This window comes from Acipenser ruthenus, chromosome 28 (genome assembly GCF_902713425.1).
Source record: "Acipenser ruthenus chromosome 28, fAciRut3.2 maternal haplotype, whole genome shotgun sequence".
In the NCBI taxonomy this organism is placed as follows: Eukaryota; Metazoa; Chordata; class Actinopteri; order Acipenseriformes; family Acipenseridae; genus Acipenser; species Acipenser ruthenus.
The window spans coordinates 22,686,186-22,758,274 of record NC_081216.1 but is presented as its reverse complement, the minus strand read 5'-3'; the positions used below and the strand labels follow the sequence as shown (position 1 = coordinate 22,758,274).

The window sequence follows — 72,089 nt, the reverse complement described above, 5'->3', positions numbered from 1 at the left end:
TCTGAGTTGGTACCCTTTTCCTAAGACACGGACAGAACTGTTTGTTTATTTTGTATTGAAATATTGGATTGTTTTGCTTTTTACCTTTGTTCCTGCCTGCACTTCCTTGTAGTTGCTATCATTGGTAGAAACTGACCTGAGCTGTATGATTCTTTATCAATAGTGGTGTCACTAATGTATTGCAATTCATTATACAGTACTTTAACATGTTGGTGCCTTTATATATATATATATATATATATATATATATATATATATATATATACTGTATATATATATATATATATATATATATATATATATATATATATATATATATATATATATATATATATATATATATATACTGTATATATAATAATTTCTATACTGTAAGTGATTTTGAAAATGATAAAAAACACACACAAAAAACTTAATGGTAGTAATCACTAAAGACAAGTTAATTTTAACCCCTTATGGTTATGGTACACAAGGAATTGGGTCACTCTCAAATGTATTTTAAGAAGAAACCATTTGACCATTTGAGTGACCAAATCCAACCTATCAGTACTTTTTTTTGAAACCCTGTTTCGTGCCCTGTTAGCATCATTGTATTTGTGGGACATAGATGTCCCTTGTACCTTAAAGGGTTGAAAAGGCCAGCTTCTAATACATTTTACAAAAAAAAAACTACAAAAAACTCAACAATGTATACAAATTTAAGACAGGAAAGCATTAATTTTTAAATCAGTTACATTTTTTATTACTACGGTAGTCTTATTATTTAACAAATCTATAATTTACATTTCAAGGTCCTCCCAAGTATGTTACCTTTATTGCTATGTTTGCAGCACATAGAAGGCAATGGTTAGGTAAAGCTTATTTTAACCTGTTTTGATAAACACATTCTGAGGAGAAAGGATGGGGACTATGAAACTCGTTTTAAAATGAAAACTTCACTTTTAAAACGTATTGAATCCAACTTTAGCAGTACATGTCATTCTCTTCTATGTATTGTTGTCATTCAAATTGTTTTTAATAACGTAAATAAATGTGTATTTTAGATGTGACACTGTTTTTAAGATACATCTATTTTACTCATCTTTTTGTTTTAAATGCATCATTCCTGTTCAATGCTCTTTCCACTGAGGTTCTGAAGCATAGAGAAATCGTGCATTTTACTTTTCATGTGTGAATTATTTAAAATGTTTTGCTTGTAAGAAACATGTATTCATTTGTGGCCCTCACGCATACAAAAATTTATTTAAAAAAAAAAAAGGTTTAGGGAAAGCATGGTTACATGAGGCTAGGAAAACGTGTAAGAATTACAGAGTAGTAAATGTCCCTGTTTTTACTGAACAATGCAGAATTATTATTTTTGGTATCCGTGCAAATTAAGGCTGCAGCTGTATTAGGTGTGAGCTTGCTCCTCTGTTAGTGGCACTGTGCCAGAAGTCTGTGCAACAAAAATATATTAATCTGAAGCCTTGGGGTTAAAGGGTACATAAGGACCTTTTTATTTTATTGTGTTACATGTTCCCATGTGTTGCTACAACTGTTTACATAAGGTGTGTGTATTGTTTTAATTGTTATTATTATTTTTTTTACATTTTGATCACTTTTTTAAACTTTTAAATTGCATTCCCTGCCTCAAGGTGGCTTCACATGTACCTGCATGGACCTCTCAGAACTACATTTCCCATCATCCTCCTCCTCACTGGTAAATCCATCTCAAAATATGTGAGCAGGAGGATGATGGGAAATGTAGTTCTGAGAAGGAACATGTAACACAATAAAATAAAAAGGTCCTTATGTACCCTTTAAGTACACCAACTTCAATTTTGAGTTTGCTAAATAACTTTTTTTTTTAATCTTCTACCAGCAATAATCATTTTTCAAAGCCAAATGCAGTTGTGTTGAAAAATTGCGTTTAGCATCCATGTATAGATATGGGATAACATAGTTTGTATTGATTGTGGTGACTAAGCCACATGCTATTGAATCCTTTGGGAGTTTGTGTTCAAGGTTGTTTTTTTTTTTCTCTCTCTCAAGTTATACAACAGATTTATCTATATTTAGATTCCTTCATAACGCAAAGGTGGCTCTTAACAATCTTTCAATAAAACTGCCAACTTAAAGGCTGAAGTCACATGCAAACATCCAAGTACAGGCAAGCGTGCATTTCGTGTGTTTTATGTGTGATTGCAACTAGATATCTTGTAAACGTTTTATAACAGATCTCAAAAATTCCAAAGCAACACTTTCCCCTTTAAAAGTGATAAATAAAACTGTATGTTCTCTGATTTTTATGAAAGACAATCTTTCCAACATTTTGTAGAAGAACCTTGAACATGTACTGTAGGTTACATGTACGGATTGGGGGTGAAATGATGGTGATAACAGTATTAAACAAAATCAATGAATCCATCCAGTTTGTTTTATTTCTTTTTATATGTGTTTCCATATTGGAGTAACTTTTTTTTTTTTTTTTCGTAGGGCATCACATTTTTTTAACAAGCCATCTAAATGAAAGGCACCGACTGCAGTGTGGACGTGATACATGAGCAGCTTCAATAATGTATAGAGAACCATCCTGACTTATTAGAGAGGCTGCAAGCTGAGCCAAAGTACAGCCCTCAACACACAGGAGTCTGTACCAGCTAATGTAGTGTTGTGACGCAGGGGATAACAGTACCGTCGGCAGTTCTGTAGCTGGTATTCATTCACCCACATATATGCTTGGAGTTCCATGAGTCAAAAAAATATATATATATATTTGAGATTATTACGAGTCGTTGGTAGACCATAAATGTTTATAGAAATGCATACGTTAATATTTGATCTAAATTTTAGCCGTGCAAAGGCATATAACCCGCTAGACTTTATTCTTAATTTAGCACAGTTTCCAGAAATACATTCTCATGCATGTATTAATATGCACCGAAGAAAAATCCCTGTCGTTTTTCCATCCCAAATCTCCATTAGAACTAATCCCATTCATCAATTTCTTTTGTCATGAACCCCCCAGTATGTGGGCTGTGACTCATGTTTCCTAAATATTGCAACCTGCTTTTCACATTAACATATAGATCCATAAATCTTCTTTAATGTTGGTACACCTTGCATTTTGATGAATTGGTTCCTGTTGGTGAAGCCCCTTTGCATAGTTAGAATGGCAAACTGAATGGCAACATCAGGCAATCATGGCTGAAACTAAAATTAAACGCTTACAAAAGGTAGCTATAAAATAGTTCCTTTTGTGTAAATGCAATTCTTAATGTTTTAGGAAGCAATTTATTCAGTTTAAGGTTTATAATGAAAATGAATCAAATATACATGATGTATAAATGTAATTTTAAAATAGCTTTGACAATTGGCTTCCTAATTTTTCATTTCTTTAATTTAACATTGATTACATTCTCCACTGCAATTTTGAACCGAAACACTAGAAGTCAATATAATTAGTGCATTATGTTTAAATAATTTATTAGAGGGCCTGGGGGCAACTGAAAAACTGAGGGCTATTTAAAAAAGGGTAATGCTTTGAAATGTTTGTGATATCCATTGCATTAAGAAAATGTCTTAATATTGAATTGGTCAATAAATTGTTTGAATAATAACATTAAATATGCTCTCTCTCTCTCTCTCTCTCTCTCTCTCTCGCTCTCTCTCTCTCTCTCTCTCTCTCTGTATATATGTGTGTGTGTTGTAAATATACAATAAACTGACATAGCCCTTATATAATATGTTAATTCAATATGACGAGAAAAAGAGAGAGTAGAAAGTAAATTGGCAGTTAGTTAAAGTGGCATCTCCAATTGAGATCATTAGGCAATTATGTAGAGTAAATTCTGGCTGTCATCTCTTTTAGTTTTGCTAGAGTACACCAATTAGGATTGGAGTGATGGAAGAAAAATCACAAATAACTTTTTTTTATTATAGCTGTTTAAATTAACTCTGAATGGAATATTGCTCTTTGTGAAGCACAACCAAGCTCTTTCTATTTAGTTTGGTGGGATTTATGTTCTCTATACTTAAGAGATTGTGGCTTACAGTAGGGGGGGGGGAGGGGGGCGTACTGGTACATGGCTCCAGGGCTTCAACTGAGATTTTGATATGGTTGTGATCTGCAAATCCTGTTTTGTAATTTGTTATCTCAATAAACATTAAAGAGACACAGATTGTCTACACAAAATCAGCAATTAAATATGATCAAAAGGCTGGTAATAAAAACCTATTGCCATTAGTGTAGAAGTCTGCAGGCCCTCTTTCCCTTTGGGGGGGGGGGGTTGGGGATGGGGAAGGGGAAGGGGATGGGGATAGTAAGAAGTACCCAGTCTAATTTCGGAGAGATGTATCAGTCTGCACGTTTGTCTGCTGACGAGGAAGGTTAGTTAGAACACAACAGCAATACATTCATTGCTCTAATGAGGTACAAACTGCTATTAATGTACCATCTCTTGATGAGAGGGAGTTGGTAGCATGGCGGATGATGTATTTGGTTTTTAATTAATTTGAGTCATCTGTTTAATAATGCATGGTCTAAGTTGCCAAGGTTCTGTAAATGTATTGGTCTTGGTAATGATCAGATTTTTGTATGCACTCCCCACCACCCCCATTTCAGATGGATAATTTTTATTTTGTGCATTAGCTAGTAGGAATTCTTACTCTGTAACAGCCCTGGGAGCAACAGAAATGCAGGCATATCTATAATGTATGCACATCCATTTTCTATAGAGTTTATATGCCATCATGGTGGTTAGATCTAGAGCGAGGGATGGCTGGCCAGGTATTTCCTAGCGGTTTTCAGAACACATTGGTGATATGGATAATGGCTGTTATGCCCTTACAGAAACTGAAGACAAATCCAAGGAGAACATCCTACCGTCCACGTACGAGCCCTGTCGAGTCCCCTCGCACAAGCCGACTCGGAGTAAACTGGTGGAATCCTCTTTGGCACGAATCCCTGCCCCTCTCGGCTTGACGATTCCATCAACAATGAGGGTGTCTACCCTATCCTGTATACCCCGGAGACCTGCCGATCACAGACCACACAGGATGCCTGCAGGTTGGGGGAGTTCCACAGGGAAAGCTTAACCACTAACACCCCTTGTGCAACGGGGGATGGAGGCGGCTGCAACAGCATCCCCCTGAACCTTACCTTTAACCTGACGGATAACTGCGGGCAAGCTGACTGTGACACCATGGTGATCCTAAGCCTGGGTTCGAGCAAACTACAAAGCGCTGTCAGCAGTGTGGCATTAGAGCAGGGTCGAGTGAGCAGCAAAGGCAGTAGCATTCTTCAAAGGTTTGTTTGTTTGTTTGTTTTAAGGTTTTCCCAGCCTGGTAAACCTGTCCAAAAACCAAAAAATACAGGGTAATTAAGCAGCTAATGCATTTTTAGGAACCTGTTGCATGGCTCATGGTGATGGTGGTTCTAGGTTCTTGCTGCCCATTATTTGGTGCCTCCTAGGGATGTGCTTTTGGTACATTTTTATGAACGTTTAAATTTTGCAGTGTCAGTGTTTAAACGTTTAAACCATATCTGCATACACACACACTTTTTATATTACATTCTGATACTGACAGTCTTGGTTTTTATTTGTTGTGAATAGTGTGTTTCTTAAAGGTTCATTTAACAACAAGAAACAGGAACATTTTCTGTATTTTTGTTGTATTTTTTATTTTTTACAAGTGACTGCCCAAAATTATACGGTTTAAAAAAAAAAAAAAAAAAAAAAACATTTTCAAGAGACGAACATCACCCACTGTATAGCGCTAATGCAAAATGGCTACAGGAAAGCGAAAGCGAGTTGTGCTTACAATTGAAAAAATGTTTTACCTTTCACTTCTGGAAAAGGTAATTACCAGGGATAAAATAGCACAATATTTTGGAATTGTAAACAGCACTGTAACTGATATTAAAAAGTCTGCCTCAATCAGAGATTTAAAAGTTTGAGGTCTTTGATAGTAGGGTGGAATTTTTTAGATCTATTGCTCGAGTACTTGAGCATTACAATTTCTGAGTACTCAAATCAAACAACACTCTCCTCTACACACTGTACTAGTGTACATAAACCTCCCAAACATTGCCACAAGTCCTATTTTAAATGCCAAACTAACACACAGTCAAGTAATATATTAAGTAATGAATACAGTGTTTGCCTTCTTGTGCAGTTAATTGTATATGGTCAAGTATTACTAAATAACGTAAAGTATTCAAATTCACGTATCCACACAACTTTACATTAAATTGTAAAAAGAGATGACTGGCCTACCTCTTTGAAGTGTGTCTCAGGGGTCCTTTACTTTAGTGCAGTAGTTCCAACATACAAATAAAAACTGTACTAAACATAAATGGCCGTTCGGTCCAAAAGCTTACAGAACAATTTCAAGTGAAAAAAAGCCTTCCAACTATGGGAAGACTGGGGAAATGGGTCCATGAGTCTGTGTCGGCACAGTATTGAGACAATCTTACAATGATTCACACGGACTGTCCTCATAGGGGATAACGTGATCACGCCCTGTTCTATAGCAAATGTTGTTATGGATGTTTGCTTTTTATTGCCATCAGTAATAATGTATATAATAATAATAACATCTTTATATAGCGCCTTTCAAGGTGGACCACCATCACAAAGTGTTTTACAGGGGTATGCTGTGAACTGTGCATTATATGCAGTCACTTACAATAGGACATTGACTTAACATCTCATCCGCAGGACGGAGCACAAGGCGGTTAAGTGACTTGCTCAGGACACACAGTGAGTCAGTCAGTGGCAGAGGTGTTGAACCGGTGACCTGTCTGGTTACAAGCCGTAGACTTTAACCACTGGACCACACTGCTCCATCCACAGTAATTCTGAATGTTTTCATTTCAAATGGTGAAGCATTGAACTTGTGTTTTTGTGGTACGGCAATTTTGTTTGGCAATTATTTACATACCACGTTCTTTTAATTTGGTTCCTCAAAATACTTCCAAACATGGCTTCCTTTGTTTAGAGATGCCATTTTAAATATAGAACAAACTCAGGTAAAATGCTTGTCATTAACGTTATTACCCCGCTGTGGAATTAATACCACACCCCGCCTACTACAGGCATAAACACACACAGTGCACCAATGACTTTCTTTCTGTGGCACCAATTAGAAAAGCGACTTGGAGGCAATTGTCAAACCCCTTCCTTTTTATAATATCTGCCCTTACTGTGGCACTAGAGCAGTCAGATACGCGACTATAAATTACGAAAATTAATACATTAAAAAAATATGTGTTTGGCGACATTTGTCACATGACCAGTTATACGTCTAGCATATTATTAAACGTACATACAGGCTCTTATCCCATTGCATTTGCTCACTCTCAATCAGCAAGGTGAAACACTGACACAGTAACGTCAACCTTTTTTCTTGGCCCCGTTCCTAGAAGGGGTGTTTCAGTAATTAATCTTGTCAGATGGAGCTTTGATGAAAACTCTTGGAATTTAAACTAGATCATACACAGGGGGATTTGTGAATGGCTTGCTTGCTTTGTTGAAGAAAAATGACATATGGGTGAGGTGGGGAGAGGGGGATTGGTGTAGGAGGTGGTACATGGTAGTTTTTGCATTTTTTGTGTCCTCTTACAACTTTACAGGAGGGGATCTCAGTAAACCATATGGCTTTAACAGAATTTGGTACAATTTTTTTTTAATAAAAGAGGGAACAGATTCATACTTTACAGTCCGGAAAAAGGGCTTAACTAGGGGTGGCTCCTCAAGTGTATTTGGAGACTACCTTCTCCCTCTCTAGTGGCCATGACACTGACCATGGCCATGAAAAGTTGCATTTATCAAACACATATCTTCCTCTATTTCTGCTAAATGGTGCATATCAATGCAGGCTATATTTGTGTTCAGTTTGTGCATTTTCTTTACTTTACAGCCATTTAAAGATACTGTAAAATAATAATAATAATAATAATAATAATAATAATAATAATAATAATAATAATAATAATAATAATAATAATAATAATATCCAACTTCCATACATGTTAGGTATCAATGGTAGGATAAATGTTTTAGTTATACATTTGTAAATATGTCACATTTTGACTCTGGGGGAGTAATACCAAGTTACTAATATTACATTTTCTTGGGATGAAGGAAAATATTTTACAGTGATTCAAAATAATGGTGTTTAAATAAAACCAAACATCACATCCATAACATTTTTCTTGGTAAAGTTTTTATAAAAGTTGTTTACTACATTATATATTTTTTCTCTGCAAAGCTAACTTTTTCAAAATGTATGTTATGGAATAAAAATGTTGACCCTTTATAGATAGTGCCCAAATTTGCATTTATGACTGTGATACAATTGCAAAAAAAATTCCATGTCTTATCATGCACATGGAAAATATTAATTGTAATCACTAAAGGGCACCATAGCACATTGTCACAAGACCATATAAACAGATCACAATACCAAAAGATCATGTGTCATTTTAATGGGATTAAAGTGTTTTCTTTCATCTCCTGACCTTACATTTTTCTGTTTGTGTTAACACTCCTGCTTGAGTAAAATGTCCAGAACTGTGCAGTGCCGCTAGTTCAATTGACAAAGTTAGCGGCAATGTGCTAAGAACACATGTATACTACACGCAAGGTTTACTTTTAAATGTTCCATAATTTTCGTTGATTTAAGATCGCCCAAATACACGTACCTATAAATTCAAGTGACATCAGGGTGTTAGTTGAGTCACTTCATTCAAAGCACTGGGATTTCACTTTTCATTTTGCATCACGTTATTATAACAATTCAGGATACACTTCAAATTTCTTTACCAGTTTGCATGTTTTTATTTAACAATTCAAGTCTGTGTGTTTAACTACTTGTAGCATGTGTCCACTATGTTTTTGTCTGCACTGATGGTTCCATAACCAGCAAAGGTGAAAAGAGGCGTGTTTGTAATCTGACTGGCCGCGGTGTAAAAAAAACAACAACAAAAAAACACACTTTCCCCTTCTAGTTTTTCTGTCTCTCACTGCTAGCAGGTTATGTGGTAATTTATCAGTAGTTCAGAAAGCTTTCAGAGAATACTGCATTCACAGAATATCCTTCTACATTCAGCATAAAGAAAACCTCATTAAGAGGTATATTCTAATTATATTTATTAATATAAAAAAAATGTTAAATAATATAATACAATGCTTATTAATCTTGTCAGTCATGCTGACTGAATTACCAGACAGTTTTTTTTCACTGAAACTTTATCATCTTGTCTCTGTGTGTACATAATACAAATTAAATCAAGTGTAATCATAATTATTTGTTTATTTAGCAGACGCCTTTATCCAAGGCGACTTACAGAGACTCGGGTGTGTGAACTATGCATCAGCTGCAGAGTCACTTACAATTACGTCTCACCCGAAAGACGGAGCACAAGGAGGTTAAGTGACTTGCTCAGGGTCACACAATGAGTCAGTGGCAGAGGTAGAATTTGAACTGGGGACCTCCTGGTTGCAAGCCCTTTTCTTTAACCACTGGACCACAAAACCTCCTATGATTGTATTTATATTTTGTGACATGTCCATTTAAAGTTTTATTTTTAAACAAGATTGTAATTAGTAATTAATTACAGTTCAGACATCGTCACATCCATAACGCTGGACTTTGGTTTGTACTATTAAAATATTAAAAACCTGATATATTAATTAATATGATTTTGGGGCGCAGCCAAGTCTTTCTTACAAAATTGCATTAAATGTTTCTGTTGCTGTTCCCACAAATCACAGACTTTTGAGAACATGTAAAGTGACCCAGCAATGCTTGTCCATTTCTGTCACGTCTGTAATGTGAGATTCTTTGGTCAACAAAAAAAATTTGAACCATGGAATTTAAACAGGACACGGTTAAAAAAGCACTTTATCTAAATAGTCTATAATGTTTCTTTTAATGCATTAAAGGACTCCTTGTGTATGGTAACAAAGTTACATTTTGTGTGCAAATGCTGGAGTTGCCCTACTATGAAAACTTTCTCATGAAGATCCCTGTGTATACTTGGTTCAACCTGCCGTTATCGCTTCAGTATTTGTGCTAGAAAGCAGTTTTCTGGTTAACCAGACCCTGTTACAATAAAAATAAAAAGCTTTATTGCTGTTGTTTTTGTTTTAACAGGTTGGGTCTTCCTTCGTTACTGAATAATAATAATACAAAATCTGCCAGGTCAGGAAAGAGGAACCTGTCTAGTAAGAGTTAAGCCAAAAGGGTTATGTGGTGCAGTTGTATCCATGCAGTTCATAATTCTGTTTGTACCTCATTTGGTGTGCTTGTTTAGAAAATAACCGTGGCAGCCTGCTGAAGTGATTTATTGAAGAATGTCCAAGATGAGGGGACGGAGTGGGGCAAAGCCGTGCCTGAGCGAAACCAATGAAATATTGCTCATGAGTGAAGAATAAATTAACTGAGACTCCATTTGTATATAGTTGATGAGGTGCTTTAATTGCAGAGTGCTCTCGCATAAATACATCCTGTTGCCACCACAGGATAGGAGGTTAATGCCAGCATCTTATATTATACTTGCAAAGTAGATGGTGCTATTTTTGCATTGAAACAATTAGAATGTTATCAATATAATATATGTGTTTGCGTGATTTTTTTGTGTACATAGTGTTTTAGTAATATGGCTTCAGTTTACGTCTGATGTAGGTGTGACTCTTTGCTCACATCTTATTTCAGCAGAACAAAATATATGCTAGCATTAGTTTTTTTTATTATTATTTTGCAGGAGTTTTGAGTCATTTGTAAATGTAAAATGATGCATGTGGTTTGTTGTCCAATTTTTATTTGTACTTGGATCAAAATAATTATTTTTGCATACTGCTACGTAGCGCTCCTAAATCAGTCTGATAATTATTGAATCCTCCGAAGAATTGGAAGGAAGGGATTACAGACTTGAGGCCCGCAGAAGACTCATTTCAATCTTGTTCCTTTTCTTTCTTTTTGGCTTTCCTCAGCTATATGTCTCTGAGTGGTTTGAGAGGAAACATGCAAGACCCACATGCACCCAAGCGTTGACAACGTGCCCAGCGGAAAACCTTTACAGGTGTGCAGGTTTGGAGGTAAGTGTGATGTGTTTATTATAATATTGTATTACTCAGATGAGAGTGTGCAAGCGGTTGTGCAAATCGCTCTGAGAATCACTTTGGAAATAGAAGGAACCCACTTTAAGATGATGCCTGATATATTTAATAGACAGGGAGGTTATAAACCCAACATAAAACAAAAACTCCTAGCAGGTGGAGGCACCAAATGATGGCAACAAGATTCTTAGACCTCTACCATGGATCGTGAAGGGACTGTAGCTGACTCCTATAAATATTATGGTGTTAACTGTAAATATGGGCGCCATTTACTCTGAATTAAAACAGCAGAACACTGGCACCGAACACCTCTTGATTTCTGATATCCCTTTTTTTCCCCATAGCAAATAAGGAGCATGTGTATGGGGAAACTAAAATATATTAGGCTTTCATATGGTATTGTCTTGAATCAATTTTACTGTCACACCTTACCATGCAACGCAGCTTAGATTGTGGATGAGATGAAGATTGCAAAGCAGCTTTTGCAATAGCGACTATAGAGCTATCCCCGGAACTGTCCATAATCAAGCATGTCAGCAGAATACGCTCTAAATAATTGTTGTTGTGTAGCATCACTCTTGAGTAAGTATCACCTCCTTGCTGTGTGTGTGTGTTTTTTTTGAGTGACCAGTTATTTGTATTTATTTTCCCTCAATTTGGAATGTCTAATTATGCTTTTTCTCCCCACACAGCACAGACGTTCTGAGGGCGTGTGAGCGATCCTGGAGAACAGAGATCAGCCCTGCTTTTTATCCACTCTGCATGTGCTCGGTGTCTGGCCAGTAGGGTTCGCTGTTGTGCGATGAGGAGAAGCAATCCTTGCCAGTTTCCCATCCCCCACCCCAGGAGCGTCCAAGCCAAAGTGACACCCCCCTCGGGGTCCCCAGCAAAGCTAGGCCTCTTTGCACAGCGTGGACGCGAACTGGTGCCGTCCAAGCTGTGTGACTCATCCTGCACTCCCAGCGGAAGCGCTTTAACTGGATGAGCCACTCTGGAACCCAACTCTAGCTGTGTTTTTAATGGTTAAGTCGTGTCACAAGCACTGCCCATGCCATATTTGTCCTGATTTTATAAAAGTTGCTATTTGTGTCTTTCTTTTTTTTTGGTTTGTTTTGGAGGAGAGGGTGGGGGGCATCTCCGTAGACACCTGTCAGCTGCAACATCTGTAAAGTGTCAACAGATTTTTTCCAAGCCCCCTTTCTTTCCCCATTCTATCAAAATATTTAAAGCCTTCTGAGTTTGTGTCTGGAATGTATTTTGTTGTTGGCTGAGAGACTTGGCCTCTGTCCAGTAGTAAGGACTTTGCTGATGGACTTTCTGTTTTTGTACCAAATTAAACCACAGTAGAAACATGATCTATCGACCTCTGGTTACACCGTCATTATAAGACTGCAACTGGTTTGTAATCCAAAACCAGTATTTGTGGGTTTTTTTTCTTACTCCCAGAACCACACTGTCATGATATTCCTATTATGCCTCTGGAAGCACTGCAAACAATCAACATAAACTAACCGTCACCTACTTGTATTTCTTTTGAGTTGTACCTTTTTCCCTTCCTAAATTGTGGTCTTTTAATTCTTTGCTATGAACTTTCTATGCTTGAGACATGATTTTTCATTTATTTTAAACACAGCTGGCTATCTAATTAACTAATTGTATTGTCCAGGCAGACACCAGTTCAGTCTGCTGGAGCTTTTAAAGCATACCCAACATACTGACTTCCAGGGAAGTTCCTGTCCTGCATATTTTCAGAGTGCAGAAGACAGGATGCACCAAAACGATAAATCAGAAGTATCATTTCAGACTTGTTAAGCATTCAGTGCTTTTATTTTTACTGGAAATCCATGCAGATTTAAAATAGTCTAGGAGGTCCTAGTTTAAGCAAACGTGGGCTGTTTGTAGATCCAGTGGACTGGAGTTGGAATCTTTTGAGATTTAACTTTCAGACATCTGAAACTCTCAAGACCATCAGCTGCCTTTTATGGACTCTCATTAGCCATCAAAGTCATGTTTGCATGTGCCATTGTAGAGTTGTCATTTAGAAGTTGTTACTAGGGGTTCTTGTATTACGTTTCATGTTCTTTTTTTTTTTTTTTTAATTACTCAACCCCAAGTTTTATACACAAAACAAATCTGTTTTAAACCATTTTTTTTCCCATGAGGATATAAAGTATGTTACTTCATCTGTAGGTCATACTTCCATTTTTACAGGAACAAATGGTACACTGATGTAGCTCTCCTTTTTCTTTGACACTGGCACTGAATGGTTCTCACCTTGTACTTGGTCATGGCAGCAGGTATAGGTTACTATTTAATTAGGTGCTCTACTGTTTGTGATTAGCACCGGGTGAGTGTGGTTAAATTGAATAGAGGTTGATTTGCAATTTGATTGGTTTCCACATAGCTTTTTGTAGTTGTGTGATCCCATTGAAGTGCATTGAAACTATTGTATTGCTGAAGTATTGTCTTAGCGCAGTTTAGCAGCTGTTAACCAGTTCCCTTGCAAAGTGAGGGTGCGAGAAGAGGCTGTTGGAGAAAATCCGAACCTAGCAGCGCTCTAGAAAACGCCAACTACTAGACAGGTCTGTACCTTCCCCCCACCGCTCCTGCTCCCAGTACTACTGTACCTATCTCTCACCTGTCCTGCTATGACTGTCACTCACATCCCTGTTATTCTGTCCTCTCGCTCCCGCCCTCTGTCTTCTATCCCCCGCTGCTCCCCTAACCCCTCTAACCTCAAAGCTGATTTCATCTCTGCCTTTGCCTCCCACCTCTCTCTCGATTTCCTTGCTCTCACTGAAACCTGTCTCTCCTGATAACTCTCTAACTCCTGCTGCCCTGTCCTCTCTGTACGTCCCACATGCTCCGCGTCTCACTGGACGGGGAGGTGGGACTGGTCTTCTCCTCTCTCGCTCCTTACTCTTTTCTGTCCCCTCTGACCTCTCCTCACTCTCTATTAACTTCTGTGAATTTCACACTGTCCAACTAAACTCTCCCTGTCAACTCCTGCTAATTGTACCGTACCGTCCCCCTGGACCTCTCGCTCACTTTCTTGATGAACTCAACTATCTCCTCTCCTCCCTCCCCTCTCTGTCTACCCCAACTGTCCTGTTAGGTGATTTCAATATTCATCTCTCCAACCCCACTCACTCTGCCGGATTCCTTCCTCTCCTTCACTCCTTCAACTCCTCTCTCTCTCCATCCACTCCTACCCACAAAGCTGACCGTCAACTGGACCTCACCTTCTCCAGGGCCTGCTGCCCCTCCACCCTCTCTGTCACCCCTCTGGACCTCTATGATTACTATTTCATCTCTTTTTCTCTGTCTGTCACTAACTCGCTAAACTCTGCCTGTGCTGCCTCTCTCTCCTATGCCTTTGACACTGTCGATCACTCTATTCACCTATCCTGTCTCGCTGACCTGGGAATCACTGGCACTGCTCTGGCCTGATTCTCCTCCTACCTCTCACAGGAATGGCAATGGGCTGCCAGCTATGGCGTTTAAGCAACCTTCCCTGAAGTTTGCAGAGCAATCTGATAATATCCTGTTTTGCTCCCTGCCTCCCCCTGGAGGGAAGTTGCTAACCCAAATATCATAGGCTGGTGGGGGGACCCATTCCTAATATCATTTCTGATTAATTGGCATAGCTGCTGCCTTATGCTATCCTTGCTTAACATTTTGACAGCCACGCAAATACAATTTGTGTTTTTGCTTTTGCTATGCCATGGTAAAAAAAAAAAAAAGTCTCTACCTCCTGCTGTGGATTCCAAACACACACGCACCACAGCATCAATCTGTCATTACTTCAATCAGTTTTTTTAAATCCTGTAGTACTAATGGAATACTAAGTGTGAGCAGGAAATGTCCTCGACAAGTGCAGACGAAAGAGCATTTAGCATTTCCATCGTTCTGGTCGTGTGGAACAAGGGCTATGAGGTATTCTGTGCAGCAGCGACAATGTGATATTTTTGCATTTAAATGGCTTGCTGGAGATTTAAGCGAAGTGTCATGTCTGTCATCCCCCCCACCCCCACCCCCCTTCGAGTGATTTTTTTTTTTTTGACATTCCAGCAGCTTAGTGGAGAATGTTGTTTGGTTTCTTGAGGTCTGATCTCGGTTTCGCTGGGTTGTGATGTGAACCGCAAGATTGCTGTAATTGGGGTATTTTTCTTTCTTAAGGAATCCAGTTACTTAACCCTAAGCTCTTCTGTCTTTGCCAGCAGTTCAATGACTGGGTAAGCCCTGCATCTGCTGTTTGACCTGTTTTCTCAAGAACAGAACTTGAGCCTTCATCCAATGTCACACTTTAATGCATGGCACTATATCGCATGGTTAATTAACTATGATTGTTAATATCAAATTACTCAGACACAGCTTTATAGCTGCTCTTTCATTGTGCTTGTTCGTTGCCACTACTAACATTCAGTTCTCTACATTAGCTAGATAAGCGGCAATATGTGTGGCTATGAAACCAGACACAAGTCAAGCACCTTTGGGCCAACTATAGAAGATGCATCGGTATGTTCGATATCACATGTTCTCAATCCAAAGTTGTCATTCTTTGTGTGTTTTCATTTCTTGCTGGCCATATATTGAATAAGGCCTTCCAAATAAATACAAAAAATATATTGTTGCATTTAAAGGCTGTGACTCAAAGAGCACTGCTATAATGTTTATTTTGTTGCCGAGGTGATAAATCTGGAATTAATCAACTGGCTTATGAAGCCAGATGATATGAATGGAAACAATACCCATGCTGTTTATATATGTATGTATGTATATATATATATATATATATATATATATATATATATATATATATATATATATATATATATACAGTATAATCTTGGATCTCAAGATTAAAGCACAGTGTCATGAAAAACAGTGGACCGATAACAACACTAATTGCTTAATGGAGTGAATCACCCTCAAGTTGACAGTGTTGAGAAGACCAGCCTTTTGGGTCAAATGCAACCCAACTGATAAGGTTTTCTTAATTGTTTAATTACATTTCTAAAACAAGCATTTGAAGCACTAACTATGGTACATGTTCACGTAATGTTTCTGTCTTGCTTCTATTTTCCTTTTTTGACAGATGTAAAATTGTATATCCTTATTTACAATATGAACACTTTGGGGGATATGATGAAATACTCCCCCCCCCCCCCCCCCCCCCCCATGTGCATTATCATTCAGCAAAACAAACAAATAGTTAGTGTGTCAAGGAGGCAGGGCATAGCTGAAGTCTTATGTTTTTTGTATCAGTCAATAAGATGGTGGCTGTGTTTTCTAAACTGACAAACCACTAGAAGGTAGTTGGGGAGGAAGTTACCTAGCAACCACATGCAAGATCTGGGGTCAGACCAAAGTTACTGTGATTATTCTTATCATTCCCATTAACACTATATTAGTCTTATTTATATAATTCACAATACACTAACGAGGCATCAAAAAGCTGTATTTAAAGGCTGATTTGTAATTAGATGTTGTCTTAATTAGTTGATTTATGACATGTATTTGGGTACATGAAGGCTGTGTGGTCCAGTGGTTAAAGAAAAGGGCTTGTAATCAGGAGTTCCCCAGTTCAAATCCCACCTCAGCCACTGACTCATTGTGTGACCTTGAGCAAGTCACTTAACCTCCTTGTGCTCCGTCTTTCGGGTGAGATGTAATTGTAAGTGACTCTGCAGCTGATGCATAGTTCACACATCCTAGTCTCTAAGTTGCCTTGGATAAAGGCGTCTGCTAAGTAAACAAATAATACAAAAATCAAATGTTCGTATTCACTAGAAATGACCTTGCACTTACTTACTGCCTCACCAGAAGTTGCGCGACAGTTTCAAAAATGGCAAATGAAAAAAAGTGTGTGATATGTGAGATATATATAAATACACAGGATCAACACAGCAGCTCTTGAGCCTCTATTTGAAAGTTTTAGTAAACAAACCAGATTATGCGCTCACATACATAGTCTATGGAAGACCATCTGGGTCAAAAATGCATTGTGCTGCTTTAGAGTGAGTCAGAATCTCATGGGACAGAAAAAAGGCAAGCATGTCATTCTGAAATGCCTCGCTTAAACAGTGCCCAACTTGCTGGAAATGTGTAGTGATTTTTATATAGATTTGATGTTTTTTTGTTGTGACTTTCTGTTATGTGGAATGTAATAAACGAGAACCAAAACGGTGAGTTTGTTCCCCTTCATTTTACAATGCCATTTCCGCGTTTGTTTTATTTGAAGCGTTTAAAGTTAAATTTCAGTTTTCGTTTGCTTGTTCAACTACAAAAAGGCACAAGTAAACCTCATGTTATTACTTTATGAAAACAGGTCTATGGCCACTGTTTACTGTGAAGAAATGGCAAGGAATGAAAAAAGTATAAAATAAATAAAATGCGGTGTCAACTTTGTATTATTTACAAAGTATGAGTTGTTGATGTTTCCTCTGTGCCCTGGTGGAAATCCCAGCATTGAGCTGCACTGGTGTATGCTGGTTCAGAAAGCATAGACCCATTCAATAAAATCTATTTACTGTTAAGTTCTCAAGTCCATTGCTCATTGTCTACCCTTCTGGAGTAGTGAAGGTAATAACTTGACAGTGAAGTAAGAGCTGTTGCAGGTTGAGGCAAGGTAAAATCTGGAGATGTATGTTTTACGTTTTTGTAAATTTCATCTGCCATCTTTTCACCAGGCGGTAATCTTAACCTTGCCCCAGGTTACATAGTTACATATTAGTTAGCTAAATACGATCTGGAAACGCTAGTAATCAGTGGCATACCCACCAGTGGATAAAGCTCTGAGTTGGTTACATCCTGAAAATGATTGCTGATTTTTTTTCTTTTTTTTTTTCTTTATGATCTGAAACCCTGTTTCTCGAAGTCAGTCATCACTTAACAAAAAAAAAAGTCAGGAGAACATGCCTAGAATCTGTGCTTAACAATAATTACTGATTTACATGATTAAAGCAAATTATATATATGTATATATATGTACACACACACACACACGGTGACTACCTCTCCTGGCAAAAAGCATGCATTCAAAGATTTCACATTTTCCCCAAATATGTTGCAATCCTTGACAAACACAAAGAAACAGATCCGTAATGAAGCCCCCAATTTGTACATGTATTTTTTCGTGGAAATTGACATGAGTGGTAAGCAAGAACGCACACACACTAACTTGTACAACTGAGAACTGTCATGGGTAAATCTATCATGGATGTGTGACTTTTGTCTCTTAGCTAATTAGGGGTCTTGCTCTTGTGACACTTCACCTAGGCATGTTTGTGTTCTATTAGATGGATCCATGGCAGCAGGGCTGATCCTCAGGGACCACCTTCTATAATAATCCCCCTGAAGACTGCAGCTTTTATGTGTAATGTGCCCTTAAAAGCAGAGCAGATTTAAACCGAGCTTTCTACATCACAACTTGATAGGCAGTTCCTTAGACACCCAGACATGTCCTTGTATTTACATATTCTTAAAATCATAATAATGTGTGCTGTGCTAAAGAACGTCTTTGGAAAGTTCCATCACAGTTGGATAAGCGGTTCTGCTATAGGTATATGTTCATTTCTAAAGTATGATCAATGTTCGGGCTGCTCTGCATGATGACTAAAACATGAATGAGCACACAAAAAAAAAAATACTTCAAAATACTTCAAATAAGTCAGATCTCGGCAGAAACCTTTAATTCCTAACAGGGGTTTGACAGCATCTGGGAGCTTGTCAGCCAAGCTGAACTACAGTTCCATTCTTCAATCTGCTATATTACAGTATTACAAAAAAAACAAACAAAAAAAACCCTCTTTTTATAACGGGAAATAAAGAAACGCTTTTCTTTTTTATTACTGTATTACTATTATTATTCTTAGGAAGTTCAAGTGTTTTTAACTGAATACATCCGAAGCAGATTTTCTTTAATCTCATAATGCAAAAATAACTATTGAATTGTGAAGGATTTTATAATACCTAACCAGTCTTGTCCACCACACAGTAGATGGTTTTCTGGGTCCTTGGCCATAGCTACAGTATAGTGGATCCCACTATCTAAATAGAATCGCAACTGTACTGTGGTATCTCTACTAAACTAAGGCTCATATTTACAGTATATGTATGGGACAACAAATGACTTTAAGATAACTAATGATTTAAGGGTTATAGCATGATTTGCACCAACCTCCCTGCCCCCCCCCCCCCCCCCCCAAAAAAAAATACATTTTTAAAGGAGGGTTTAAGCAGATTTAATTTGTAAATTTTGTCCCAAATAATTTAATGATAGTGATTGAAACCCAGTACATTTCTTGGAGGCCAGACATTTAAAACTGTTTCACCCGTGGTCTGGGGTTGATCTCTTGCTTTAAATCGTTTACATTTTCAGACAACCGCAAAAAAATTGCACCCGTTATGTCCTTTATTGCAAGCCATCAGAAATTGCAAAAATATATATATATATATATATTAAAGGGACAGCACCAGGTTATTAAGATTTAACAAAAAGGAAAGTTTACAATCCGTAGCAGGAATTCAGAACCCGAACTCCCACAGAATCAAACATCCATCCCACCAGGACCTGAAAATCGTCTCAGTAGAGTTTTTTCTAAGAAGTTATCCTGAATTATCACCAGTGTCTAAATTTCACCTGACCGCCATTTCCAAAAGAAAATAAACAGGGCCTTTTTGTCCTTCCAGGCAACGCAATGATGACCTGCGTTTGACTTTTTTTGATTAGATAAAAGCTGATTTTTGAGCATTCCACAGGATGCCCACACAATCAACACTGAACACAGAAGCAAACCTCCTTAACTCAAGCACACCATAGACAGTATTGCCTTGTAACTGATAGCCTTTGCTTTGGAGGGTGAAAGGGTAGATTCCAAGTGACTCATCCTTCATTAGTAGCTGGCATTTAGATTTTGAATGCTGCTTCCTATTTGAAAGGTTTCTTCTCCTTAGCTTTTGGGATAAAATGACTTCAAAGTCAGAACTCCCTCGGCCACCAAAGCACTCCTTGATATCTGATCCAGATTACACCAAACATTACTTCATTGCGTAAGATAAAGTTCTGTCAACAGACTGAATGGGGACGCAAAACAGAAATTAAGTAGTTTCAAAATTCTTGTAGGACAGACTCCCCCCAGTTTTTATTTAATTGAAAAAGTGCCTTATACCCATTTCTAACTGGGGGAAAGTTAGCCCCAATTCTGTCTTGTTTGAATGTATCTTTTTGTTCGATATCATTCTTCACTTTTTATAAATAATAATAATACAAAATATGACCCACAGCCAGGCTAACCCTATGAGTACCACTAGGGTAGAAAGGCCACTCTTCTCATCTTCACACCAGTCACATTTTACAGATGTGTGTCAAGGGGACTTGTATCTCTAAACACTGAGTTTGTGTCGAGGTTCATGCAACATTAGCTTTTCTTTACTGTTGTAGCACCCCCAGTTAAGCTCAGACATCCTCATAGGTATAGTTGTGCAGAACACAGAGAGACACACCCCGGAGAGCACAGGGGGCCTGCTATTGCTGGAATGTGTTAAACAAATGGAAATATACAAATTACGCATATGGAAATCACAGGATGTGCTTCACTTTGGATTTGACATGTAAAGCAGAGCCTCAGCCTTCAGTGTCTGTATTGGAAGGCAGTTCTCTGAGCTTGTTTTCATGTTGCTTTCTATTCAACGGGCACATAAACCAGTAAGGGATCATAGAGGGACTTCCACTGAGAACTTGCACACATACGGGGGGGGGACGCAATAATAGACACACATGTTGGAACACTGTCGGGGGAGGGGGGGGATAGGGCACTGAAATGATAAAAGAAAATGTTTTTAATTGAAGGATAGGTTGGTCATTTCTTTGTAATAAATCCTTCAGGCAAGTGGACAATGCACAAAAGCTTTCTCTCTTCCAACGAGTCCTATGCAATTTTGCATAGCAAATTATTGAATGGGAGCTGCCATGTCTAATGCCAATCAGAGTTTTTAAAGCAAATAAGGCATGTTTGTTTAAGTACCATAATTGACACTATATAATACAAACTTTTTCAGCTTTTTTTAGTTTTTGTTTGTTTTATATCTTTAAAAAAATGGGTGTTATTTGACGGAGAGCGGAGAGCTGCAGATGGTGGTTTAGTGTCAAAGAGTGGCCTTGAAGGGGAGCTAGTCACTTCATGGGAGTGGACTAAAATATTAGTACAGTAGCAATACTAGAATTGCCTACCTTGTCCTTAATGTCATTACTGCCTCATTTAAGGTCTGTATTTGTTTAATCTGAATTAGCTCTTTGAAAGCCTACGTTGTCACAGATTTAAGAATAATAATCAAGAAATAGTGCCTGGATTTGTCATTTTCACATGACCTTTAGGCAACTGAATTATTAGATTTTTTACTGTTTTTTTCAGAAACCATTCTGCTTGTTATTTATGGCATCATGATTTTCAAAACATTTAAAAAAAATAAATTAATAAGTCGTAAAAATATAATGGATAAAGTCGCAATCCACAAGAACCCCTAGACATACGATAAGTGACCTAAGGAATTCAAATTAAATTACCCAATGACAATTATTAAACTGACGAAGAATAACCACTAACTTATGACTAATTTGTCAAACCTAATTTTGTCGCAATTCTGTAACCTAAAAGCTACCCGCACAGATTTTCACGAAAAAAAATCTCTGTCACACAGACACAGAGCACATTAAATGCCATCCTGATCTGTTTTGAAATGGAAGAGAAAACATACCTCTCAAAATCGAGTTTAAACAAGGCTCTTCCATATAACAGCGCTATCACACCATTATACAATATGGTGTCATTTGTTGAGAGATTCCCCGTGTCTGCAATTCTGTGACAGAGTTTCTCATGTTTGCATATTTCTGAACAGATGTCGACAGATGCCATCAACAGTGGCGACAGAACCAACGTAATGGTATCAAAGTGAAGAGCACAGTGGAGAAAACATTAGGGTCAGCGTCATTGCTAAGTGTGAATTCTTAAACAATGATTTCCAGGTCAGCAGTGTTTTCTATTCCTTTTCAACAAACAATAAAAATGAGAAAGAAAACAAAAAGCCAGCTTGGATGCCTCATGCAAAAGGAGCTGACAAAGATATCATTGGCCAATTCTTTAAGAGCTGCACAGAAACCAGGACCAGAGAACACACAGTTAGAAATAAACTGGAGACAGACTTTAGATACAGGGTAGGAGACACTTCTTTACACAGATAGTGGTGAGGAATATGGAATAGGTTACCTACTGGAGTTATGTTTTTGGTGCATTGTAGTTGAATTTTGTGATAATGCAATACCAAAACTGAAAGATAAAAAAAAAAAAAAAATCATGCATTCAGAGATCGAGGTAGTCATTGATAGCTGTGGTTTAAGAAAGTAGTATGGGGTGATTGGACTGTTTGACCCTGGATCTCTTCTGGTCCAGCAGGAGCACAGCTCAATAGAGGTGTGACCTCCAAGATTGGTCAAACATGGCCAGGTGATGGAGGACCACTGACCTCCCTAGAGGGAGATACAGTTGCAAAGGAGGTGATGGTGGTGTGGCAGACTTTCTGAACATGTGGTGAAAGGAGGGCTTGGTCTTTATAGGATTGGCAGCCAAACGAATTAGGGCAAGCCTCCAAATAAAAACAATTAAAAAGCATCTTTCCATGCTACAGTCCATCCACTTGTAGGCTTCCAGGCATTCCAACTGAACATTACCGACTCATCGGAAAGCTCCCCTGAATTGGATCTTTTTTTACAGGTTACCTGGAAACTTTTGTTTTAGGCCCTCCGTTCTGATACAAAGATAAAAAAAAAATGCACATGAGCTGACCCCTGGTCCACAGCACCACTGGGATTGGAAAGAGCAGTGGAGATAATCTGCATGTGATCTCCTTAGCCAGCTTTCCTGTGAGTCCTGCTGGGGGAGACAATAACAATGGAGCCTTCTGAAACCACAGCTATCCAATATACGCTTGTAATTAGTTCCAATTACACAGGGCCTTCCTTTGGCCAGGTCTTTTCTGGCATTTTTAGGAATCACAATACAATCTTTTTGCATTAGTGAAAGTATTTTTCTGTGAAGTAATGTTAGCTGTGATAATCTCAAGGCTTTTATTTAAGATAGGGGTCACCTTGATGGAACAGAGCTCGATGAGCCCACCTAATCACTGCCTCTGAACTGCAGACCTGTTTTCCTCATACCCAAGCAAAGTAATGTTTAGTTCATGCTGCTGGGATTTCGAACCTGCAACGTTGATCTCAACAAATACTGTGTTTTAACTTCTCCTGCTGATTACTATATTTCCTCAGATATGAAGATGCTAGTTTTTCTTGCCATATGTATACGTTTAGCAAAAAAGACCGGAAACTGTTTGCCCAAAGTCATCAATGTAAAGGTTGTGAACATGCTGGTAAAAACCTATTGGGTAGACCAGCTGTTGTAGGAAAGCTGTTTTAAAAGATAGATATCTTCAGAACATGCTGTGTTTTAAGCGCAGAACTCCCTACTTAGATTGCTATAAACAGGCAGCCGTCTTTATGAAATAGTTTTCAAAGGGGTGGTGGCTCACGATGAAGCAATTCCATAAATCTTACCTGTCACGCTTCTATTCTCTAATGTAAGTCAAACATGCATTTTTCATTTTTAAAAAGCTCAATGATATGTGGTTCTGGGTTAAAGGAAGCTCTGATGCATGGCTTATGTTCAGGCAGTCTGTTAGTGTTTCACTTCCTAGGTCATTTCACCTTTTCACTGTCTTCAGGGTCAAAGCATGTCACACCTCAGCATACAGTGATGCCAACACATCAAAGGCTCTTTTGAGCTCTTATTTCCAGGAGGCCCTGGTTACACATACATTCCTCAACCAGAGCTTCTTTCTAGGCTCTTGAAGAATGCTATACAACCAAAACAAGGATTGCAGTTGATTATTTTCACTCACGTTGTATCTCTACATAGGAAACGTGGGTGGGGGGGGGGGGGGGGGGGGGGGTCATATTACTTGCAACACAGGAAGTAAACGGAGAGTGAAACCATTTTTTTTTTAAAACAAATAGTTACACCTGAAGACAAAACAAAAGGTCAAAACATCTGAGGCGCTTTTAAGTCAGACATGGATGTTGTATTATATGAATAGCATCCTTTCTTGCTTTACGGTATTCTACAGTATCTTCACTGTTGCCGCCATAATAAGCTTGCTGAGTGGGGCTTTTCCTTCAAGCATACTTTATTATTTGTTTATTTAGCAGACTCCTTTATCCAAGGTGACTTACAGAGACTAGGGTGTGTGAACTATGCATCAGCTGCAGAGTCACTTACAACTACGTCTCACCCGAAAGACGGAGCACAAGTGACTTGCTCAGGGTCACACGAAGAGTCAGTGGGATTTGAACCGGGGGGCTCTTGGTTACAAGCCCGTTTCTTTAACCACTGGACCACACAGCCTCCTATATTGAATACTGAGGCCTCTGCCTCTTAGCAATTGTGCCTGAAACACTAGTGTGACACTAGTGGGAAACTGGCCAGAAATCTCTAGCAGGGTTGAAAAGGCTTCAGCATGTAAAGGACTCCCATTGGGCATCTTGCTTAGTGAGTTAAGACTTTAATTTCCTATTAAAATGTAATTAGCTGTTGTATTAATGCCCACATGAGATTGCAACAGGATTTCCCTGCAGTTTGTAACGCAATGAGCCTTGCCAGCAGGGAAGCCCCTCAGTAATGGGTTGCTGGGGTCTGTGGATGCTCTGTCAGCATACCGTGAAAGTGGAATTGAAGATACACAATGTAGTCAGGTTTTGGGTATTGTTGGACAATCCCAGACACCTAGAAATTTGAAATTCGGTTGTGTTTACCATTCTTCTCTTTTTTTCTAACAATTGTTTAGAAAGTATATAAAGATGCAAAATCTGGAAGCACCTTCTCCCTGTCTCCCCACTGAAAAACATGCGCCGACCCAGTTCTGTATATCCATTCCACCAACTGGGGGTTTACTCAGCAAGCAGAGGCAGAAATGGTGCAAATATGGCAGCAGCCAGGGAACTGTTTGTAAATTCAAAATCTTAAGCAACAAGACCTTGCGTAACATTGACAACCATTAGATAGCCTTTTTGAGACCTAGCTATCCCACAACCGTAGACCCCAGCCTTGCTGCTCAGCGCTGCTCAGGGTCTTTGACTCTGAGATCCTGATACAGGAGGGAACCCGAAATGATATTCTGCATGTTGAATAAGTAAATCATGATGCTGGATTATTTATGAATATCTGTACGGAACTACTAGAGCTCAGGCTGCTACTCCCAGGGCTCTACAGCACATTCACTGTTAAAAGCATGAGCCATGTCAGACTGGCTTGTGATTCAAACAGGTTTTTAAATGACTCATTAAAGCACCAGCATTCTAGCGACTGCATCTACGATTGTTGTTGCATCACACAGGAGGTTAATTGCCACGCTATCAAATACTCATCACAGAGTGTTTATGCAAAGATATTTAAGTCAGATTTATTAGCTGAGATCTGCTGCCTACCCTTCCTAATTCTAAAACGTATCCAAAAAAACAAACAAAAAAAAAACACACACACACAGCACGGTGAAATGATTAGCCTAAAAATCCATTTCGGACTACATCGTGAACACAGCCATATGTGAAACACGCTCAAACTCTCTGTCTTGTTCATCCCATAGCTTAGAATGCAATTAAAGCTCTCTTCGTTTTAATGAGAAAAGGTTTGACATATCGAGGACAGTTGCACTTATCATGAAATGAATCGCAGCAGTCAAGGAGTAATAGTTACATCGCTGAGTATGTCTGCCCTAGTGATCAAGAATCATGAGCTGGTTTCGAATTTTTCCAACGCTGGCTATATTTTTGCTTATATTTCCATTCAACTAACAGGTTGTGCTGTACACTGAAGCTCAATACTTGATTTAATGTGGTGTATTTTTCCTGTGTAGAAAAATTGTGCCCCTTTATATTATATCTTTCCATGCAGAAGCTATATAACTGGTGCCCTTTACAAATTGAATGACTCTTTCCATTGTTGTACCTAATTCTCTGGTGCCACAGATTCACTTTCCTTTTATTTTTTTATTTTTTATTTGGTAGTCAGCAATTATTTTTTTATTATTTTCTCCCAATTTGGAATATGCAATAATTATTTAGGATCAGCTCACCGCTACCACCCCTGCGCTGACTTGGGAGGGGCGAAGACGAACACACGGTGTCCTCCGAAGCGTGTGCCGTCAGCTGACCGCTTCTTTTCATACTGCAGACTCACCATGCAGCCACCTCAGAGCCACAGTGTCGGAGGACAACGCAGCTCTGGGCAGCTTACAGGCAAGCCTGCAGGCGCCCGGCCAGACTACAGTGGTCTCTGGTGCGCGGTGAGCCGAGGACACCCTGGCCAACCTAAACCCCCCCAGGAGACGCTCGGCCAATTGTGCACCACCCACCCCCTGGGAACTCCCGTCCACGGTCGGCAATGGAATAGCCTGGACTCGAATCCCTACAGAGTACCTTTCCTGTCCCAAAAATTCAAAATGAGACCTTTTACCTGCTATACACGGAATATTGTTTGAGACTAAATTAAGCCCCTCCCTAGGCTGCTGCCTAATTGAACAATAACTTTCCCTGAAAAGAACCACCTTTTTTTTCCTTTTTCTTTCTTAATGCTTCGAAGGGTCTGCCAGGGCCCCAGTGCTTGTCACTCCTTACCGCTCAAGTGTTCAGTGACTTTTGAAATCTTCAAGTCATCACTGAGTGTTCTGAATGTCATTGTGAAGGTTAAGAAATATGAAAAAGTTCATCAATAGCACGCAGCCGTCAAGACTAGTTACCGTGGAACCGAACCGTGAAAATAATCTCCTTTTATCCTGGTGTTCTGAAAACAATCCTTTGTTCCATCTGCTCCTGTCATTGCTTTCTGGGCTTAATTTACCCGTGTTTAACAAAAACACAAACCCAGGCACAACCTGTCTTCTCTCTGTCAGTCCTAATGAGCCTCACATTTTGCTTGTACCATGTTATCATAAGCGTGGCTGAACTGTAATAGTCTAATTCTTGAATTTTCCTGAATATAAAGTACATATCGTCACTGAAACATGTAAAATCCTACAGTTTCTACCATATCTGTGGCAAAAATGGAAAAATTAAATTTGTTAACTAGTTAGACACCCACTCTATTATACTTAATTTACACTGTAAGGCATCTGACCCTTTTGAATAACTCCTGCCTTTATTGAAGTCTTTTTTTAGGAGTTTGCGTAAACCCAAGTAGTTTTTATTGAAATGCTTCTGCAGATAATAGGGAGAAAATAGTTTATTACTGTGCAATTCAGTGTTCTTACTGTGAACCACAATTCCCAGTGCACAAAACAGGACAAAATGAAAAGTAGCTTATCTTATTTACTTCCCAAGACATCCATCATTATCACCGTACCCGTCAAAATCACAAATTATTATATATATATATATATATATATATATATATATATATATATAATGTATGCAAAGTAGTGAATCAAGGGAACCCCCTAGAATATCCAAACTTGGCAGCTTATTAGTTCCATAGCTTTCTGTATTACTTTAAATAGAATGTGCTAGTCTGACTATTCAGACATCGTGATATTTCAATTATCACTGTGTTGATTAGATTCATCTAAATAGAGGTAGAACTAAATACTGCCAAAATTTAGATACTTAATACAGTATATTTGTACTATTTTCAGATTATCTTCTGATTTCAAAGAAGATGACAGCGTAATTTGAGCCTGTTAAATTACCTAAATGTGTGGTTCTGTTAAATAAATCAATAAATATATAATAAACATGTATTTGACCAGTATACACCACCCTGACATTTTTATAGCAACAGAGCTCCCCTAGTGTAAACTGAAATATATATATTTTACAAGCAGGAGGGATAAACTTCCACATACAGGTGAATTAACTACATGAAGCTACACTGTGCTTACCATTGTCCATATGTACTTGGCACAGAAGTTTTTGTATATATTGTAAATGTGTACGGTGTGGTGGATGCACCTGTATGGTAATTTCATACTAAATAAGTGTCTTTATCTTCTTGTCTAGTATTTAAGAAAACCATTGACAAGTATCGTGCCATTCATAATTAGTTTTGATCTAGATATAAATGTGCATAACAAGAATAAGAAAAAAGAAAACTTTGGGACAGCACTTAATGAAATACTGTCCACAGATATGATTATGCCTATTTGGAAATAACTTCAAACAGGAACAACTTCAAAAATATAAAGACAGGAGTCTCCTTTGATCTCCTCAACAATCAGTAAAGTTAAGCTCCATTAAAATTTAAAAACCTTCATTAAAACAACAACTTCTCTGTGTGCATCACAGGTTCTGATATTGGAAGTTTTTTTTCTTTCTATCTTTCTTTTTAACCATTTCGCTGAGCTCAGGAATCCTCTAGCTCAGCAATGACTTTATCATCTAAAACAATAAAGATTTTTTTTTTTTATTATACGCCTCTGTCAAGCATCTTGAAGGGATTTAGTTCCATAAGGTCCTATATATATACACAATGTTGTTGTTGTTGTTGAGTGTTTTAAAGCACTTACTTTACTTAATTTTATGTGTTTCTCGTGGAGAATTAAGGCAAAATGGTGGATTTCAGGTGTGCCCAAAGATGAAACACAAGTCACAAAGTATACCGATACACAGTGATTTTGGAATTCCGTTTAAACTCTGAAATTTGGGGCTTTTGGTCTACAACTTTGGTGTTAAAACAAGAACCATTGGTTGGTAGTTCATTAAAGATGGAAGTTGCTTTAAATACACACTTGTGTCCAATGAAAATTGTGTGCACGTCAGACTAAATGAATGCTGGCATACAAAGGCAGTCAATACTCTCAATTCACACCACTGTCCCACAGTAAATAAAAATGAATGGGAGTTAATGTTGGGCTTGGCTTTAGTACTGTGAAAGATGAGATGAACAAACCCTCTGAATGCCATTTGTTGCGAGGGAATAGATTGGAACTGATGTAACAAACAAGCTGACTCAATAGCACGTAGTGCATAAGAAACACTGCCTACTTGATGCAGCAACCTAAACTTTATGCAGCAAACCTTCCAAAATGCACCATCTGATAACTTTTCAAGACGTCGATAATTTAATCAAAGAAAGTCTCTGAAACCTTTTTTTCTAGTTGAGTACGTCTGCTCATGAACGCCTACTTTCTTGGACATTGCTGCTTTATTAACACCCACCTTCAGAACACTCCTTCCTTGAGTCAAATGAGGCGTTAGCTAAAGCTTCCAAGGGAACCAGACTCCCTTGGCTGTTCACACACCTCGCTGAACCCTCAGCTTCTTTGGAGTGTCTAAACCCGAAAGGCAGCAGTCTGCTTGTGGCTGTTCTCTGCCTTCATGCAGGCTGTTGATTCCCTTGCTCTAAACTAATAAAATACAAATATTACAATCTCTTCAGTTAATCGATTTATGAAACCCTAGCCTAACTAAAAACAAAATCCTAATCTTGCACTCCTGTTTGCTCAATTAAAAATAAAATTAAACCTCTTATTGCTTTTAAAATTATATATTCCAAATTCCCTACATAGATGTGAGCCTCATGTTACACAGCAAAGACCAGGATGTTACCTCCTGCACAATTCAAATTGCAGCAGCAAATGTTCCCTTTTTCACTGGATAAGCCTGCAGGTTTTACACTGGGTTTATAATAGGACGTCTGTGGTATTTTCTGAACTTTTCTCTAAGTGTTCTGATGTCAGTATGTGTGCTATCTCATATACTTACGTCTACAGTCACCTTCGCTAAGAAAATCACCCGACTTAAGAGAGACAAACATTCCATGTCTCCTTACACCCACCTCTCTTAAAAGGCCACGAGTCTGGCAGACAGTCAGCATAACAAAGTTTCTGAAACCATATCGTTACAAAGGCCTTAAATGGTCCAACCCATTCATTTACCATTAAGCCAGTCTTCCCATCATAATTTGTGAATCTGACAAAGTTAAGAACAAACAGAAAAGCATAATAAAGACTGGAGTAAACATTGTGCTTTGCTCAAAGGTCAGAGACACTCTGAAGAGGACATCAGATTCTATATATATATATATCTATATCTATATATCTATATCTATCTATCTATCTATATATATATATATATATATATATATATATATATATATATATATATATATATATATATATATATATATATAAGAAGAAAATAGCTGGTGCTTCTAACCTGTCGTAATTTGTGGCATTCACAACAACTTTGACATTTCGGAGGCTATCAATGAGGCAAGGAGAATCCTCTGTCAGGGTAGAGATGTTATTTCAACAGCTAATTGACTGATGGGCACCTTCATTCACAAAGCACTGTACCCGTGTCTATTTGCAGTGCCTGACAACTTCAGCCATTTATAGTGTAGAGTGCAGTGAAGAATACTGATTTCTATACTTTTATTGGCCAGTGGTCGCAGTCTCAGCGATTCATTGCTCTTTCAGAATCAAGTATACTACGTTTTACAAACAAAGAGTAGTTTTAAAAAACGCATTCTTGGAAACATTGTGAAAGCCTGCGTAGTAAAGTAATGACAGTTATAAAAATGTGACCGCTTCATTGATCATCGACAAATTACTCGACTGTCAGTAACAGAAGTTCATGTGGCATCCACAAACATTAGCTCAGCCATTCCAATGTGTGTGCTGGTAACTTTACCTGCACAACAATTGTGAACAAAGCGAAAATGAAAGTATAATTAACTGTTTTTCTTTTGTTGAATTAATTCCAGTGTACCCATCGTATAAGAGGTGAATAATGAGCAGCAGTTTTATATAATTCCGATGAAGGGATTAGACGGATCTTTGTATTTACACAAGGTTCTAATTAGAGTTTGCAAAGTCCCTGATTATGGGCTGACGATGACAACGTGATTGTACCTCCCTTCCCCGTGCTCAGTGTAGTTTCCTTGATTTGGGGGTTAATATTACTGTACATTTTAAACAATATGTTCCATATTTTTATTTTGGAACAGCTAGAGCCTCTTAAGTCAGTGTTCAGATGTGCTCAAAGCTTGGGTGCCAAAAAACTTTTGATGCACTATAAATATTTCCGCCCATGTTTCGTGCACCATGTTTGACATTGACGTTGTAAAAAAAAGGAAAAAGAAAATCCAGTCAAAACAGTCATGACCTCATGCAGCTTGGGCTCACATGCCCCTATGGAGCCTTGTGACAAAGCCTCCAACCTCACAAATACAGCATGACCTCTTGAAGTAAAATAAACAATTAGCATAATGGGAAGAGAGGGAGGCTGTTACGCCTTCTGCATTAGCTCCAGCAGAGGGAGGCTCTTAAACTCCTTTATCCAGCACAATGATGCACTCAGTACTTGCTTTAAAATAAACCTTGCTCCTGATCCCTTGATTAGCACTCTAATATATTACAGCATACTGTGGTTATGGAAAATGATCATCAGAAGTACACCCTGTCTTCCACCTGCATCCATATCATTCCTTGGTAGCCGATTCTACAGGTGCTGTCCAGATGCCCAGTTTCTAGATGGCGTTCTCATGTTTTTAAATCCTTTGATGAATATGATCTTATCCAGATCATCACGAATCAACCCCCTTCATATTTTTAGAAATGTTCATTAAGCCCACTGAGAGGTTTAATTGGCTCTTTCCCAACAAGAAGAAGCCTGACTTCCTGAAGCTTTCCTCGTAACATTCCTTCAGTAATCCACAGGATCAAACCCGCAATTACTCTGTGTGGATGTGCATTATTACCTGTCAAAGATAGATAAATACAGCCTAGCTTTCCTATAAAATCATGGTAGCATGCGGAGAATACACCGCAGGCATTCAATGGGCTGACATGGTGAAGTTATTTGGGAAGAATTCTTCAAAATGCTGCAATATATGTTCTGCTATATTACCGCAGAAATGCATTGAAATACTGTCCACTTACATGTTTTAAGTTTACAGTCCATTCATCCTATTGCTATCATCTGAGGAAGATAGGAACCCTCTCTGTGTGTTTGATCAGCGAAAGGGATTCCTGGGGAAATGCAATACTTTGCATTCCTTCAGTTGCCTGGTTAATATTCTTCAGTCTCTGATAGCAGTCTGCTGCACCTCAACACCTGACCTAGATCATTCACCCAAGGAAATCCCAAACTCAATCCCACCTTATGTAGGGGTTATTCAGCATTGACTACTGGTGAGCTTTTTATTTCCAACCTTTGTTTAAAAAAAAATATCTCTCTCTCTTGTCTTAAACTTTGTGTGAACCAATTAGAAAATCCATATTAGGGACACAATAATGACCTGCTCAGCATTTGTTGGGGGAGTGGGGGGGTGATTACAAGGCAGTTTGCAGTTATCACACTGGCAAATTGGCAGCTTCAAAAAGAGAAAGAGGAAAAACCCCTCCAAGGAAATATCCTTTCACAGGATATCAATGCAAACAGAGGAGGGGGAGCAGTAAATTAGCTACCAGGGAAGGCTTAGGTCTTTCATGCAGCCCTGGCCTCTGCAGAGGCTCAGGGAAGTCAGTTTAATCCTGGAGAAAGATTTTGTGTTTGATGCTGTTGTTGTTTTTATTTCCACAGGGTATAAAAGTTGCTTCCTGACTTCAAATGTGAGTGGCTCACACCTTCATTTAGCATTTACATACCTGCGTGGTAGCAATGTATATGTTCAGTTGCTGCAGTTCTATTGAGTTGTTCAGTGCCACCACATGTTTATTGCCAGCTGCTAACAGTACAGCAAAGCTCTACCAATGTTTGGCAGAGTAAGGCACTATAAAACCGTGCAGAACTACATCTTTTATAAATCACATGGAAATCAAATTATCAAATCGGATAATCAAAGCTCTTAACTGTATCGAAACTTATTGTAGGTGTCTCCATTTTTTTTTTTTTTTTTTTTTTTACATGTGTTGTTGCCATTATGGAATTTTGAGTGAATGAAATGCAGAGATCCAATTGGCTCAGATTATCACATGATGATGATGACAGCAGGATTATCGACTCCCTGCCCAGTGGTCTGGTCAACACTGCATGTGTTCTCAATATTAAGTATATTCTCAATTTTTTTTTTCTGTCAAAATATGTATCGTAGTAACTCGACAGTACTTGCACACTTAAGTTGTCCCTTCTTTCTTTTGCTGTCTTCCATAACGGAATCCCTATGGTCACGGGCACATTCTTCTGGGGTTTTTGTGTATAGGCATTTTTTTTACATTTCCCCACAATTCTGTTTTAAATCCTCCGTATTTTAACTGTAATACAGCTTTAAATGCCGCTAACAAGCCTCCATTCCTGATTTTAATCTAATTTTGAATCTTGTAAGCGGAGTCTCCAATAGAAATGTAGGAATGCGCTGTCACTCAGTAGTTGGGGAGGGTTTAAAGTATTCAGAACGAATCAATGATAGATGCAAGTCAGGAAGGCGGGACATTGCCCAGCAGCACTGGGAAATGTATTTATTATTATTTTTGTAGTAGTTTTTATTTTTTAATGGGAAAAGGGTGAAGTCAAAGTGAATTGATTAACTATTTCTACAGTTTTTCCGGTGTTTATTGGCTATTCACCAATTTAATTTTTTTTGTATCTGGGGTGTTTTATCGGATAAAACCGAAAATCAAAAGCCCTACCCATATGTTAGCATTGCAGTGCTAAATATATATAGCTGCCCAACGTTTTGATATGTTGTACATATATTTCTCAAAGGAGCCTGATCAAAACATTGGAGGTATTAATAGGTTTTTGACGGCACGACAACTACTTGTTATTGTTTACATACAAATCCATGATTTATTCTTACATGATGTAATGGTGTTCTATATATTGTGACATCATCTCTACTTCTATCTTTGAATCTGTATTAATTCTAATTAACATTACTTTATATAAACTTATATTTTTATTATATCATGCAATGCTGGCTCTGAGGATCAGTCTTGATTTGGCCTCCCCATATATATATATATATATATATATATATATATATATATATATATATATATATATATATATATATATATATATATTGTGTTTGTTTGAGTTTTTTATTGTCTAGTTTTACATTTTGAAAACATTTAAAAGTTGTTGAGTTTTTTTCTGTTTCTTCTGTTTGTTTTTTTTCAAATTAAAACAATTTCAGACCGCTTTTCACGCAAAAAGAAAAATAAACAGGAAAAAAAAGACATGTAGCCTACAAAACAAATACATCTTGTATTGTGCTTTATCACAAAACAGCAGGAGAGTAAACTTACTTTGCAATCACGGTGTATTATGAGTAAGTCAAGACAAAGAAGGAAGAAAGTGCACAACAAGTAAGATATATGCAATTATTTTGCAATCAGTTTAAGCTTTCTCTATTGCTTGGTTAACATTAGGGCTTTAAATGTTATTCCTTTCTAATTCTTCCCCACATGGATGGATTGAGTCAAATAAATGGTCTTGGGTGTGAAATAAGCATCTAATTATTTAAGACTATTAAGCCCTCTGCCTAATTGCATATTCATGTTATCCCACAAGCAAGACAAATAGATACTGTACACCTTACAATGTGATATTTTGCACTGTGATATTTCGTAACAATTGTAAGTCGCCCTGGATAAGGGTGTCTGCTAATAAATAAATAATAAAAATATTGTAAAGAGATACAGTTTTCTTTTTTTGGGGGGGGTGGGGGTGGGGGGGATAAAACTTCCTTCCTACTGATACTGAAGAAAAAGAGAATTTCTTTTTTTAACAAATGTGAGTATCTCTTTTTGTTTAGCCAATTTCATTTAACATTTTTAACCATATGTCTAGATGTCTTTTATGCAAATTGCTCACAGTTTCTTTTTCAGTTTCTAATGTTTTTTTTTTTTTTTTTTGCATCTCAATGAAATGTGGAAACGAGTTATATCATGTTGCATTAGATTTTTTAGATTGGTAGTTTAAAAACAAAAAAGAAAATGGGTCATTTACATCATGGAGGTTTTATCAGAGTGGTAGAGCTGAGGTTTTGGGATTGCAGGTGGCCTTAAAAAAGGCTTCACAGTATGGGAATTGTGTTTAGTGATCTGGAGATGCATGATGGGTGTATCAAGAGCATGGCTTTGACCCTTAGAAAGGGTTACAATCATGTTATTTTGCACATTATTTTGTAGTTGTACCTTTCCCCATGGTTATAATATGCATTTACAGTAGTTTACCCTGGTTTGCCATATTTATTAATATACTTTATCATTCCTCGCTATTCTTTACAATGCTTACCTATGCTTTACTTTGCTATGCTTTTACTATGGAAAACATTTCTAAGGGGAAACCTCTTTCTGGCAGATGCATGTAACTTTCTACTTTCTGGCAGATGCATGTAAATTAATGAACTGACTCTCCTGAAAAACAGTAATTAAAGAGAGAAAAAAATGCATGAGCAGTTGATTTAAAAAAAATATTCATATTTAGCATTCTTAAATAGTACTGGGGGAGGGGGGGTTATAGCATGTCTGTCAAAGTGCAGACATTTATTCTGCATATTGAACCGGATTGCTAAACTTTCGCCCAAATTAATATTTATAATCTCTAATAAACAGTATATCTCACATATATTTACATTCTATTTGGGGAGAAAAAAGTGCTTATGTTTAAAATAAAGACATGGAAATTCAACCAAGGAATGACAAGAACTCAGCAAGGTTCTTACCAATAAATGAAGAATTCAAAGAAACATTTTAAAAATATATATACAGTATATTATCATCATAATTCTATATGATTCTCATCGCCCTAAAACCAACTCAAGACTTATTATTGTGTGATATTCTGACCCATATATAAATGTATTATTATTATTGCATCACCAATGGCAATATTGCCAAAGAAAAACAATCACCCTGCAATATGTATAGTATAACTCTACAGAAGGTCAAGTAGCTAGGCAGCTCAGATACCTGCATCAGCCATACATCTTTAGGATGTGTGTTTCTGTGTGCTTTGCCCTAATTGGAGCTATGCTTCGCTTTGTCATAATAGATTGTAATGGGAGACCCCAGAAATGGGGAAGAGCGAGTAAGGGATTTGGACTCAGTAATATTATACTCCAAGCAGACAAAGGTGTACATCAAACCATGCAAGCGACATTGTAAAGAAGTCTTTGATGACCGACTAAGTCTGTCTGCTTTGTATTTCATTTGAGCTTGGGGGTTTGGAGGCAGGGGATGATTGAACACACATCGCAGGCAGATTGTTTGTTCACTGCTGACAACGTATCTTTCATTTTTTTGAAACCCAACTTTGAAGTACAAAAAAAAGACTTGGTAAGACTTTACAATTCAATACAGTTAAAATAAAGAAGATATCCCACAATTTTGGCACAGTTTTTTTTTTTTTTTTGCTTTATTGTCATTTCAGAATTCCTCCCCAGAAGAGATTCCTGTCTTTAAAAACTGCAAGTTTCTGCAGGAAAATGGCAAATGTGTAGTAACATGTAAGATTTTCACTGTTTTTGATAGGGCATGTTAGGAAGGGCTTGACGAACAGACATGCATTGGTTAGGGGCTTAGGGAAAGTATTCTCAGTAATGCTGGATCTGCCAAGAATCAAGGAACCCATCATTACTAGTGAAGTGGCTGTCTGAATTGGATAAAAACAAACTTACTGGAAGTTTTACTGCTCTGTTGCAAAACAATCCTGAGGCCCATTTTGTTAAGAAGTTGTTTGGATAGTTTTCCTGGTAATACCTGATTTTTAAAACATAATTACAAATGAATTAGTGCCTGGTTTTACTTCAAATTAAGTAACATATCAACTTTCATTTTCAAAACTTCAAATGGAGTATACAATAATTCATGCTTAACTGTAGCACCTACATTAATTAAACACGAATAAGCATACTTAGCCTCTAAGATATTAAGGTGTGGTGACCAAAGAATTAGAGCCTTTTACCACCTTGAATACACAAATAAACAAAATAATGACTGGGAGACAAGAGAAAATGTAAAATGTACAAGTTATCATAATCAAAAAAATAAATACAAATAAAATAAATACACTTTGAAGAATATGGGATTAGAAAGATCAAAATCAGTGGGTGTACATGGTACAGATCTGTGTAACGCACATGCAACCAGGACATGCAAAATCCTTTAAAACTAGAGTGGCAGCAGTACCCACACATGACACAAGTGATGGTGGGGTCTAGCAGCAAGTGCATCCATCGATGTGGGCAAGAAACACTTGTTCATGTGCTTTAGTGGTTTTGTGGTTTCCTGACATTTTCGCCTAAGCTTCATGAGCTGCATTTGTGATAAACTCTCTCCAATTAGAATGAGATACATTCCTATATGTCACAACCATATGCTTGACATTCTGCCACTTTCACTGGGGAGCCTACTGCTCCACTGTCGCCCACCAGCTTGCATCAGTGGGTGGCGAGGCGACATCTCTGCCATGCATCTTTCACCGTGTCTCAGCCAATTGAAGCAATCATGGCTGTGTTGTATTGAGATAACTTGATAGAAAATCTTCCCTTTCTAAAGAATGGTGAGCAATCATTCAGAGGTTTACATGTAGCCTATCTGTGGCCCATGGTATAACATGGCAATGCGAGATGCTTAAAAACACATTTACTTTTCGTATGCTTATTGGGCTTTATTTTTGTATTTGTCTCATTGTTTTTCTTTCATATGCTTTAGCATTGAAGCATTTCCCCATCAATAATTTGAAACACTCACTCATACATTCTACAAGTAACACGTAGACAAAACATGTTTTCATGTTCGACTATGTTTTGCAATGGTTTAATCTACTATTACCATACAACGATTGACTGTGCATTTACCTTAGCTCCCAATAATACAAATGCAATGGGGTAAAACTATTATGTAGGTGACAGTAGATTAGGTATGCTACAGTGTGTGCTGTCCTGCATGCGCACCCCTACAATATTTGCCTAATCTCTGCCTGTACCTCCTAAATTTACCACCCATTTACCATGGAGACATTTTGTTCTACAACTTTTTATTTTATTTTTTTTGCACCCAACTTTTTTTATGATGTTGATCTAATCCCACAGAGGTTGTCATGCTTCTGTCAACACATGCAAATGCTCAGGATCATAACAGCAGGGACAGAGGCTGCCTGAAACCAGCATTGGCTTTTCTACTGTCAGTACACGCCATGCAAATGGGATTTATTCAAATGCACATCCACCTTGTGCCGTGCACTTTCAGTAAGTCATTCTGCTTAGTCACTTTGGTTTAAAGGCGCAGAGTTCTTTAAAAAGATACAATGGGAAAATAAGTCGGCCTCAATATTTCATTTCTTATCTGTTTAATATTCTTTTATGTGTGCTCTGTATGATTGTGTCTGATTAGATCAGTATTCTCCATTACATTTTAATATTGCTCAAGGGTGACTGTGGGGAAGCTTATTAGTGTTGCACATGTCTCAGTGCACAATTCTCTAGCCCAGGGGTGGCCAAAGGTGGCCCTTCCACTCCTGGTCTTTGTTCTAACCCTGTTCTAAATTGTCTAGACCTCCATCAGGTCCCTGAACTAGTTAATGGTCTTATTGTAGCTGTTAAACCTGGAATGGAATGGCCCTCCAGGACCGTGATTCGACACCCCTGCTATAACTCAGTGCCTAGTGCAACACTTATTTATTTTTTTACCTCACTTCAGATGCTGTGAGGAGTTTCTTCAGGAGCTTTTTTATGATTTAAGCAGAAACAACAACAGAGGCTGTGTGGTCCAGTGGTTAAAGAAAAGGGGCTTGTAACCAGGAGGTGCCCAGTTCAAATCCCACCTCAGCCACTGACTCACTGTGTGACCCTGAGCAAGTCACTTAACCTCCTTGTGCTCCGTCTTTCGGGTGAGACGTAGTTGTAAGTGACTCTGCAGCTGATGCATAGTTCACACACCCTAGTCTCTGTAAGTCGCCTTGGATAAAGGCGTCTGCTAAATAAACAAATTATAATAATAATAACAGAGAAACATGCATAACACATGATTAAACACATATAGAAATTACATATTAGAAAACCATTTGGGATTTTACCTTTAAAATCCCAAATGATTAATAATAAATGTTTTTTAAAGAAATAACTAATCAAATAGAATACTAACCTGAACGCAAAATTATGGAATTAAAATAAGATTCGAAGAGATCCAAACAACACCAAAACAGATCAGTAACAGAGAGGCCCAGGGAGGCTTTTCAACCCATCAGCATTTAGGCTATTTTTAGCCCTAGGTACTAGTACTTCATGACGTAGGGAACTCATTAGAGATATTTATGGAAAGCGGACTGAAATAGAAAAATGATAACAGCTCTCCCTCAGGATCCATAATAGTTTTCGGTAAAATGAAGAAAAAAAAATCTGCTGACTGTTACCTTTCAGTGTATATCTTACCTCTAATGTTTCAGCAGGCCAATTAAACACGCATGTAACATAATTAGGCATAATAAGCACATTTGTTCCGTCCTGAAGTCCGAGCCTACACTTTCCAAGGCATGCATCGATAAAGCCGTGCACTGAAGTTTAGGTTGTGTCGAATGCTAACTTGTGTCATGTGTACCTGTGTAGAAATCGCTCTTCAGATAAGCTGTGCAATTATAGAACATGGCTTCTTCAAAAACAAGCTTCCATTTCATTTTTGTCTTGGAGTATTACCGTATTTAATTGTACCCATTAAACCTGGAATGGAGTGGCCCTTCCCTGACACTACTTATGGCACTGCTATTGTTATACTTTATAATGGCTATGGCACTGCCATGAGTTTGATTGAATCCAGTCCCAGGTCTTTGTTTCAGCCGTGTTTTATTTCATTGTTCAACTGATGTATTTAAACCCTAATCAGTGAATGACTTCATTCTTACCTGTTCACCTGGTATACATATCCCCTCCAGGACCAGCGTTGTCCATGCCTACTTTAAAGTACCTTCAGACAATGCGAGGCATTACTAGATTCTGCACTTTGTGGGAATTCTGAACTGCTGTGCAATTGATATGATGCGGCTTTGTACATTGTGAAACAACTAATATTTGCAAACAACATCAAACACAACTACTTGCATAAAACGCAATTAGCATTACTGTCACTTCTTATGAAGAACTGCATGCAAGGCCTCCTCCATTAGGCGCAGAGTGATGAAGCCAGCATGACCACCTCCATTCTGAAGCAGGTAAGTGAAACATTCAATGAACTTCTTTTTGAACTACATGCACCCTGCTTACCTGTTGAGGACTTGTATATGGACCTAGACTGCTATGCTTATTCATGTTAAATCATACTCATATAGTTAAAATCCACTGTGCGGTACTTAATGTATAGGTAGCAGTCTGAAGTTATTTTATTGTTGTAGTGCTATTATATTTTCCTGAGTATGGACTATTTAGGTCTCTCTTTGTATTGGTGCTCACGCTGCTGAGAAGTAACTGTGCTGAACTTCTTTTTGTCACATAACCCTCAGATGTATAGATTGCTAAGAGACTACAGTAAATGAATCTAAATGAATGTAGCCACACAGCGCAAACACAATTTGAAAAGTCTCTAGAGGCTGTGCAGCTCCTCACGGAAGCTTGTTGACCTGAGACCCTTTCTTTGTTTACCACTCTGTGTCATACCTCTGTTATTTTTATGTTTGTTGTGCTACTTGCCCCCCAGTACTGACGCAATTCTTCCTGTTGTGTGGATACTACTAGAAGCTCACCAGCTGTTGCCAGCAGATGTTTTGGTAGACATTATCGGAAAGTTTCTTTTCTTTTTAAGATTTGACAAATGCTGGCACATGTTTGTGTGTTTATAGTGGACACAACTTGTTACTGGAATTTAAAAAATTGCTTAAAACAATTATTTATCATGTTTTTACTATGCTTTCCTACATTTTACAATGTGTTTACCTTGCCATCAAAGGGGAAGACTGAGTGCTTTATGAAGTGCCACAGAACCCCAGATGAGATTATGAAGCCTATTTTTTTTCTATTTTTTTTCAATACACATGAATTCTACAATACATAAAGACCCAAGAACAGCAGGTGCAACACAACAGTGAATTGTAACTTTGAGATGTCCGAACAGTGAATACATATTTTGTGATGTCAGAAGAATTAATTATTGCTTTAGTGATGTCATAACAGGATATTGTTACTTTGTGATGCATTGGTCAGGTTTCAGTCATTGGAACTGTTCATTTATTACAGAATCCTAAATTGTGCAATTCATGGCTAGATATCATCTTGCATTGACCCAGTGAGCAGTTCTCAGCCAATGAAGTCATATTTACCTATTTACAGAGACCAGAAAAAGCAGTCTGTGCAAAGAGTGCTGGGTATGTTGTATTTATAAGGGTTCCTTACTCTGCAACAGACAGACCAACAGCAGTCTTGAACATGTATATAGACAGAGAGTAAGTGGGGCTGGTAGGGTTCAAATGTCACACTGCCACATGATTTGAATAGAATGGGGAAGGCTGTTTAATGTGTAAAGACAGATTTAAAGAAAAATGATAAGTGCTCAATACGGGGGCAACAGAACCCGGAGCCGCTGGGAAAGACTGAAGCAAACACCAGTTCATATGAAGAGAAATATTCAAATAAAAAGCTATTAATAATATGACATGGGAAGCTACTGTGCTTGCTTGTGGTTTAATAACATGCCAATTTCAAACACTTTTCAAAATGAACTAGATTAATAATAAGCACAGATAAATGACAATGATACTAGACATATGTCCCGACTTAGAGGGAAATAAATGATTGCACGTTATCCTAAACATAATGTAGGTTTTACAATTCGAACACTGAGCTGTGTAATCAACTTTCCATTGATCTCCAGAACGGTAAATCAAAGTGAAAACATGTTCATTAAATGCAACAAATGCAAGTGTGTGAGCTCAAGGTTTACTGGTCCTCAGGCATTATCCAACATGAAATCAAATCCCACCTGAATATTACACTACAAAACTTCACAATACAGTGGGGCATGACTCGTTATTTTTTAAACGTTCATTGCTTCTTTTCCCCTAGATGACACTGCAACATTTTCTGTATATCAGTCTTTATTTTATTCATTTTTTACCACCTCATGTACTTGGGTAGCAGTTTCACCCATTCCAAGTTTTATTATGAGCTTGATTAGCCACAGTGTGTATAGGTAACAAGCTCAGGTTTTGTCTTATTGAATTCATTGTAAAACCAGGAATAGATCAATATAATATATATATTTTTCACTTTGAATTTATGGACTTTTTTGTGTTGATCAGTGGCAAAAACTCCTAATTCAATCCATTTTGATTCCATGTTGTAACACAATAAAATGTGGAAAAGTCCAAGGGGGGTGAATACTTTTGAGAGCCACTGTATGTATATATTCTCCCTTGAGAAAGATATGTACAACATATCGAAAAGTTAGGACAGCTGGCTCTTTCAGCTAATATATATATATATATATATATATATATATATATATATATATATATATATATGACCTAATATTTCCGAAATATCTCACCTCATTTGTTATAAGAAAACTATAAGAAAAGTAAATGATCTCTCTCATAATAGATCATGTTTACATACCCATACCGCGTGGTAGCAGTTGAATGCGATACACAACTTCTCCAATGTGCTACATTACACTGTACTAGCCAGGAGCTGTTCAGCTTAGGGCAGTGGCCCCACTTGCGCTGAGGATGATAGACCCAAACCAGTTACTCTGCAGTGAAGTGCCTCTCCCCCGGGCCCGGGTATTGTAGTTCTGCTTCTGGTGGCAGCCTGCCACTTACAGCTGGTTTCTGGCGAAGCGGTGAGCTGTCTCCATGTGGTCCTGAAGCTGTCTGGTGTACTCAAGACCCAGCATTTCAGCGTCCCTGTCAGATGGGCAGCTAAACACCATCTAGCTGGGGGTGCAGAGCTGCCATCCGAGCATCAGGAGGGCTGGAGTGCAGGCTGTGGCGTCTTGCATCAAGGCAAGAGAGCAAGACCAGGGGCAACTGGGTATCCCAATTGTAAGGCTGTGGTGATGGCCAGTTGTACAGCCAGTGTCCGATTAAAACACTCAACCAGTCCGTCTCTCTGAGAGTGGAGGGGGGTATCATTGTTTTGTGTATTCCCAAATGCCGACACATCTCTGTGAACACCCATGACCTCTCTGCGCCCTTGATCAGAATGAAGCTCTAGGGGGACCCTAAAGTGGCTGAAGAACCCCTCCAGCTTCAGCTACTGTTTCAGGCCACTTAGTAAAATAGTCGAGTGTGACTAACACAAAGCGGTTTCCCTTGTCTGAGCGGGGAAATGGGCCCAGAATGTTCACTTTTACTATCTCCATGGTGCCACCAATTGGGAACTGCTGGAGGGGGGCGTGCGACCAATCCGTGGGTCTCTTGCAAGTGGTAGTTGTCACAGCGGTGACAGGAATCTTCTACATCACATCTGCACTGGCCCCTGTTTTAACCAGAGTAGCATTTTGGTGATCCCAAAGTGTTCAGTGCCAGGGGTGCCATGGTAAGCCTTCAACATAGTCTCCCGTAGCTGGCTCCTTCCACTGCTGCTGTAGGACCCCAGTGCAGATACCCAGTCCAGCCCATTGTGACCATAGGCTCTTTGTTGTTGTGGAGAGTAACGTGACTTCTTCCCAGGGGGGCCGCCTTTGGTCTTTCATCTGCTTTTCTTCATATTCCTGTGCCAGGCAGAGTGCCTCTTGCAGAGTCTGGGGCCGCTGTAGTCTCAAGTGCCGTCTCAGGTCTCCCGCTCCCAGCGCTTCTACAAACTGGATCCTGGCTTGCTCCTCTTGCTCAGTCGTGGCTGAGCTGTGTAAGCCCGGCGGCTTTCCCTCTCCAGCTCTGAGGTGAGTTTAACTAGGTTTTCTTTGGGTTGCTGCATCCACTGTCTCAGCTTCAGCTTGATGCCTTCTGGGTCCACCCAGTTCCCATACCGATGTGCCAAGGCTTTGTTGTGTAGCAGCTTCTGCTCTCCAAGAGTTGTTCATCCCCCTTTAGTGCTCCAATTAGTCGGCTTGTTCTTTCCATCTCGCTCCAGCTGTGCAGTTCGGTCAGTTTCTCCAGTTGCATTTGGAAGGCTTCCCAACTGTCTGTTCCATCGAACCCGTGCATCTTGACTGGTACGGTGGCTGTCTTCTCTCTGTCGCCTGCTGTGATTTCTCCCCGCCTGCTTATATCACTCATTCTCGCGCCTGTTCTGCTTTTCACTTTCCGCCCAGCAAATCGCTTTCATACCCACTCTTCTAAGCTGCTGTCTCCTGCTTCACATCCTGGCCCCTGTAGCGGCAGTGACTCGGCTCTCACTTCACTCTTGCTGGTAATTGGTCCAGTGTGGCGAACCTCAGTTCCCGGTCTGCTTACACGCCACTTGGCTTGCATGCTACTATGGCTCGCTCTCTACGGCTTCATGCTGCTTCTCTCCAGCGTTGACTCCATCGTCTGCTCGCTCGGTCTTAATGTCTTCTGCGCCATCTTCAGCGCTCTCTCCCGGCTTCACGCTGCTTCTCTCCAGTGTCTGCTTACACACCACTCTGCTTCTCTTTTCTTCTACCTGCTCTGCTCTTTTCTGCCTCCTGCTACACACACACTCTATGGGGAGTGCACACTCTTTTATAGTGCCTCCTTCGGACCCCGATTTTTTTTATTTATTAATTTATTTTTTTTAATTTAGTCGTCGCCAATTATTTTACCCCCGATTTTCACCCCAATTTAGCATGCCCAATTATTATCTGTATCCCCGGATCACCGCTCACAACCCCCGCGCCGACTCGGGAAACGGAGGCTGGAACACGCGTCCTCCGAAACGTGCTCCTGCCAAGCCGTCATTTTTCGCACTGCAGATCCGCAGCAATGCCACCAGACCTATAGTGCCGGAGGACAACACAGATCTGGCGGCTCCGCTGCAGAGCCACAGGCGCCCTATCGGCCACAGGGGTCGCTGATGCGCGGTGAGCCGTGGATTCCCCTGCCGACCTAAGCCCTCCCTACCCGGGCAGCGCTCAGCCAATTGTGCGCCGCCCCCTAGGAACTCCCGGTCACGGTCAGCTGTGACATAGCCTGGATTCGAACCTGCGATCTCCAGGCTATAGGGCACATCCTGCGCGGAGCGCCTTTACTGGATGCGCCACTCGGGAGCCCCTCTTTGGACCCCGATTGGTCACTGTCCTGAGCCATCATTAGACCATTAGGGAGACAATCAGAACCAGACACTGACGTCACACACTCACAGATGGGAGGGGGGAGGGTGGAAAGAGCAGGGGCATCATAGCTGAAAGACAGCGCCTGCAACAGATAGGGAAGTGACAGTAAACACACATAAATACATGGTGGTCTTCTTTAGCTCACCAAATCACCTGATGCTACAATACTGTAAAACAAAGAGCTAAAGTTACGTATTCAATTTTACATTTAGCTCTTTAATTGGCAACCGTACCTACCCCAATGTAAATATTTGGGTGCAGCTTTCTGGTACATAGCCAAATTAAGACGTCAACGTGATCCATAGAAGCATGCAGTTGTTCAGGTCTTATGACAAGAGATATGGTAACGCCTGTCTGGGCAAACCATGATAAAGTGACATCCTCCAACTCAGAGTTGGGCTACGTACAGAAGAATGGTGCACAATATGAAGAATTACTGATAGAATGCAAATGAGCAACAGGCTTGTGCCTTTCTTAAAGTTAATTTTTAATAGTTCAACTTTCCACTGTTCCATTTGGGTTTTGACTTACTGTGCTTAGGTTCTGGCAGTAACTCTGGACAATAGTGGGTTCTATATAATGGGTTCAATATGCTTCATGTTTATATGATCTATTACTTTGTGTTTCAATAATTCGCCAGTTTATATTTTACAAGCTTAAGGTTCTGTAATTCAATGCTACCTTTTTTGAAAAACACAGAGTTCCATAAACGATTATAATTGTGTAACTTATATCGTTTTATTTAGCAAACTCTGGTTTCTCACAATGAACTCATTCAAGAACCATCTGTTCAGTATCTGAAAGCAGTTCTGTAGAAACCATAGAGACGTTTAGCCAGCAAGACAAGGCTGCATGGTTCAAGACTGAATTGAATAAAAGTCTCGGATTTAATGTGTTTTGATATTTGGGTTATCATGCCCAAGCCTATGGGGGTAATTAGCGTCTATGAGTTTATTTCGGTTCTGAAGTTGTTGGTACCGTCTCCTCAAAGACACTTCGAAGGCTACCAGAGAGCCCTGATGAGCCATGTGAGTTTATATCTACATCCGTGGAGCAGAGGGTCACACGGCGTTCTGTATAGAACCATGTAGTAAAATTAGCAGCCACTTGAATGCTTTGAAAACATGTTCCTTATTTGACAGTCCCACCCAAGCACACCAAATATATATAAACTATAATGCAAAATGATTTTTGTTGATGCACCATATGGACGTTCCTATTGTAACCATTGATTCTGATTTCATGTGCTCGAATTTAAAGGTGATATTGGGGGTCAACGACAACGATTGTTTCAAATGGTGATGTTTAGCATTGCCCTTGCTTTATTTAATTAATGACAGATGGTAATGATCGTTTTAGTCCGTGTGTTTGTATCTGCGCAATAATATATAATAGTGTGTACAACTATACAATATGTTCATTTCTGTCTATCTACATAGCTATCTGGCTTGCGTATGGTATACATGCATACATACATACATACATACATACATACATACATTGGCATAACTCCCTGTTCTTCCCGTTGGTATTGAAATCAATTGAGATCACTTGGTGATTACACACTGGCTGTATAGGTCGTGATTTCAGTGTATCTCTATAAATTGCATTCCAGACAACATATATTTTTGATTCATTGCACTGTTGTGAATCCCAGAGTAGATTCACACGCACAACCCTGTGACTGCTGAATATCAGGTATTACTCATATTCCAGTAAACTTTTACACCACATGCATTAATAGCGTTTCGCCACTGAACGGCAATTAGACGACATAGACTTCAGACATCAACTGATGGAATTGTACTGAAATGCAGTTTTCGTTTGCCTGATTAAAATTTGTCTTGTTTAGTTAATTCCAATCTCGCTTTCACACATTTTGCTTTATATATAAGGCAACAGTCTTGTCATCAGCTGAGGGCATTTTGGAAGATCAGTACACAATCTTTATCAGATCAGATAAAAGTATAACGTCTCGGGTCTTCTGCCAGACTCCACTCAAAGTTTTCAACTGCTGAAGAAGGAAGATTAAAAGGCACTTTTGCACGTAAGTATATGATCAATAAAGATGTTATATATATGTTTTTTAATGGCAACCAGCATTCAAGCAGCATTCGCAATCGCTAAATGCAACAAGTCCCCCGAGAATGTCCTGTTGGTTAAGCTACAAAGTGAGACGCAAAAAAGGAGCTAATGTTCCCTTACCTGTCTGCATGCAAATTCTGTTCGAAGAGTTTAAATTGCACAAGCCACAGGTGTATGCGAGCTGCTTATGTAAAGTGCATTCCCGACCTGTCGTTTTAAATAGAAGCTTTAAATAGGTGTGGTGCGAAACTCGCTTTCTCTCTGCCTAAGTCATAACTTTTTCATCGGTCTTTTCTTTCCGGTATTCTTATGGAATGTACTACAAGCCAACAATGTAGGAAGCCGTATCACATCGCATGATCATTGATGATCGCCTTCAAACTTGCGGTTTCTCTCATTCATGAGAATCACGTAAGAGTGAAAAAAGCTCGTCTCTGATCTAAGCCATTGCGTAAATCTCTCTCTATATATATATTATACCTATATATGTGTTTAAATCGCAGTCAGTTGACTTTCTGTCTTCTTAGTATTGCCACCAAGGTAGTGGAGAGTTTAAGCTTGCGGATATTGCAAAGGGTTATTAGCTTCATAAGTCACACAAGTGGTGGGCGATCCACTGGGCTGAGCAGAAGTTCTCGCATGATGACTTCAAACAAGACACATTACCTTCCAGCATCTGTTGGAGAGACTGGATTTTAAGACCCTTCTGTCTCCAGGACAGCAGAAACAATGGTGAGTAGCTTGGAAATAATTATTTACAGAGATAATTGCAGAAAGGCACTTGGGTACTTGATTAAGAACAATTTATGGGAGAATTTTTTTTCATTCTGCTACCTGGATTTCATCACTATTTTTTTAAAGAACATCCGATGTGGGACCCTATAGGAATGTTATTGTTATTATATATTTTTTTAATAGTGGAGTATGGGAGCTTAATTGAATTCTGTCTTTGATTTATAATTGCATTATAGAGTAAGCGCCGCTGTGATAACGAAACGCAGATCGCATCCGATGTTTTATTTTTGATCTCCAAACCTTTTGCGAAGTATGTGGGCATATTGTGTTATTTCTGCGCGGTATATATTTAGAGGTGGGCAAACAGATGCAGTATCAATGGCATGCAACATGTGTGGGCATTTATTTGTTCAGCCCTGAAGGACTATAACTGCACATCTAAACGGAATAGATTGCTGTAGTATAGTGTCTGGTGGAGTGCATGGTTTAACGGGAGGTCCTGTATTGAGGAATATAACCCGCTGTGAAAATCACTGCTGCCTTTCTTAGAAATCGGTCCGGCCAACATGTGATCAAATATTAACAGGACGGGCTTGGCAGGAAAATATTCACGTGACAAGGCGTGGAGCAGCAATAGAGTAAAGCAATATCAAATGGCACTTAATGAAAGTACAGATTTGTGTCCTTTATAACCGTATACTTTCCGCGGCAGTGCTAGGGGACGCTTTCAGCACCTCGGACAGCGGAGGTGACAAACAGAATGGACTATATAACCCTACCAGGATTCGAACTTAAGTCTTGCGGTTTCTCAAAGCTATGCTATAGTGCGTGTGTTTGTTTTATGCGCTGGCTCTTGGAGTCACTGTGATGTAAAAATAGATCACCGAATGCTGAACGCTTAGCTCTTGGAGTTTTGTCGCCACTTAGAGCATGATAAAGTTGAAATCTTAGTGGCGCTGTGTTCTATGGTGTCAATCCTTTATCAAGCACCACTTGACACACAGCGTTAAGTTTGGGAAATGCAAGTGTTGGTCTTGGGAGATCTAACCACTGATCGTGGTTGTTTGCTCTTAACAAAGGTAAGGAAAGCATGACTTTTGATTGAGTTTTGAGTGTTTTTTGATGTATTTATGTGATTCATTCCATAAGCATTGCTTCGTGTGTGTTGTTTTAACGGTATAGCATTGTGGTTTGCATTGTTGGTTTATGCATGTATGTATATTCTGTTCGCGCTGCTTAGCCATATGTGATTGTAAGTGTTTATATGCATGATGTAGGGTATAGAGACAGTCGGTTATGTGTTCTCAAGAATTCGTTTTGAGTTACAGTGGTATATGACGCTAAACAGATTTCATATATTCTTCAATAAATTTAATGCAAACATTTGCAAACAACGTTTTATTTAATTAATTTAAACCCATAGACTTGTGCTTGTATAGTTATAACTTTAAATGATTTCAAAAGGATTGTATTACGGCAGCAATAACAAACAGAAAGGATATGCGTGCTTGTGTCGATTTAGTTTTGTATAGCAAGCATAAATCCGATTTATTCAAATCCATCTTGCAAAATGTTGAACTTTGAGGGTAATTTAGAATACTCGGAACATGTTCTTGAGTAAAACATGGGGATCTATAACTCATGCTAACAGATTTACAACCTCATCTGATCGATTTCAGTTGCCGATAGTGCATAAATCATAATTTTAATATATAAATATTAGAATAAAAGCTGTGTTTTGTGTTTTATTCCCGCTTGTAGCTGCTCTATATGCCCCTCTGTTCATCTCTGGGATATCACGCTCATGCTTTACTATGGCTGTGCTTGTGAATGTGTTTCATTCATGCAGCTCCCTTACTCGTGCATTGTTGATCTCAGCTGCGCCTCTTATTTCTCTTACACGCGCCTAATGTATTTCGATACATACATGCCCGGGCATACTGTATAAACAAGCGAATCTGTGAACTGCATTATAGCATGTACAGTGTAAAGAAAGGTGTGGTTAAAATGTAAAAATAGACGTGCATTCTCTGTGAGATCGATGGAGATAAAATGAGATGGTGCTTGAAGAGATAGAGAGAGCGAGAGAGAGAGAGAGAGAGAGAGAGAGAGAGATTCACAGATTGTATAGTCGGTATTTTATTGCAGAGATACAAACTCACAAACTAAAACGACAATATCCAGCTTTCATTCATTCGTTCATTCATTCAATTAATAATTCAAAGCAGAGATGTTAAACGCAGAGAGAGAGAGAGAGAGAGAGAGAGAGAGAGAGAGAGAGAGAGAGATACAAGGCGTGGTGCTACAAGGAAACTCCAAGACATCAACGCCTACCAGTGCGCACAGATGGTGCCGTTTAGAATACAGTTCCACTGGACTGCACGACTCACACAGACAATTAAAGCAACCATTGCCTACTTTATTCTTTTTATATCGATTAAAAATTATACATTTGAAAGACAATTAATATTGTTTTTGCTCCACCCTGCTTTTTTTCCTGGGGATATAAGATATTGTTGATAATCAAAAGATTTGGCTGAGACTGTGCGTGGGAGGAGAGAGAGAGAGAGAGAGAGAGAGAGAGAGAGAGAGAGAGAGAGAGAGAGAGAGAGAGAGAGAGAGAGCGTGGTGGTTGGGGGTTGCACGACACACTTTGTATGAAGCTTTTTTTTTCGCGGAACTTTCTGCAATGTACGTCATCGAATCAATCCTTACAAGGTGTTGTCAGCCAACACCTCGAGAGAATCTCCCGCCCACTCCCCTTATTGCGCTGCGGCGGTCTGGTGGGCGTCATAAACAAAGCTTGGTGTTATATGGTGGGGGGGTGGGGACTATCGACACGACTTATTCTGAATTACATTGTCCATCATCTTATGTAAACTTTTTTTTTTTCAATAATAAGGTGTCAGATTTATTTTTAATTCCAAACAGCATGAGTGTGGTTTCCTTTTCTATTATCGGTGTGGAGGACGGTACAAATCCCAAATAAAGAGCAAAACAGCAGTCTATATCAGTGCAAATACAAATACATTTATTTATCTTTCCTTTGCATTGTATTTTGAAACGAAATTAATTTTTGTGGGTTAGAAAATTACAGTGATGTTATTATTATTATTATTAGTAGTAGTAGTAGTCGTAGTAGTATTCCATAAGGCATACAGCCTACAGGTAATTATTTATATGTAATTATTAAATTTTTCAATTTTACTTGTTTGATTGTGGCGTACCTGTAATGAGTTTGTTGGTAAGCAATACCAGCAAGAGAAGGTACCTATAGCGTTTAAAGGGATCAAGGTAAGCCTGTTCACACCTGTTTCGTAAAGGCACCCGCAGGTTAATGATATATATATATATATATATATATATATATATATATATATATATATATATATTGCTCTTTTTATTTATTTGTTTTATTTATTTTTGTCATGTAACGATAGAACTGTGCGCCCAGATACCGTGTTGCATCTGCCTGACCGCGCGCTGGCGTTACACCTATATCTGTTAGTGTCTGTACAGCGTGTACGCAGCGACCTTGAACACTATTGAAAAAATAGTGTGCTTTGATTAAAGAGGACAAACATGGGCGGTAAACAATATATCCAAGAGAGGCAGGTGCAACACTGCTTTTGGACCTGTGTTTGCATATGATTTTTTTTTTTTTAACAATGCCGTCAAATTGAATTGTTCTGAATGCGGCAGATCGGGATCGAAAAGTAAACAAGCGGGCATGCGATGGAAACCAGAAGGCGGCTTCTTTATAAGCGAATCCGATGCTTCCTGAGGATCTATTACTTCACTCAATTCTCTTTTAATGGGGGCTTCCCTGTTTGCACACTTTTCTCGAACAACCTGAAACTATTTTTTTTAAATTATCAACCACTTTAGGTTCCAGATTGTTGTTCATCTGTTTATTAGTTTGCATGTCCCTAATGACACACAAACGGTTTTTAACTTGGAAACATGAATGGCTTAACATGTCTTGTACTAGAGCATGCATTAGACTTGCAAACACTTATACATCAGGCTGTTGTGTATGCATGTGTGTATACTGTGTCTTTGAGTGCATGGACAATGTCCTCCAATGTTACCCAAATACTTTTTGGAGGGTAGTGCATGTTTGCCTGTATGATTCCATGTGTTCTAGATATGCTTGTGTCTTTGCATCATTTCAGTTGTCTATAGATTCACGGTATCTGTCCACTGTAACCTATATACTGTACTAATATATAAGCCTGAAATTGGTAGAAGGCACTTGCTAAGGCGCTATGAGTGAAACAATCTCTAAAGAACTGTCAGGGTTTTTGGCGTTGCCCTGTCCACACATTTGCATAGTTATTTGCTTGCATCTCAGTGAGTAACAGATACAGACATACTAATATTGATCCAGCAGCAACATTTTGTATTTATTTTTCGTGTTGCTATGTAGTCATGGCATATTGTAATTGCCTTAGATGTGTTTCAGATGCCATTATTGTGGGTCACTTCCTGGCAAAGTCAAAGATTAAAAGATAGGAAAGTCATTCCTCTACTTCTCTACTGGATTTTTTTGACTATTGTTTTTTACACCTGACTGCCGCACTTGATTTATTATTGATACAAACATGCTCTGAGAAGTAGCCCACAAGGATAACACTGGCCATACCCGAAGCGCTTTGACATGACGTCCTGATTCTGACGTACAGTAAAACCTTGTGTTAAGGACACCTCAGTAATAAGGCCACTTCAGCATTCGCTTTTTACAGCGCAGATTGGCTCCAATTGACGGAAATAAAGTCACACTCAATATTAAGTCCACCGCTTTATTCAGTATTAAGACCACAATCTGCAATCTCAGATGTGTCAAATGTCTGTTAAAATACCTCTTTACGCACATCAAGCGAGTTACTGGCTTTTAAAATAAACATACAAACTTTAAACCCTCTAAAAATTTGAATTAATTTGCACAATTTGTTTGCATAAAAAACTAAAATAAATATCAGCATCTATAAAAATGGATAACCTTATTCATCTCACAATATTCTTTTCATATAAAACTGCAATCTCAGATCATTTAAAATGTACTTTATTACCATGTATGGTTCCTATGTAGTGCATGCTGCAGTGTTCCTTGGCTTAACTACAACCATGCAGGCTGATGCTCTTAATTGGTGCTGAATTGGCTGGAGACTGATTCTAGCAGAGATAGCACCAGTAGCTCAATCTTTCCCATTTACAGCGATGTCCTTCAATTAGACTTGATATTATGTTTTTTTTCTCTTCCTTTTTAAATCTTATGGCTTTTCACTCCTTTTTTCCTGCTTTTATCCAGGATGTCAATGGCCTGCGTTCATGTCCAGTTTCTCACCAGATAAACATTAACACGTCTGCCACTGCCAAGATGACAATCATGTGCCAGAGCCCATTGCTTTATCAGTTGGATGTTATTTGTTTTATGGTTTATATTTAAGAAAACATGCCAGATATATTTTTCATGAAGCACTCAAATGCTTTTGAAGCTGTTTATCTCTGCTTAGTTGGGTTATGGATTATGAGGCAGTGTATCAATCAGTCATACTCTTTTAGGCCCTTTTCCATAATACTAATACTAATTATTTTAATAACAAATGTTACTGTATGCTCAATGCGTTGGGTACTGTATACGTTTAAATGAGTCCTGTAGGATAGAGCGAGAAACTACATAAAGAGGCTCTGCTGCCAATTCATTTTGCCACTCACGCTAACAATACAAGATCACTGGATCGTTTACCCAGCCCTTTTCACAGAGCTAATCTAATACAAAGACATAACGTGGCTCTAAGTACCAACCGAGAGACAATGCTAAGCTAAGGTTCTATACCCATAGGGGCAAAGCTAATTTAGGAAAAAGCTCTCCACTTTTAGAAACACTCTGAGGCTTGATAAAAACATGAGGATTCCTATGCAAGTCATCAGTCTCCCTGACAGCTTGTTGTTACGCAGTGATGAACTTATGTTATCTTATCAATGCTTAAATCCTTCATGTACACTACCTGTAAACCAGTGGTGCTGGAATGAGGTTGAGTGGGGTATCAGATTCAAGAGCACATGGGTTCAGGTGCACTGATTCCTCCAGACCCCCTTAAATTTGGCTTGTAAATTCTGCACATCTCTATTTTGGATTCAAAACAATCACTTACAAAAGGCTGCATTCCTTGTACATGTAAACACGGTATATGCATGCTTCTCCAATGTCTCCTGCCTATTTAAGGCTTCAGACCTTTCTCTTAGGGGGTGATGTAGCAGTTTCCTCTCCATGCCTATTGATTAGCACTGTATGGTGGTCTACTGTCTACCAAATGCTATAATGTGATGACCACACCCATTTCATTTGTGAGCCTCCAAAGATAATCAAAATGTCTTTTTTGTTTTTAGGACTCCATCCATGCATTTTGCAGTAATTTACTGTCCATTCAGTTTTGTTTCTGAAGGCTTTGCACTTCAGTGTGGCTTTATGCCTATTTGCACATGGTGCCACATGCATAATATAGAAATCAGCAGAAATCGTGTATAATTATCTGCACTGCTCACGGCTGACTTGAAAGAGGCTTGAGGATCACTGAAGGTGTGTGTGGGAATCCTTATATGTTAAAACATTTTATGCATCTGGCCTTGGCCTTGTGGGGATAATTAAGTAAAAAAAAATAATAATTGTGGGTGGAAGAGCCTGAAAAAGAGTGGTGAGGATTGGCCAGGTTTCAGCCGCAGTTCAAAGAAACAAAGAAGGGAGAAAAAACAACTTGCGTAGCAGACATATTGAAGGTGATTGGCCTCTGACAATGTTATGTGTTGTGACTTTTAAAGGCAACAAATGATGGAAATGCACTGCGTTTAGAATTATGCAGCTTTTTCTCCGTGTTAACATCTACACCCCCGTCCACTTTTATATGAAGAAGCTCATTAACTTTTGTGCTTGTCAATAAGTAAGCCTGTGATGACCAGCTCAAGTCAGATCAATTGTGATTTAGTACACCTGTTATATGACATTTTATTGAATGAATACTACATCATCAATGGCTTTTTATACTAATGGTAACAATTACTTGTTGGGATTTTTTTCATTAGCTTAATCTAAAAAGATGTGTTTTATAACAACACATGCAAAACACCCTCCGTCTGTACACAAGAAAGTCCCTGGGAAGATGTGTGCAAGCGTAATGAACTTTAGTAAAGGGCTTACACAACTAGTAAGTATGCTCAACTACAGATCCCAACTAGGCATTAAATGCTTTCCTTAATGAGAGCAGTCAGCTTTGGGTTAGTTGCTGTGGGAAATGTACAAACAGGAAAGATTTAGTAAGAGAAAAAAAAACACAAAAGCAGCTCAAATAATGGCGGTGCCGTATCCATTATGATGTATAGCTATAGCAGTGCCATTAACTTTAATTGAATTCAGGATTGGATGGTTTCATTTTCCAGTGTTTGCTAAGTGACTGTGAATTGCAAGTTGTTTTTTTTCCCTTTCCTTAGTATTAAACACAGACACACAAATACAGATACACACACACACACACACACACACACACACACACACACACACACAAAGAAAACCATTATGCAAATTAGCACTTAGTGACCAAGTAAAATATTTATAAATAATACAGGACATTTCTGAGAAATAACACATCAGTCATCAGAGATCTTAAACTAGTAATAAATTACAGATCTTCTATATATTTAATCCCCCCCCCCCCACAGCCCCCATTCCTAGCTTTGTCTAGTTAACATTCCCTTGTTGTTCCTCCGAGAATGCCCCTATGCTTAAGAACATTTTAAAGCCTATGTTAAGTGCTGGATAACAAACACCTTCAGACTTCTCCATATTCCAAACCATAGCTTTTCTTCTGAAGATGGTTTGCATTATAAAGCCGTCAAAAGTCACTATAGTACTGCACGATGCGTTTAAAAGGGAAGGCAAAGCAGTACTGTAGCTAAGGAGCTGTTCCATCTATGCAATTATCTACAGTATAAACCGACTCTGCATCAGACCTTTATGTCATATGTATTATTCACATATATTGATTTTCTTTGGACAGATAATGATTTCCTGTACATCAGGCATTTGGACTTTATCAACCACTGACCCGTCTTTCTGTAGGCAGAGCCTTTAGCTCGGTGAGGATTCCAGAATAGGTACGAGGCTTCGGCAAAACTGATAATGACATCTGGTCTGCCCCATAGCCAATGCAGGGTGCCAATCTATAACCCAGGCACCCGTGATGCTGTGTGATTGTTAATTAGCTGGCTTTGCGTACTTATAGGTATAGGATCAAGACCCCATGGGCGTGCAATTGATTTAGTGCTTTGGTATCCTGGTATGGTTTACTTGTAGCAGCTTCAGCCGCACCAAATAGCATCCCAGCATCAATTCCTACAATAGCGCACGACTGACACCCCTGCACAAGAGGAAACCCACACCCTTAAGCACGGTTTATTAACCCATGTGCATCTCCCAGACCTGAACTAGGCTGGGTTAGAGTGGTGTATTAGCTAAATCCATTCAGAAACTGACAGCTATTTTGCTAAGCTGGCTTCAGGTGCTCTCGGAATAGATCTCCTGTCAATATTGCTGTCAGTATATAGAGGAGACACATGCGACCCAGACTACCATAATACAGAGGTGCTGAATAACAGAAATTAGAAATGCCTGCCACAGCACTGTCAATGGGGTGCAGGGCCATCAAAGGGAGCCAGCATGATGAGTATGGAAGGTTTTTTCTTTTATGTAACACTTTCTCATTGATTACTTAGGAGTAAAGTCTGTTCTCACATACAGGTTTGCACCATTGTTACTGAAAGTGATTTGAAACTCTGAGGCACAGATTCTATGTGTTACAGATGTTTTATGCCAGAGATACCATCTGCAGAACAAATGAATGCATTTTAACAAAAGTCTGTGTTGCATATGAAAGATTTCTTGTTTTACGTTTAACTCCTGTCCAACCATGACATGGAGTAACATGACTAATGCAAAGCTGTCCTTTGTGTAATTCTCTAGTGTTGTTCTTTCTTTCTAAGTCTATTTAACTGCAGCTGTAACATTATAACTATACCAGCATATTGATTCCATGGAGCATCGTTTGATCATTATTCAGCATACACTTTTTGATTAGCTCTGTTTCTGAACGTGTAGGGATGCCACAAAGTCGCTATGATTTTAACATTTTTAACATTTGTTTGGCGCCTGACGAAAATGCGAGCAGATTACATTTGCCGCTGGTTGTCTGTCATGTATATTCACTCCTGCCTAATTCAATTAATTGAAAGTCTATATTTGACCCATACCTTTAGAGGACAAATATGTTTATATATATAACCCCAATTGAACATTTAAAAGGAATAAGAAATAGCTCAATTCTTCATTCAAACCGCTGAATTAAAAGCTTTGTTTATTTCTGGTTTGGTACATTTATTGGGTGCGTTACGCCCTTCTGAAAAGAACGCGCTAAATTAGCCCATTGTGGTTTACGCGTTGCTAATACGTCGGCGTCCACAGTGGAACAGAAGAACCGCTAAAGCTACTTGGCTAGTGAACATTACTTTTTCAATCGTACTTATTATTCGCCTCCGGGTTAGTACAGTGTAGCAAGCTAAAATACTTACTCGCCTTATACTCGGGTCTATGTGAAGTCAGAGAGTCAGCGGCAGAGTCACATGCTGCAACGTCAGCAGCTGTCGTAGTGAGGATTCCCAACCTCTGTCTCATTCACAGCACCAGGAGTCTGTTGAGCAAGCTATATCTCCTAACAGTGTGTGTGTGTGTGTGTGTGTGTGTGTGTGTGTGTGTGTGTGTGTGTGTGTGTGTGTGTGTGTGTGTGTGTGTTAGCATGCAATCTTTCTGTTTAAACCGAGATCAAATGGAGCCACTCAATCAAGGGATGCCATTACCTCCACCATGCAATTTCCACCATCAATAATTTAATCTATTTGCTACATAGCAAGAAAAGAGAACTTCGGGCACTTGAGAAGAGAAGGAAAATTAAACAAACACACAGACACACACACAAACCCCAAAACCTGGCGGGGGGGGGGGGGGGGGGGGGGGAAGCGTGTGTGTGTGTTGTTGGGGGGGGGGGGGGGGGGGTTGTGTTGGGGAGACCGTTAAAATAATGACGTGCTTGATTCTGTAAATGCATCCAATACATTGCTGTGCAACTGTATCGGGGCTGGTCATTAATAAGAAATGACGTGATTATCTTGATTGAATTCTTAATATAAAAACTACTGGGGGAGGGGGGGATTGAGGGCAACGATTGTTTCCCTCTTTACTTTTTTTTTTTTCAAAAGTATGATATTTTAAAAAAAATGTCAGCTGATTTTATCACAGTAAGTTGTGCATTTGATTGCTGTTTTTTTTTTTTTAAATATCAAAGTTTAAAAGCTAAACACTTTATGTTTCTTCATTTTTCCTTTAAATAATGCTATTTGGAAATTATATATATATATATATATATATATATATATATATATATATATATATATATATATATAAGTATACAGCAGTAGGATACAGTAGGATATGAATACGTGTATCAACTACATTGTACAGCATGTAGTTTATTTTTGCTTGAGACCTAGAAAAGGGGCGGTGTATTTGAAACGGGCTGCACGCGAGTAAAGAGTTGTAAAAATAAATAGACTGGGGTTAGCCAATGGAAGAAGGAACAAGCGTCTAAATAATTTCTTGTTTGTCAAAAGGCCAAAGAAACGCTTGTCTGAAAGGGGTTTGAACACACACAAAAAACAAGGCGGTTGTAAGCAAATAAAAAGTCAGATCTTCTCATAAAGATTTTATAGGTAACCTGAGACGGCTGTGCTAGATCTCTCCGCGGGAGGCTTGCTATGAGTATCTGCCCGCTGACGGCTAATTTCACAATGAGAGGATGAATTTAAAGAGGAAAAACTGTCACCCACCGATGTCTGTGCGCAACTAAAGAAAGTGTATTGGAAATTACTTTAAAAAGATGGACTCTTGTGCTGGACGCTGAAGCAAGGACAAAGTTTGGGTCTTGGATTTTTCCTGGTGCTAATAAAGGTTAGCATGGTTTGGTACTGTCAGTTTGGGCGCTGGTTTGGATTGTAAAATACAATATAAATATACCAGGCAGTAGCCTTTGGCAAACTTTGAAATCCAAATTATTCTATAAAGATATATTATATATCAGATATATATGAATTTGGTGTGTTTGTATTGTAGACATATTTACAATATTTAAATATGCAGCTGGCTCTTTGAGCTAATATATATATATATATATATATATATATATATATATATATATATATATATATATATATAATCGAAAATATAAGACAACAGGTAAGTTCTTGAGAGCATTTATATATTTTTATTTTGCTACGTATACAAAGTTTAAAATCGTTATTTGTTTAGCGCTCAAAAAAATATATATTTTTCAAATTCAGCAAAATGTATGCTTTGAAATGCAGACACGAGAAGCTCATTGTGACATACAGATCTTTCTATTCTTTTCCTACGTAGTATGTGAAACAAGCCACAGCAGAGCGTTCAAAAGCATACCTGCTGTGAATGGGAGTTTTTGATGATGATGTTGTTGTCGCTGTTAAGAGTGGTCTGGGCTCATTAAAAGGTGTCTGGGTCAGTTTTGAGAAAAAAAAGTAATGTGCTTATCTGACTGAGGATAGAGTTATCCGAGGCGTAGTTACCTGAAAGATCAAAGGAATCAGGGGGGGAATGGAAACGCCAACTGTAACAGTGCTTGTTGCGAAAAGCAACCTGAAAAACGATTCTGCGGACAAAAGCGCCCTCTAGCGGGGGATTCTGAGAATGGCTGACAAGTAAGTAACAAATAAAAAATAATAATAATTAAAAAAAAAACAAAAAAAAAAACAATCAAGCACTTTTGGTTTTGTACACTATACAATAGTGAAATGCATGCATGGTGTATTTTCCAGACACTGTAGACATAGTTCATTGAGTACACACATGCATAACGATTTTACAAGGGGGTTTGATGAAAAAACAAGCAATTTAAGGAATGTGCCCCAAATATAACACGAGTACATTTGTTTTATTTTTTTAAAGTGTTAGCTGCCGTATTTTCAATATATACAGACCTATAGACGAGGGTGGAATTAGCTAGAAGGGGACCGTGTCTACTGTGGTTTGCTGTCGATTGCCCTGGGTATTATATATCCATTCAACAACAGCCTGGGACGCTTTTAAAGACGCTGCATTTCTCCAGACAGCGTGCGACGAATTTGACGAGAATTTATGGCGAGTAAGTTAAATCATTCTGCCATAAGTGTACTTCCCAAAGTAATTGAGTCTTGCCCTTCAGCCACGGATGATATACCGTTTCAAAGAAGAGCTATTGGAACACTGCGTACTGATAAATACATCTGCATCATTCGCCTCTAAGTGAGCATTTATGTGAGCGCAGTGAAAAAAACACCTCGTTTGAAAAGCTTGTTTCTCTGGAGTACGTGCGCTTGTACCACGAAGCCCGGCAACTCCGTTCCCCCAGGGCGGATCCACTTCTTGTTTGAAAGTCGTTAATAAATAATTAAGTACTTTAGGACCTGGAACCAGGTTTCATACGTCCAATTAAATTATTCAGGACACGGGTGGAATAAAGAATGGAGTTGCCTTTTTTGTCTGCCTCCTATAAAAAACAAAAAAAAAAAAAAAAAAAAACGCGACTGATATAAACAAATTGCTAAGCTAATTTAAAAAATAAAATGGATGTAGCATTAATATATTCATGCGCCATGCTTTTATTTTTGCTACATAAGCCGATATTACCATTATAATGTAAAAATGATGTCCTTGGTTGATTTTTATTTTTATAAGCACTGTAGCAGTTTTCTTATTTAATGTGGGAATTTTAATGTTTAATAAAACAGATTACATTAAACTTAATGAGCTTGCTTAAGTCTATTCACACATTGCGGTAGCACGTATACTCGGAGCTGACTGGTTCCAAAAGAAAATAAGAAACAGAACAAGAGGCCCGATGTTCCTTATCTTACTATTTATTATAGTCCTTACTGAACACAAATCTTTTGCAACCGCTTCTAAAAACATAATATTTTAAATGTTTGCGCATGTGTTTCAGACGCGCAAATAAATAAGTAAATACAATAATAAATATTACGCAGTAGAGTGAATAAATACTCATATAAATGTGTTTAAATTCTTAAATATTAGTTTGACTGTGTAGCTGAGATGAGACGAACAGCATACTGATTATATCCTTCTTTTCTTCAGCTAGTTTTGAATTTAGCAAACGTCACATGTGGAGAAATCCACCCCGAACTATGCATCCAGTTTTACATCGACACAGAAATCACCTGTGAATTGGAAGAACTATTGCCATAGCAACCTAGTTAACGATGCAAAGGAAACAGTTAATATCGATAGGCCTAATATGAGAAGATGAGCTGCGCCTAATTGAGTTTTGTAAGCCATTGGTTGCTGTAATAATAATAATAATAATAATAATAATAATAATAATAATAATTCCATTGTTTGGCTTTATACTTCGTAGCATGTTTATATTGTTGAATATTCGTCATATTCAGCGTTTTTCTTTTTTCTTTTAAATACAGTTAACATTCCTGTCTTTTCATATGTGTAAAACTGTACATACCTGGCGTGGCAGTTAAAATGTGTTTGTGAATCCGCCCAGCCTGTCGCCGTATTGCAAATGCCTTTGTTAGTGGAAAGAACATACCAGAATAACTGGGGACGATTGGTTTTAGGTTGGGAATGTCAGACTGTAGCGGTCATTTAATTTTGCTCTCACCCAAAATATAATATAATATACTAAGTTGTAATTATGTAATAATTCCTCTGATCAATTCTTTGACAAAAGCGGTAGGAAACAAACCTAGCCAGTATAGGGCACCCTCTGCTAAGGTAGGGACGTGACAGGTGACAATAACACGTTTTCCTTCTCTGACGTTAGGAACATTCCTCTGCACTTACTCATATTAAAGCTTCACTCACACAGGACGCGAGAGAACTTTCTCTGTTCTCGTGCTGCTTCATTTCAGCACTCTTGTCCCAGGGAGTGAGTCGGCTATGGCAAGGGAATCCGCAATTCCGAGATGGGATGGGTTAAACGTCATTTAACATTGTGGTATGTACATATGCATTTGCTTTATTGGGCGTAACCGCGGTAAATAAATTAGACCAATTTTGCATATTTATTTATAAAGAAAGTTTCGGGATATCGACTGTGCTTTTCATATAGTGGTACAAATGTGATCTAAGGGCGCCTTCTAGAGGCATAACGTCGATAGTGCAACAGACGAGTCGATGAAAAGCTTGCTGTTAACACAAGCTACTGGTCTGGTGAATAGATAGAGCGTGTGTTTTTCTTTTGTAAAACTAACCTCTTCTTTAAGTTTGTGTTTTATAGACTTATTTGAAATGACAATCGATATATTATTGTTATTCCGTAGGGACTTTTTTGACCTGAAAAAAGAAACAAGGACCAGGGGTCACAAATGGAGATTAGATAAAGGGGCATTCAGAACAGAAAATAGGAGGCACTTTTTTATACAGAGAATTGTGAGGGTCTGGAACCAACTCCCCAGTAATGTTGTTGAAGCTGACACACTGGGATCCTTCAAGAAGCTGCTTGATGAGATTCTGGGATCAATAAGCTAATAAGAACCAAACGAGCAAGATGGGCCAAATGGCCTCCTCTCGTTTGTAAACTTTCTTATGTTCTTCTTATGTTCTTTATTGAAACTATACATAGTTTTACACATTTGAAATGGACTGGACAGGATTTACACAGCGATGTATTTCGACGTCATAATGTGATTGCATGTTTGTCCAAACCTTAAAAAAAAACAAAAGAAAAACTTTCAATTGCACAACCCGTGACTAAATGAAACATTTAAAAAACCTGCCTAGGTCTGCAACTGTTATTATTGTCTAATTACATAATAAGTGGTTTATATTCTTTGTCCTATGGAAGGCTACGGCAATCAAATACAACAAAACAGATTAAATAGAAGAGATTAAGTTGCAGTAAAATAAACCTAGCAATTACAGGGTTACAACAAGAACAAACTGTACATGCATTCTATGTGATAATTGCTAGGCTCGTCTACTGTCTTTGAAACCCGTGGGAGCTGAATGGTAATAATGAGGTGTACATTACTGTCTGCCATTACATAGTCTCAGAATGGAAGTGAGGAACCAAGGGTCCTGCGATATGACATCATGTGTTGTTGAAACATGTCCTTGTTCAAATCCACTTTGCAAACAGAACAGGAATGCTCCAAAACTGTTGGCACTGGCTGGCACTCGAGATCGAGCTGCGGGAGTTTTTGAAACGTGACACTCATATAATTTGTTACTCAAGAAGCGCGGTGCCCCCGACATTGTGTCACATTACAACCATTAAGCTAATTGATTAATTCAATAATGAATCAAATGAGTGGACTTGAGAGCGAGCGAGAGATGGCAACGGGGGTAACAACACAACAGCCCTTCTAGTGATCGTGTGCTTAATTATACTGAGACGCTTCTAAGTAAGAAACCCTTTGCGGCTTGATTGTCATCCGGCGAAGACACTGTGTTAGTACAAGCGGCTAGCCAGTGAGGGAGATGGCTGTAATTATGGTGACAAGTTTTCCCATGTAAATGTTGGAACGGTGACATGTACGCTTGTAAGCCACGTGGAAAGAGCAAACAGCGAAGTGGGGATGCGACCCTTTTGCAGAGGCCCATGAGAAGGTGCCACGTACTTAAACCTAAACTTCAGGCACTGATTAACACTGCAGCTGAGAGTTCATCCATATGATTTTCTCCGAACTAGAAATACCCAGTATGTGCACGGATCTAACACGCACCCCTCCTCCTGTCCTGCCCGATCCAGCCTCCGTCATCCTGCGAAACTGCAATCTTGCAGAGCCGTTCTTATGCAGCGCACCAAGCCCTGTTGTACGAGAAGAACGCTTTTTTTAAAAATGTTATTTATGTATTAATTTTCAATTTAAAGCTGTAGTAGAATACATTTAAAATAAAACGCATTTGTCCTTTTCCTTTAACAATTTCTTCAGTATTCCCTTGAAGTGTTGGTGCTCATGCACAGGTATCGCCCTGGATAAGGGCGTCTGCTAAGAAATAAATAATAATAATAATACAACGAATCTTAGGCAAGTAAGTAAGAAGCATATGGTTGTATATAGTCAAAATAAAACTCACCAAAAAGTCTAGCTACATTTACTTACATACAATGTCCAATAATGTTACTGCATATGTCAATAAAAAAACATTTAAAAACAGTGTTAAAATTATTACAAATTAGCTTTCAGTTATAGTTTCCTGTTGTATAAATCAACCCCTCATTTGTGCCAAGTACAGTACAAATCAATTAGTAAGTACTGTAATATGTCTTTTGCAAATATACCACACCCTTTAATCAGTGCTTTATTGAGTTTATAAACTGATAAACAGTGCCTTTATTGCACGCTTTGCGTTGTAGTGACTCATAGTCAAGCCTGGCCAAACTGCATTGCAAGTCTCATTTCCATCCATGCTAAGCTTGAATTAGGGTTGAAATCACAAGCAGCATGAGACTTTAAGCCAAATATCCTATAATGGCTGCAGACTCTTTCAAGGCTACTCCCAATGCACCTTAGGATTTCATGTTTCATTAGCACTCCAAGCAGAAGCATCTCAGTGCATGCAAATCCTAAAAATGGGGCTTTACAACAAACCGCTGTCAGATCAGGAAACCAGGTCAGATTTACTTGAACTTGAACCACTTTTTTGCATAGCTCCCGGTGCTTTGTTCGAGTGGAGACAGGCATTTTCTTGTCCAGTGCCGAATGTTTCTCTGATTTATTTTGGCTCATTGTAGTACGTCTGTTGCTTGTTGGTCTGCTTACGATCAGAGTTGTGCTTTCCTGCAGTGGCTTTCTGTGAACGTTGCCATTCTAAGAACACCTGAGAGATTGTCTTGGTGGACACGGACACCCGCTATCGTAACCCTTGTGTAGTCACTGAGGTCCTTCTGCTTTTCCCTTTGTTGTTGCTGAATAGTTGCACATAATTCTCACTCAGCTTTGGTTAAGTAATGATCACATGGCACATCACACAGCGTTAAATTTGCATATATTCCAGTCTAGGGCATGCAAATTTTACGTACGCTCTCCAATTATTTGGCCAGTCAGCATACATTTTATATATGACAGTTCTGGGTGTAGTCCTGCAATTAACTTTATGATTGTTTTCTGTATACAATGATGTATACTGTTAAGTAAATCTTTTGTGTTTTGTTCACGCTGGAACTTGAAAATGAAATCCCAACAAAAGCATCTATTATGCTTATTATATTAGGAAATTAGTGGACATTTGAGATTTCGTTTTTTACTGAATGGGAAAGCAGGGCCCAATTACTTTGAGTAGCTTTAATACACCACAATGATTCACGGCTTGTGTTTCTCTGCCACCGTTGGACTGCCGTGTCAGTTTCAGCAGCAACCACATCGATTTTCTTTAATGAAACCGGAAACCGGCAAATAAAAAATCTCATTAGTCATTCTCAGTGAGAAGGCTCAGAGGACCAACATGGAAATTGCATCTAGGCTTATAAGCCTCCATGTGATGTTCACTGAACACTGGGGCATAGACTGAACCTAACCCTGCATACAGCCCTTCAGACTGAACCTAACCCTGCATACAGCCCTTCAGACTGAACCTAACCCTACATACAGCCCGTCAGACTGGTCACACTGCAACGTGTGATTTTGCAAAAAGATTTAATTTGGAATGGTTTTCAATGTTCTAGCAGTATTCGGTTGTCCAGCGTCACAAGATAATAAGTTAGCAAAATCTTGCTTTTAGAATAATTGCTTATTAGTGTAATGGACAACAATTATCATTGCTTATAATTGTAAAAGACACAACAGCAACGTTTGTGCTCTTGAAATTAAGAACTTCAGGGATGGAAATGTGTTTTTAGTGCTAAAATATAATTCTGTATTTGGAACTAATAAAGAGATTCCTATTCAGAAACCTCTAACTCGTGAGTTATTTAAGGACTGTGTTGATGAACTAAATTAGGATTGTTATATGCAAGATATGACTACACTCTGTGTAAACAGTGTGCATCCACTTGTATTGTGTAATCCCTAATGCATCTCTTCAGAGAGAATATCCATGGCATTACTAAATTACTTTGCATGATAATGGCTGTCAGATATGGTCAAACATCCGGTTGCAGCTAGCTTTTTGTAAAACTCTGTTTACACAATCCTTGTGTGTGAAATCATACTTCCTTTGAGTCATAGTCTGTACGAACCGAAATGGAAACTTAAATGAATTCATTTTAAACATCTTGGCTGCTAATGGACACAGTGCACGAATGGACAATGTTTAAAAGCATTTTATCTGTCATTTTGGCACCAATGGGAAAGGCATTCTAGAGTTGTAAAAAAACCAAAACCAAAAAAAAAAAAAAAAACCCCAAAAGACTAAACCAAAAAAAAAAAAAAAAGGTGCAATTAAACTTTTTTAATAGGTTGTCTGTAGGCAGTTGACCTAGACACTAGCTGTTAACCCTAGCTCGACCCCAGATCTACTAGGGTTACCTAGAAGGTATGAATCTTCACCAGTGTGACAACCCCCTGAGATATAAGCTTGCATGCTGCTTCGATTATCTTGGGTTGCTCTTTTTAGACTGATGGGGAATGTATTCTGCTTTCCATCACAGGGTCTTCTGGTCAATCTGTCTCCCGTTTGCCTGGACAGCCAGCTAATATACTGTTTGTACCAGTATGGGCTAACGGCACCCCTATTTCACTGCTAGCAAACCCCCGTTTTGAGATAGCAATCACCGTTCCTGTCCCCCAGCTTTCTGGCTCTTTCCATCTCAATATTTTAGTCATCTTTATGTGTAAAGTTCTTTCTCTTTTGGACCAGGATATCTGGATGCAGAAACTTGTTTGAAAAAAAAGTGTTAAAACTGGAGGATTAGGACTTGATTGTCTTGCTGTTTGTCTGGTCACCTTAGGGTCTGGTTTCAAGGGGTTGGGTAAGGTTAAGTAAGGATTATTTAAGTGTAATGTGGGACAAAAAACAAGGTGTGGGCTGTTCCTCTGCTTAGTGGACCCTAATAGCAAGGGGGTGGGGAGGTAAGGGTGTTTACATTAATAAAGGGAAGGGGTATTGACATTTTAGCTTTAGATTTGGCTAAACTTCTTGGAATCTCCCCAATGTATTAGAGAAGCCTCTGAACTCAAGGAAGAGCACCTGCTGAAGCCCAATCTAGACATAATTATTTTATTTGATTGATTTCTTTATTTCTGGGACATGGTTTTTAAGCTGATTATTGGCAGTCCCTTTTCACTCATTACCGTGTGGTGGCTGAGTGTGTTGTTTGTCTGCAGTGGATTTAAAAGGTTTTCCCAAGGAGTACCTGAGACTTTTACTTTCAAAAAACAATGTACTTCGCTTGGGTCATCGCGGAAGAGGTAACAGAATCGATCCCTGTTTCAGCTTTGTCTGTGGGTGCAGTGGAAGGTATTTAACATTATGAATCTGTTCCTGTAGAAATCCATTGAATTGTTATTCAGTCATAAGCAATGGAGAAACTAGTGTAACCAGTCAATGTTGGCTTTTGAACCCCCAATACCACTTACCCAAGAGGTTTCAACAGTGTTCAGTGCACAGCTTTGAAGGGAGTTAATGGTTTGCACAGTTGCATCTTAATGATTTCACCTAATTGTCAAAAAGACAACCTGCCATGTGAAGGACCCTGAAAAGGTTAAAAAAATACGCGATAGTGAACTTTGAGTCTGTGGTTCTCCACTCTACTTATTTATAGATAATGCGTCTCTAGGGCGGTTGCATTCTTAACTCAAGTACCAATTAAGAATGGAAAAAATAATGTTGTTTCTAAGTTTTCTTTTTTTTTTAAATGCACTGGTCCTGTATGGCTGTTTTTATGACATTTGTGAAGGCATGTCAGTGATCCTTTAATGGTTGTACTGTACCTGTTTGCTGCTTGAGCTATTTTTAACATCTAATGCCAAAACGAAACCTAAGACCACACACGGATGAGATGTGAGTGAATAAGGCCACTGAGGCTGGATTTTAATATGTTTACAACTTTATATAAATCCCCAGCACAAGGTGAGAAACTGACTGAACTGGGTAACAAAGGTACAACTTAATATTGCTGCATGATCTTTCTCAGCTTTTTAGAATCCACAGTTTGTCCTCCGGCAATCTGAGTGACGATAATAGGTTTATTCATTCATTGTGGAAATCTAGCTAATTAGGATGTCTCACATAAGTTGCTTGGTGACAAGGTAAATCATTTAAATCTGTGTATGTTTAAGCCTGAGGTTCTGCCAGTGCCTGCTGCAGCATTTATACAGTTACACCTGGATTGATGATTAAAAACGTGTGTGCTCTACATTCTGGTTCTGAAAACATGCACAGCTTAAAATGCGTGTTTGTGTGAGGCATTAACCTTTAGATCCAACGAGCTACATAGCTTTCTGAAATCAATTTCTAAAGCATTTTACTGCAGGACAACATTTGCTTTCATTTTTCTAAAAGCAGATAAAACCTGTGAATGTTGTCAAACTTAATCTAAACATCTACAAAGGTTAATTCGTCCAGCTATAAAGTGCACCCAGACTGCTTGTAAACCGGTTTCCTTACAGAGACAGATGTTTGTTTGTTTGTTTGTTTGTTTGTTTTAAGGTACAATGTTGCACTATAGCAACAACAAAAAAAGCTTTTTAAAAAAAAAATCTAATTAAAATGATCTTTCTTTCTCACAGATTATTGCAATACTTAACACAACTTTAATAAAATTCCTGCTTACCTTTTGTAATCTGTTGACCTTTTCCACCTCGGCATATCAGTTGAGATGAAATGCATTTCTAAAGCGATTTTTTCCATTCGTTTCAGCAGAGAATTTTCGGTCACAGAATGACTTGAATGCTGGTTGTTGACGTTGTATCTCATTCAGTTTTAGTTTTGCATTGCTTGCCATGTGCGTTGGCCTTGGGGTCTGTTTGTACTGTTGGATGTTATTGGTTTGCCTGATGCTTACTGATTGTTGTTGCAGATTTGTAAGCCTCTTGGCCAGGCCATTGTAAACAAGAAGGGTTTAAAGGATTGACTGATTGAATGAAAGCACATTGCAAAAAAATATGCATTGTGGATAAACATTAGATTGCAACAGTGTGTGAAGTAGGATCTGTAAGCTTGAACATACTCAATGGTTTCCAAAAGAAAATAAAAGACAGTCCTTTATTCTACATGCACTCCAAAAAGGAGATTTTCAATGTAGAATTAGAAATATTATTCTAGAGAGCTGAGGCCATGCCAAATCAAGCAAATTTAACAGGGGACAAAAATTATCCCAGGAATCTGAAACCACAAGGCTAATATTTTAAGTACAGGTAGAAATCATTTTCAGCCCCCTCTTTTCTCCGGGTAATAAGGTGTCCTACAATTGGGTCTTCTAAGTCATTGCCCCATTTCACATGGCTGGCAGATAGAGGTATTTATCCTCTTGAGGGGCACCACAATAATATCCCTTAATGATGTCTCTGTGGCCTCCACAATTAGCTTCCTGTGCGACAGCACAGTGACTTTGGTGGCTGCTCAATAATGACGAATAACGAAAGGCTGCACGGTTAATCTGTAACACAGACACAGGCTGTTGATCTCGGAGAGCTAACGTCCCTTCTCACTCCTCTTCTTTCTCCTTTTTTTTCCTTTTTCTGTTTCTCCGCAGTTCCACCAGGTGAGAAGAGTGATGACCATCCTGTTCCTTACTATGGTTATTTCGTACTTCAGTTGCATGAAAGCTGCCCCCATGAAAGAAGCTCCCGCCATTCGAGGGCACGGCAGCCCTGGCTATCCCATAGTGCGGAGCCACGGGACTCTGGAGAGCGCGGGCGGGCCTGAGCGGGGTATGCCGTCGCTAGCGGACACTTTCGAGCAGGTGATCGAGGAGCTGCTGGAGGGGGGAAGCGAGAAGCAAGCTGCGGCGACGCGGGGGGGGGCGGAGTCCAAGGACACGGACTCGTACACATCGCGGGTGATGATCAGCAGCCAAGTGCCTTTGGAACCCCCTCTGCTGTTTCTCTTAGAGGAGTACAAAAACTACCTGGACGCGGCGAACATGTCCATGAGGGTCCGTCGTCATTCAGACCCCACCCGCAGGGGAGAGCTCAGCGTGTGTGACAGTATTAGCCAGTGGGTGACGGCCGTAGACAAGAAGACGGCCGTGGACATGTCAGGACAGACGGTCACCGTCCTGGAGAAGGTCCCAGTACCCAACGGCCAACTGAAGCAATACTTTTACGAGACCAAATGCAACCCCATCGGATACACCAAGGATGGGTGCAGAGGAATAGACAAGAGGCACTACAATTCACAGTGTCGGACCACCCAGTCCTACGTGCGTGCACTGACCATGGATAGCAAAAAAAAAATTGGTTGGCGCTTTATAAGAATAGACACTTCTTGTGTATGTACACTTACCATTAAGAGGGGGAGATAGTGAATTAAATGTTGTATAGATTTTATTGAGAGAAAAAAAGAGAAAATATCTATTTGTATATATACATAACAGGGTAAATTATTCCGTCAAATGAAAATTTTATGGACTGCATGTAAAAAAAAAACTAAAATATATATGAGGTTTATACAGTAAAGTGGTAATACAGTCTATTTATTGAACATATCCATGACCTTAAGAAAAATTAAAAGAATAAAAAAATAATAATAATTTACAGTCATTTGCGCACAACTTAAAATAAGTCTGTATTACATTCCTCAAAACATTGTGGTTTGATAACGTTGCCAAGAATTTGAAAAAAAAAAACACAAAAAAAACACAGAGTAAAATGAAAAAAAAAAAAAAAACTATTGCATGCTGCTTCAGTTGTGAATTGAGAAAACTGTCCACTTTGAAAAAGGAAATCAATTCTAACCAAAACATTCCGTTTACATTTTAGACAGTCAGTGGTCTTTATTCCTATTAGTATTATATCTGTTTACTGCTTTAAACTTCTACAGATAGCGTTGGAATTAAATACAAATGTCAAGGTGCTGTTGTCAAAGCTTTGCTGTTTATTTTTTTATTCCCAAGTAAAGAAAAAAAAAAAAAAGAAATGAGATATAAAAAACATTGACATATGTTCTGGACAATATAATTCATTTTGTATGTTGTGACGTTGTTTGCAATATGAAATTGGGATATTTGAAGAAATAAAATGTCTAAAGGCAACTGAAAAAACAAAACCAATGACAATAAAGTTTGAGCTCTTCCCTTTCCGAGTTACAGTCTTAACCGTGGGTAGAGTCTGGAATTGTCTGTGTATCTCGACACTGTCTCTGGCTTCACTTCACTTTGTAGACACCAGCACAGGAGTGGTACTGTTTATACCCCAGCCTAGACTCAGTGTCCCTCACCATGTTCTTGGAAAGGAAGAGGACGGGCAGTTCAGCTAAAGCTAGCGAATCATTAAAAAAAAAAATACTTTCCTTTGGTGAAAAGTGTAAGAAACTGGAACTAAATGAAAAAAAAAAAATGCTGGTTACAGATCAAGCTGACACATATGAGAGGTACAGCTACAGGCTATTGAGGATGGCCTGCAAACACATTACTGACCTTTTTGAACAAATCTTGTTGCTGTTTTGGTACATATAAAATTATATTAAAAAAATAAATAAACCTAACTATATAAAAAGCCTTAAATGAATTAGAGGGTGTGTTAGTTTCTAGTTTTTGAGTGAAAGCTTTGAAAATCACCTCCAATATGTTGCAGGATGTTACAAAGTGTTGTTGCACTGGTGGGACGGTGGACGCTGCTGAGCTGAAACAGGAGGAAATACAGATTTCCCAAGGAGTCTTGACTGACTTAAACTACAGAGAGCGCTGTGAAAGTATAGGGGGGCAT

The 72,089-nt window shown here is 38.7% G+C and overlaps 1 protein-coding gene across 5 annotated transcripts; it reads left to right on the top strand.

Annotated features, from left to right (window-relative positions):
- The first annotated feature begins 47,110 nt into the window (after positions 1 to 47,110).
- LOC117434831 (brain-derived neurotrophic factor-like) lies at positions 47,111 to 71,430 on the top strand. 5 transcript variants are annotated; one of them, XM_034906778.2, is made up of 2 exons: positions 47,111 to 47,361; positions 69,917 to 71,430. In XM_034906778.2, exon 2 carries the CDS (start codon positions 69,938 to 69,940, stop codon positions 70,685 to 70,687), a length of 750 nt encoding a protein of 249 aa, XP_034762669.1. In that variant the 5' UTR covers positions 47,111 to 47,361; positions 69,917 to 69,937; the 3' UTR covers positions 70,688 to 71,430. The 5 variants fall into 5 exon arrangements, with proteins under 5 accessions (XP_034762669.1, XP_033913392.2, XP_058859205.1 ...); XM_034057501.3 differs by lacking the exon at positions 47,111 to 47,361 and adding an exon at positions 47,822 to 48,131; XM_059003222.1 differs by lacking the exon at positions 47,111 to 47,361 and adding an exon at positions 48,845 to 49,213.
- The last annotated feature ends 659 nt before the right edge of the window (positions 71,431 to 72,089 follow it).

Coding starts and splice junctions, on each gene's coding strand:
- LOC117434831 (XM_059003222.1), top strand. CDS start 49,154: ATGCAAGTGTTGGTCTTGGGAGATCTAACCACTGATCGTGGTTGTTTG. Junction 49,214..69,916: donor GTTGTTTGCTCTTAACAAAG/GTAAGGAAAGCA, acceptor GTTTCTCCGCAG/TTCCACCAGGTGAGAAGAGT.